The sequence below is a fragment of the Nicotiana tomentosiformis genome, chromosome 4 (genome assembly GCF_000390325.3).
Source record: "Nicotiana tomentosiformis chromosome 4, ASM39032v3, whole genome shotgun sequence".
NCBI lineage: Eukaryota > Viridiplantae > Streptophyta > Magnoliopsida > Solanales > Solanaceae > Nicotiana > Nicotiana tomentosiformis.
In genome coordinates, this window is record NC_090815.1 from 89187014 (window position 1) to 89254941 (window position 67928).

The 67928-nt window shown below is 39.8% G+C and overlaps 6 protein-coding genes and 1 pseudogene across 6 annotated transcripts; 4 read left to right on the forward strand and 3 right to left on the reverse strand.

Moving 5' to 3' along the window:
- Positions 1-13874: 13874 nt before the first annotated feature.
- Positions 13875-14621, reverse strand: LOC138910106 (uncharacterized). The gene is made up of 2 exons (XM_070201330.1): positions 14407-14621; positions 13875-14328 (listed from the first exon to the last, which is right to left on the reverse strand). The coding sequence occupies exons 1-2, from the start codon at positions 14619-14621 to the stop codon at positions 13875-13877; spliced, it is 669 nt and encodes a 222-aa protein (XP_070057431.1).
- A 740-nt stretch (positions 14622-15361) lies between these two features.
- Positions 15362-41939, reverse strand: LOC104095590 (pentatricopeptide repeat-containing protein At3g09040, mitochondrial). The gene is made up of 5 exons (XM_070199980.1): positions 38107-41939; positions 37032-37221; positions 16656-16723; positions 15825-16272; positions 15362-15608 (listed from the first exon to the last, which is right to left on the reverse strand). Exon 1 carries the CDS (start codon positions 41713-41715, stop codon positions 38602-38604), a length of 3114 nt encoding a protein of 1037 aa, XP_070056081.1. The 5' UTR covers positions 41716-41939; the 3' UTR covers positions 15362-15608; positions 15825-16272; positions 16656-16723; positions 37032-37221; positions 38107-38601.
- LOC104095608 (uncharacterized) lies at positions 30297-31485 on the forward strand. Its single transcript, XM_018770495.3, has 2 exons — positions 30297-30808; positions 30962-31485. Exons 1-2 carry the CDS (start codon positions 30371-30373, stop codon positions 31262-31264), a joined length of 741 nt encoding a protein of 246 aa, XP_018626011.1. The 5' UTR covers positions 30297-30370; the 3' UTR covers positions 31265-31485.
- Positions 31313-37313, forward strand: LOC104095622 (G-type lectin S-receptor-like serine/threonine-protein kinase B120; annotated as a pseudogene).
- Positions 41940-42651: 712 nt separating the features above from the next.
- Positions 42652-46483, reverse strand: LOC104095600 (serine carboxypeptidase-like 42). The gene is made up of 10 exons (XM_009601755.3): positions 45940-46483; positions 45179-45286; positions 44985-45077; positions 44797-44889; positions 44281-44366; positions 43900-44178; positions 43675-43808; positions 43382-43474; positions 43165-43282; positions 42652-43089 (listed from the first exon to the last, which is right to left on the reverse strand). The coding sequence occupies exons 1-10, from the start codon at positions 46184-46186 to the stop codon at positions 42922-42924; spliced, it is 1419 nt and encodes a 472-aa protein (XP_009600050.1). The 5' UTR covers positions 46187-46483; the 3' UTR covers positions 42652-42921.
- A 6830-nt stretch (positions 46484-53313) lies between these two features.
- LOC138910107 (uncharacterized) lies at positions 53314-53913 on the forward strand. Its single transcript, XM_070201331.1, has one exon. It carries the CDS (start codon positions 53314-53316, stop codon positions 53911-53913), a length of 600 nt encoding a protein of 199 aa, XP_070057432.1.
- A 57-nt stretch (positions 53914-53970) lies between these two features.
- On the forward strand, positions 53971-54876 carry LOC138910108 (uncharacterized). Its single transcript, XM_070201332.1, has 2 exons — positions 53971-54412; positions 54488-54876. The coding sequence occupies exons 1-2, from the start codon at positions 53971-53973 to the stop codon at positions 54874-54876; spliced, it is 831 nt and encodes a 276-aa protein (XP_070057433.1).
- Positions 54877-67928: the final 13052 nt, after the last annotated feature.

A 67928-nucleotide genomic window follows, 5' to 3' on the forward strand; every position in this document is an offset into this window, starting at 1 on the left:
AAATTGGCAAAAGTCTCAACCTCTCGATGTTTCACTTATAAGTCAAAGGATCGGCCAAATCCGCTTTTGACTATACATAATATGTTTAAAAAATTTTCATCTCTAAGCAACTGCTTTAAGACATTATATCTTAAGAAAATGTGTCTACTCTTCCCATTGAAAGATTTATTTTCTTACAATGGTTATTGCGCATTGGCAATCACAATTCATCGACATAATCATTGTCGGTTTAACTCACCGAGAGGTTGCTTAATCAACCTCATTGTTAGACAATTCCAATATCATAACACCCAACCAAAAGGTGATCACACAATCACTAGTGAATTTTTCACATTTGAATCAGAGATTTACTATCATTATTGTATCCTTCTAATACTATGTAAAATTCACATATAGAATTCTAACTCATAGTATTTCTCAAGTAAGGAACAAAATCATCTCAATTGAAATAAAACTTGACTTCTATACAAGTGCCCTTTGAATTATCTTTCAACACATATAAGAATTTATATTCTTTTGGTATCATCCATATTCAAATACCAAGGTAGAATTTTCTAAACATAAAAGCAATTTTAACTTCTACAGAAATATCTCAAATCAGTAGGAAACATGTCATAGTTCAATGATTTCTTCACCCAAATGACTAAGAGACTTGAAGCAGCATAACTTTTCAAAGCCAGAAAAATAAAATATTTTAATCTTCCAATACAAATTTTTGCCACAAAAAATCTCAATTTTATAAGGCTTTATTATAACATTAATAAACAATTTTTTTTTACCTTTTTTCTTCTTATGATCAGGCTATATAACTCTGAACATCACAGTCCCCTATATTTTCGAAAATTTCAGGTTAATGAGTTAACCTTTTCACAACTCATAAAGAGTTCTACTTTATAAATAATAAGCTAATAATATAGCTTCACCCCGAAGATTTTTCTTCTATTTAGTTACATTATTAGATTCAGAAGAATATGAAGGTCTTATCTCATGTATTATTTTTTACTATATCACATTATCGTAGTAGTTTATTCACATTAATTATTTTTCATACAAAAGGAATCAAGATCTCATAGCGCTTTGGAGTAGCTAATGTGTCACTTATAAATTATTTTAAATGACTTTATTTAGAGGACCAAATTGATATTCTCATGACTCAAATAAAACTAGTTATGCCATATTTGAATATAAATGTAAGGCAAAATATTAAGATCTCACAAGATTTTGAACATCAACCCATATTATATCATCATCAACAGATATTTTTAGAAAGTAACATTTTAATTAAAAGATGGGTAAATGTTCTTAAAAAGTAGAATACATCTAGTTGATATGACACTTATAAGATGAGAAACATAAGTAAGGCATATGATTTTTCTTCTTTACATCTGTCTATAATAAGACAACTTAATATCATTTCTACTAGATCAACTTAACATAAAAAAAATCATCATTTTAAAGACTAATGGAAAAAAAAGTACAACATGAGCTTTTACATTATCTCAAAAAATAAAATTCACAAAAACTTAAGAGAGTTTCTTCGATCTTATATGTATCAACTTAGCAGATAAAATGCAAACAAATTGCACCATATACTATACAACCAAGATTCTAGTTAATTTAAAATTATATATAATTTTTATATAGGTGAGTGGTGTCACGATTCGAAATTCCCATCTTCGGACCGTGATGGCGCCTAACATTTCACTTGCTAGGCAAGCCAACGTTAGAATAATATTATCCATTTTTTTAAAAAAATTTAAATTATTAATAATCAAAGAAACAAATGCGGAAGCAAAATCTAAAATATAGTGAATAATCCATAAAAAAAATAACGGTGTCTAAATACCATCTCAGAATTGGTGTCACAAGTGCACGAGTTTCTAGAATAAAAAGAATAAAATAAAACTGTCTGAAAACAAACACACAGTTAAAGTAAAGTAGACGGGGACTTCAGAACTGCGAACGCCGTGCAGTTATACCTCAAGTCTCCTCTGAGTAGCTGAAATCCGAGCAAGTCTATGGTACGCCGCTGGGACCAACTCCAAAATCTGCACAAGAAGTACAGAGTGTAGTATCAGTACAACCGACCCCATGTACTGGTAAGTGCTGAGCCTAACCTCGACGAAGTAGTGACGAGGCTAAGGCGGGTCACTTACATTACTTGTACGCAATATTAATAACAACAACAATAATAGAAATAAATCAGGTAACTCATTTATAATAATTGAAGCCAACTCAGCAGTCATAACCAATTATCATTTTCATGAATTCTGTTGTAGCGTGCAGTTGTAGCGTGCAACCCGCTCTCACAATATATTCACATTCAATTCTGTTGCACCGTGCAACCCGCCCTCACAATCTATTCACATTCAGTTCCATTGCGGCGTGCAACCCGCTACTCCAATATATTCATTTTAATCAAGTTTATTGTGGCGTGTAACCCGATCCCCCAATATATAAATATGTATGTTGACTTTTAAATAAGTCTGTTGCGGTGTGCAACTGGCGTGCAACCCAATCCTCCAATATATTCATTATAATCAATTCTGTTGCAGCGTGCAACCCGCTCCTCCAACATATTCATTTACCAATTCTTATAGAAGAAATTTTTCCAATAAATGCAACAATTAATATGAAATTATAAGACAACAAGCATACAATAATTATGATTTAATTATGAAACAAACAAAGGCAAATAACAAATTATTATGAAAATCAGAGAGAAAATATGCAGTTTAATATTTAATATGCTAAATGTCAAATAACAATTAAGGCACATAATTCAAATAGCATGTAACAATTAATGCAGGAATTCAAGAATTAATATTTGACAAAGAATAGGAGAGAAATAATTATTATAATAATTAATTAATGATTTAAAACAACTTATGATTTTTCAAGTAAGCAGGCAAATAATTAATTTGACGACGTATAGACATTCGTCACCTCGCCTATACGTCGTTCACATATAATTTACATAACAAATAATTTAAGGGTTCTATTCCCTCAAGTCAAGGTTAATCACGACACTTACCTCGCTTTGCAAATTCCAATCAATTACTCGACCACAACTTTTCCTTTTAAATTTGTTTCCAAAAGTTTCAAATCTATTCATAAACAATTCAATATACTCAATACGAATCATAGGAATTAATTCCATATGAATTTATTAATTTTCCGGATAAAAATCTAAAATTTATTAAAATATTCGACAGTGAGACCCACGTCTCAAATCCCGAAAAAACTCGTGAAATCCGAACACCCGTTCCGCTACGAGTTCAATACAAATATTATCCAATTCCGATGTCAAATGGACCTTCAAATCTAAATTTTTTTGTTTTTGAAAGATTTTTAGAAAAATCTAATTTTTCTTCCATAAATTCACGGATTCATGATATAAACGAGTATGGAATCATGAAATATAATCAATATAGGATAAGGAACACTTACCTTAATATTTTCCGTGAAAATCACCCAAAATTTTGCCTTAACCGAGCCCATAACGACCAAAATGTGGAAATAATATCGGACTCTTCGATTTATACACTGCCCAGATATTTTCGCACATGCGGTATCTGGACTCGCATTTGCGAGAAAATCTCGCATCTGCAAAAAGGGGTTGCCAGGCGAGGCCTCACATCTGCGGAGGAAAAATATGTACCTGCGCTAACCTCCGCTTCTGCGATTATCGTGTCCGCTTCTGCGGACGTGCGGTGCGTGCAGGTTTTCGCACCTGCGGACTTTTGCCCAGCCACGCCCGGACGCATCTGCGATGGAAGGCTCGCTTCTGCGAGCTCGCACCTGCGGTCCAAAATCCGCAGGTGCGATTACACTAGAAGGCCAAATATCAGATTTTTTCTTAAGTCCAATTCTTGTTCCGATTTCGATTCGAATCACACTCGGGGTACTCGGGACCCCATCCGAATATACCAAAAAGTTCCGTAATATAATACGGACTTACTCGGGATTTAATATCACGTCAAACAATGCTGAAATTATAATTCACACCCCGATTCGAACTTTTGAGTTTTAAACTTTTCAATTTGCAAATCTTGTGCCAAAACATATTAAATGAATCCGGAATGACTTCAAATTTGGCACACAAGTCATAAATGACATAACAGAGCTATTCAAATTTCTATAATCGGATTCCGGCTCCGATATCAAAAAGTCAACCCCGTGGTCAAACTTGGAAATCTTTAGCATTTGAATTACTAGTTTCCGTTAAATGGTCATAACTTGAGCTAGGGATCTCCAAATTAAATTTCGGGCATACGCCCAAGTCCCAAATCATGATACGGAGCTACCGGAACTGTCAAAATACTAATTCGGGTTCAGTTGCTCAAAATATTGACCAAAGTCAACTCAATTGAGTTTTAAGGCTCTATTTCACCTTTTAATCTATTTTTCACATAAAAACTTTTTGAAAAATTTTACGGACTGCGCACGCAAGTCGAGGAATGATAATTAGTGCTTTTTGAGGTCTTAGAATACAAAATTACTTATTAAATTTAAAGATGATATTTTGGGTCATCACAAGTGATAACCAATATAAAACTGAATCTCATATAATTAAAAGAGAACAAAAATAATGAATACCATTTTATCAAAAATTATAGATAACCGGAGAAAACATACCAAGTTATCAACATTGAACATTTGATGATTTATTCCATATCACTGATAAGATGAATATGCTAAGCCGAACAATTGCAAGCTTTACCTTCTCTGAAGAAAATATGGATGAACATCGATATACTACCGAGTGGAATTAGAACAATGACTATAATAGTTTGTGCGTCCAACATAGGAGTATCAGCAAAAATTGTACTTGGTATTCTCCCTAATAACCGCGTGTAAATATCCTTAAGATTGTTGGAAAAATATTTGATTGTGGAGAATATGTTTTATCAAAGTTTGAGGCATGTCAAGGATATTGTCCTTAAGAATATTTCGTCCACACAGTAAAGAATAAAATTAGGCGTATCTCCCAGGATTCAACAAGCTCTTCCAGTTATAAACTGGGAACAGAACTAGCAGAAAATTCATAAAAGAAGCCCAACATATAAGAGGAAGAAGAAGATTCAAAAAGTTGTATTAGAAAGTATGTCTTTAGCTCTCCAAAGACCATGTTTATATAGGTGTTGCTCCAACGGCTAGATAACAGCTAGTTTGAATCTATTAAATGTAAAATAATTTACTAAATAATAAATAGATGTAAATAATATTTCAAAAAAAAAAAGATTTTCCAAACCATGATGAACTTACCTTTTGAGATACCACTAATTTTTCAACATATTGTTTCATATTGATGTCTCTTGTGTTGTGCTTGATGAGTTGCTTATATTTAGAACCCATGAGTGCTTTAATATGTATTTGATCTGGTCACTTGTTGATTTTTGTGTTTGGTGTTTAGTTGGCCAAATACATAAGTTATATTTTTCTAACTATTAGTAAAGAGGTGTTCAATGGGCGCACTTTGAATATTATTGGAATGTCTAACAAGAACAAGCCTCAATTCTAAGTGTCAAAAAGAAAGTTGAAGAAAACATTAAGGGGCGCTTATGTATTTGGCCTTTTTAGTTTTTCCCATATTTTCCTTGCAAAACAGTAGAAAAATCCTATAGAAAAATCTGAATGAGTTCTGATGCATTTTCACTTTTTCTGGCCCCAATGTTTTTCACTGCAAAGAAGTTAACGATACCATTACACATTGATATAACTGTGATGTTTCTCATGGTGTTAAGATATTGTTCCTTCTTCTTAGTACTGTGCAGGCTTGCTACATTCTAGTTAACCTTTCCAAGTTGTTTTCTCAAAGCTCACAGAAAAACTGAAATACTATTGCAAGCTAAGTTGCTCGGACACGGGTGCGGGTGTTCGATACGGGTGCGAATCTAGAGGTCGGATTCTTCGAGATGTAAATTCTAAATTTCGGGGATATGATCCTAGTACAAATATGGGTGCAGGGATCCGGCTAAAAAAAATTCAAAAAAATAAAAAATATAAAAATCTTTAAATTATGAGAAATTTGGTGGAATACTTACGTATAGTTTGTAAAGTGTGAATCTTTTTTTATTCTCAAGTTGTAGATAAGTAAATGATTGATATTCTAGATAGTGTATGTTATTTTCTTCAAATTTACCCTAGTTTTGGTTCTGATTTCGGGAATCAAATTGTATCTCATCTCGAATTTTTCTACCTGTCATGGTCAAAGTACCTAAAATTATTTTATCACATCCGGTACGGATCCCATACCCACACCCATACTAGTGTCGTGTCGACACAGATGTGGCACCTAAACTGCCATGTCGGAGCAACTTAGATTGTAAGTAATGTGAATAAAAGTTAACACGTGCTACTCTGGTTGGGCTTCTAAAGCAAATATAATAAAAGGAAAAACGACACTGTATAGTCGCGGTAAAAATAATAGCCGAAAAAATATATAAAATTTGTATATTTTTTGTATATATATACATTCTATATGTTATATACAAAAATTATATAAATTTTATACACTTTTTCGGCTAACAGATGTAAATAATTTCTGGCGCGAGCTAAAAATGATAATAACCCAATATAAAACTCTCAATTAAGCTCACTTGCTGATAAGCTTTTGATGTTCAGTTAACTAAAATTTGGTCAAACTAAATTAACTTCTGAAACTAAATTAACTTCTGAAGTTAAACAATTTTGGTCTACGCCAGAGTGATGTTTGCTGTCCAATTTGGCCAGAAAAGTAATTGTAAGCAAATGAACTAATTAAGTAGAACTTGGTTTTACATACCACCAATTGTGCAGTGGGATGGTTGAAATTCCTCTATCTTTGACCAGAGGTTTCTGATTCGAATCCTGAAAAAGAAAATTTATATTGACAGAAAATGCAGTATGGATCCAGAATAGTCAGGTTAGTTAGCTTCGGATACTAGATGGATAAAGAAACGAAGCTTGGTTTCACAGAGTGAGGAACTGAAAATAAAATGTAATCGAAGGAAATTAACTTGGATGATTGCAAATATAAATATCTTGTCGAAGGGAAAATATCAATCAATCAAACTCAAGCAAAATAAATAGGTCATTTCGCTCTAATACTAAATAAGTTGTTTTTAAAGCAAATTTGTCAATGGAAAAAGCAATGCCACATATGTTTGTTCTGATATTGAATAGTTTGACTTTCTGGTGTTATGACTTATGATCATGTTTCAACTTTCAAGTATAAAATAGTCTCACATATAACATCATTAATGATTAACTATTTAGCATGTCTATTTCTGTCACGACCCCAAAACCAATCGTCGTGATGGCGCCTATCGTGAAACTAGGCAAGCCAACTACTCAACCAGATCACCAAGTAAAAACTTTGAAAAATAAAACGGAAGCCGTTAATATTTAAGAAACCATTTAAAAATCGAAATAAACCACAACGCAATACAAATCTCATCCAAAAATCGGGTTATCACCGAGTACATGAGCATCTATACAAGGATACAGTCTACTACAAAGTCTGAGGAATAAGAACTGAAATATAGATAAAGAAAATGAAGGAGAGCCAAGGCCTGCAAACGTCATGTAACTACCTCGATAATCTCTGAGATCTCGACTCCTCACTCAGCAACCGCCGTAACCAGAAGTACCTGGATCTGCAAACGAGGTGCAGGGAGTAGCGTGAATACAACCAAGTCAGTAAGTCACAAACACAAACTGTGGGCTGAAAGTAGTGACGAACTCAACCGACACAGTTCAATACATAAAATAATAGTGCAAAAGTGTAGACATGCTTTCAAATTCGATAGATATCTTAAAATAGCAAAATGGATTAAATCTGAATGATATGAAAAATATAACTCCTCTACTTATACCATGCCAATGCACATGCTGTATGTGATGTACCATGCTGACAGCCTCATGTGCTTACACTCTAAATGCTCAATCACCGGTACTGTATATGGCCCAAACGGCCTAGGGAAGATCCATCCCGGAATATATACATCACTGACCATCAGTCACCCAGTATCGAGTAGGGCTAATCCAGCCCATGGAGAAGATCCATCTCCAGGTATAAAATGCTTCGGACAAGATCCATGTCCAGGGAAGATCCATCCCTCAATAATATCAACCGCGCTCATTGGAGGTATATGTAAACTCTGGAGGGTCACCTTCAGCCCAAGCACTATCATAAATCAGTATAACCGCTGCAGCGTGAAACCCGATCCCATAACTGTCACTGATAATCAGGCTCTCGGCCTCACTCGGTCATTAACCTCTCCAGTCTCACTCACGGGCTCACAATGTCATGAAAACTAGCCCGAAACAATGATATGATGTATCAATAAATAATAACTGAGACTGAGATAAATGAATGAATATGTTTGAGTACGTAATATCAATAAAATCAGTAAGATGACAGCAAGGAACGACCACTATGGGTCCCAACAATACCGGCACAAAGCCTAAATATGATATCTAGCATGATTGACAACTCAATTACTTTATCACATGAAAACAATACGGATATCATCAATATAGAATCGTTATACGGTGCCATGGAATCATACATGTCACAATTCTCACGGTGCACGTCCGCACGCCCGTCACTTGGCATGTGCGTCACCTCCATACGAATCATATAACACATAATTCGGAGTTTCGAACCCTCAGAACCAAGTTTGAAAGTGTTACTTACCTTAATCCGGGCTAAACTCTACTCTAAAATTCCCTTGCCCCTCAAATCAGTCTTAAAATATTCTGAATCTAGCCACAAGCAGTACAATACAATCAATATAAGCTAAAGGAATCAATTCCACAAGAAAAATATGAAATTATAGCCAAAATCCGAAATCGGCCCAAACCCGGCCCACGTCTCGAAATCTGACAAAAGTCATAAAATCCGAAAGCCCATTCACTCACGAGTCTAACCATACTAAATTTACCAAAATTCGATACCAAATGATCATTCAAATCCCCAAAGTTCATTCTCTAAATCTCTAGCCTCAAACCCCCAAATTACACCTCAAAAACACGCCATCTAGGTGGAAAAACAGTGGGGAAACATAATTATTGAATAAAAATGGACACAAGGATCTTACCTCAAGAATTCCACTTGAAACTCCCTCTCAAAATCTCCAGAATCCGAGCTCAAAATGATGAAATGAAGCCAAAATTGCGAAGTCTCGCATTTATAGACTCTGCCTAGGCCTTCCGCACCTGCGGCAACTTGGCCGCTTTTGCGGTCTCGCAGGTGCGCTCCCATAGCCTCCTTCTGCGCCAAACTCCGCGCCTGCTCCCCATTTTTCTGCACCAGCGAACTCGCTTCTGCGAGACAAATCTCCGCTTATGCGGAGTCAAGCTTGAAGGCCAAATCCTCTTCTGCGGCCCCTATGCCGCATCTGCGGTCGCGCAGATGCAGGAATACCAACGCACCTGCAACCTTCTGCTGCTCTACTCCCTTGGCCACTTCTGCGGCTTACCTCCCGCTTCTGCGGGCACGCATCTGCGGTTCCCACTCCGCAGGTTACGAACTTAGTCGAATTCTCAAACAATATCAAAAACATGAATTACACACGGATTCAAGCCTAATGAACTTCGAATTTTCTAAATTCTAAAAACGACGCCGAAACCTATCAAATCACGTCCGATTGGCCTCAAATTTTGCACACAAGTCACACATGACCTCACGAACCTACTGCAACTTCCGGAATCAGAATCTGACCCGGATATCAAAAAGTCCACTACCGATCAAACTTTCCAAAATTTCAACTTTCGTCATTTCAAGCCTAATTCTACTCCCGACCTCCAAATCACAATCCGAATATGCTTCTAAGTCCAGAATCACCCATCGGAGCTAACAGAACCATCAAAATTCCAATCTGAGGTTGTTTACACATAAGTCGATATTCGGTCGACTTTTTCAACTTAAGCTTTCAATTAAGAGACTAAGTATCTCAATTCACTGTGAATTCTCTCCGAACCCGAACCAACTAACCCAACAAGTCATAAAGCAACAGTGAAGGACAAAAATGAACAACAAAGGGGGAACGGGGCTATGACTCTCGAAATGACCGGCCGGATCGTTACATCCTCCCCCTCTTAAACAAACGTTCGTTCACGAACGGGTCTAGAAACATACCTGGAGTCTCAAATAGGCGTGGATATCTGCTCCACATATCCCACTCTGTCTCCCAAGTAGCCTCCTCTTTGGGCTGACCCCTCCACTGCACCTTCACGGAAGCTATATCCTTTGACCTCACCTTTCAAACCCGCCGATCCAAAATGGCCACCTGCTCCACATCATAGGTCAAATCACCATCCAACTGAACCGTGATGAAATCCAAAACATGAGACGGATCACCGATATACTTCCGGAGCATAGACACATGAAATACTGGATGCACACTCAACAAGCTAGGTGGCAAGGCAAGCTTGTAAGCCACCTCCCCAATCCTCTGAAGTACCTCAATAGGCCCAATGAACCGAGGGCTCAACTTGCCCTTCTTTCCAAACCTCATAACACCCTTCATGGGTGAAACCTTAAGCAGAACCTTCTCCCCAACCATGTAAGACACATCACGGACCTTCATGTCGGAATAGCTCTTATATTTAGACTGCGCCGTGCAAAGCCGCTCCTGAATTGATTTAACCTTGTCCAAAGCATCCTAAACCAAGTCAGTACCCAGTAGTCTAGCCTCTCCCGGCTCAAACCAACCCACAAGAGATCTACACTGTCTCCCATACAAAGCCTTATACGGAGCCATCTGAATGCTCGATTGGTAGCTGTTGGAGTAGGCAAACTCAGCGAGTGGTAGAAACTGATCCCATGAACCCCCAAAATCAATGACACAAGCGCGTAGCATGTCCTCCAATATCTGAATAGTGCGCTCGGACTGTCCATTCGTCCGAGTGAAATGTTGTGCTCAACTCAACCTAGGTGCCCAACTCTCGCTGCACGGCTCTCCCAAACTGCGATGTAAACAGCGCGCCTCTATCTGAAATGATGGAAACTGGTACACCGTGAAGGCGAATAATCTCCCGGATGTAAATCTCAGCTAATCGCTCTAAAGAATAGGTAGCACCAACTGGAATGAAGTGCACAGACTTGGTCAGCCGATCCACAATCACCCAAATAGCATCAAACTTCCTCGAAGTCCGTGGGAGTCCAATTACAAAATCCATAGTGATCCGCTCCCACTTCCACTCTGGAATCTCTAACCTCTGAAGCAATCCACCCGGTCTCTAATGCTCATACTTCACCTGCTGACAATTAAGGCACCGAGCTACAAACCCCACTACATCCTTCTTCATTCTCCTCCACTAATAGTGCTGCCTCAAGTCCTGATACATCTTTGCGGCACCCGAATAAATGGAATACCGCGAACTGTGGGCCTCCTTAAGAATCAACTCACGTAACCCATCCACATTGGGCACACAAATCCGACCCTGCATCCTCAATACCCCATCATCCCCAACAGTCACATCTCTGGCATCACCGTGCTGAACTGTGTCCTTAAGGACAAGCAAATGGGGATCATCATACTGGTGCTCTCTGATGCGATCATATAAGGAGGACCGAGAAACCACACAAGCTAGAACCTGACTGGGCTCTGAAATATCCAATCTCACAAACCGGTTGGCCAAAGCCTTAACATCAATTGCTAGAGGTCTTTCCCCAACATGAATGAATGCAAGACTACCCATACTCACCGCCTTTCTACTCAAGGCATCGGCCATCACATTGGCCTTCCCGGGATAATACAGAATGGTGATATCATAGTCTTTTAGCAGCTCCAACATCTCCGCTGCCTCAAATATAGATCATTTTGTTTGAACAAGTGCTGGAAACTCCGATGATCCGTAAACACCTCACAAGACACACCGTAGAGATAATGCCTCCAAATCTTTAATGCATGAACGATGGCAGCTAACTCCAAATCATGAATATGGTAGTTCTTCTCATGAGGATTCAACTGGCGCGAAGCATAAGTAATCACTCTACCCTCTTGCATCAACACACACCCAATTTCGATCCGAGAAGCATCACAATACACTGTATAAGAGCCTAAAACTGATGGCAAAACTAGAACTGGAGTTGTGGTCAAGGCAGTCTTGAGCTACTGAAAACTCTCCTCACACTCATCCGACCACCTGAAAGGAGCACCCTATTGGGTCAATTTGGTCAAGGGCGACGCGAGAAGCCCTCCACGAAGCGACAATAATAACCTGCCAAGCCAAGAAAGCTCTGAATCTCTATAGCTGAGGACGACATGTGACAACTCTGAACCGCCTCTATCTTCTTCGGATCCACCTGAATATCCTCACTGGACACCACGTGCCCCAAGAATGCCAGTGAACTGAGCCAAAACTCACACATGGAGAACTTGGCATAATGCTTCTCCTCCCACAGCCACTGCAACACAATCCACATATGTTGGGCATGCTCCTCCAGGCTACGAGAGTACACCAGGATATCATCAATGAATACAATAACAAACGAGTCGAGATAAGACTGAAACACACTGTTCATCAGATGCATGAACGTTGCTGGGGCGTTGGTCAGCCCAAAAGACATCACAATTAACTCATAATTACCATAACGGGTCCTGAATGCTGTCTTTAGAATATCCGAGTCCCGAATCTTCAACTGGTGATACCCAGACCTCAAATCAATCTTGGAGAATACCCTCGCTCCCTGAAGCTGGTCAAACAGATCATCAATACACGACAAAGGATACTTGTTCTTGATTATAACTTTATTCAACTGCCTGTAATCAATACGCATTCTCATAGTACCATCCTTGTTCTTCACAAACAATACCGGTGCACCCCAAGGTGACACACTAGGCCTAATAAACCCCTTATCAAGGAGTTCCTGAAGCTTCTCCTTCAATTCCTTCAACTCAGCTGGTGCCATGCGATATGGTGGAATAGAAATGGGCTGAGTGCCCGGCACCAAGTCAATACCGAAGTCAATATCCCTATCGGGCAGCATGCCCGACAAGTCTGCAAGAAACATATCCAAAAATTCCCGCACCACTGGAACATAATCAATAGTAGGAGCACCAGCACTAACATCCCTTACAAAGTCCAAATAATATAAACAACCCTTCCCAACCATCCATTGGGCCTTCAAATACGAAATCACTCTACTGGGAACATAGTCTAGAGAACCCCTCCACTCAATCCTCGGCAATCCATGCATCGCCAACGTCACAGTCTTAGCGTGACAATATAGAACATCATGACATGGAGAAAACCAATACATACCCAAGATCACATCAAAATCAACCATGCTAAGCAATAAGAGATCAACTCTAGTATCCAAACTCCCAGTGGTCACTACACACGACCGATATACACAGTCCACAATGATAGTATCACCCACCGGTGTAGAGACATGAATAGATGAGACTAAGGACTCACGGGACATATCCAAATGATGAGCAAAATACGATGATACATATGAATAAGTGGAACCAGGGTCAAATAGTACAGAAGCCTCCGTATGGGAAACCGAGACAATACCTGTGATCACTGCGTCTGAAGTAACAACATCTGGTTTGCCAGGAAAAACATAGAATCGGGCCTGACCGCCACATGATCGGCCTCTCCCTCTCAGGCGACCCCAAACTGACTGAGCTCCACCCCGAACTGGATGAGCGGGTGGTGAAGTAACGTGTGCTGAAGTCGTAGGTTGCTCCTCTGCTGAGCTGGACCTCTTGTAAGGAGGGGACAATACCTCTTGATATGACCCATATCTCCACACTCGAAACAACCCCTCCTTGCGAATGGCGGTGGGGACTGGAGAGAGCCCCGAGCACCAGAATACCTGCTAGAAGAACCCGATGCCGATGAGCCCTGACTGAAGGTGCATGGGATGAACTCTAAGCCGATAGGGCACTGAGAGATGACTGGTCCTGATGATAACTATATAAACCATGGCTGAATGACGCACCATGGTGAACTGGACGACCCGTCTGAGCGTGCCTGTAAGGACGACCCCTGCCGCGGTAAAACTGACCCCCTGAAGGAACATCACTGAAATCACCTGGTCCATGAGGCCTTTTGGCCTCCCTCTCACCCCGCTCCTGACTGCGGACCATCTCTATATGCCGAGCAATGTCGACAACCTCATCAAAAGTAGCACCAGATACCCTCTCCCTAGTCATAAGCAGCCGTAACTGATATGTGAGGCCCTCGATGAACCTCCGAATCCTCTCCTTATCAGTGGGAACCAGCCAAACTGCGTGACGAGCCAACTCAGAAAACCTCATTTCGTACTGCGTGAGAGACATGCCATCCTGACGAAGCTGCTCAAACTGTCTGCGCAACTCCTCTCTGCAAGACTACGACACGAACTTCTCCAAGAAGAGAGCGGAGAACTCCTATCATGTAAGTGGTGCTGCACCGACCGACCTGCGCCTCTCATAAGCCTCCCACCATCTGAAAGCAGTCCCAGAAAACTGAAAAGTAGTGAACGAGACCCCACTGGTCTCCAGAATACCCGTTGTCCGAAGCATCCGCTCGCACCTATCCAAAAAGCCTTGAGCATCCTCTAACTCAGCACCACTAAATGATAGAGGTCGAAGCCTCCCAAATCTCGCAAGTCTCCTCTGCTCATCGTCTGCCATAACGGGGACTACCGGGGCCTGAGCAGCTGCAGCCGATTGGGCTGATAATGCTCCCGGTATCTAAAGTCCCTGAACTACCTGATCCGAAGTACGTGCAACATGGGTATGAGTACCTCCCCCGGCCTGAAAAGTGGCAGGTGCGGCCTGAGCCGAAACCACCTGAGCAAGGCCGGTGCAAACTATCAGAATCTGAGTTAAGGCCTGAAATCACAATGGGCACAGGTGGTGCCTGAGCTTGCCCCACAGGCTCATCCACAACTGGAACCTGCTCCTGAACTGGGGCAACTGATGTATCCGTAGGTGCTGCCCTAACTGATGTGCGAGCTATACCTCTGCCCCTACCGCGACCTCGGCCTCTCGCGACCCTATCTAGTAGTATTGGTGGTTGTCCATCCTGCCCAGTATTACATGTCCTCACCATCTGTGAGAGCATAGAATAACAGAAATTTAGCTACTAGAACCAACGATCCGCACGACAAAAATACAAGAATGTGAAATTTCCTAACGGTTCGGCAACCTCTCAAAGACAAGTACAAACGTCTTCGTACCGATCCGCAAGACTCTACTAAACCTGCTCATGAATCGTGAGATATATGTAACCTAGGATCTGATACCAACTTGTCACGACCCCAAAACCAACCGTTGTGATGGGGCCTATCGTGGAACTAGGCAAGCCAACTACTCAACGAGATCACCAAGTAAAAACTTTGAAAAATAAAACGGAAGCCGTTAATATTTAAGAAACCATTTAAAAACCGAAATAAACCACAACGCAATACAAATCTCTCCCAAAAATCGGGGTATCACCGAGTAAATGAGCATCTATACAAGGATATAGTCTACTACAATGTCTGAGGAATAAGAACTGAAATACAGATAAAGAAAATGAATGAGAGTCAAGGTCTGCGAACGCCATGCAGCTACCTCGATAATCTCCGAGATCTCGACTCCTCACTCAGCAGCCGCCGTAACCAGAAGTACCTGGATCTGCACACGAGGTGCAGGGTGTAGCGTGAGTACAACCAACTCAATAAGTAATATACCCAAATTGTGGGCTGAAAGTAGTGACGTACTCAACCGGCACAGTTCAATACAAAAAATAACAGTGCAGAAATGTAGACATACTTTCAAATTCGATAGATATCTTAAAACAGCAAAATGGATTAAATCTGAATGATATGAAAAATATAACTCTACTTATACCATGCCAATGCACATGCTGTATGTGATGCACCATGCTGACAACCTCATGTGCTCACAGTGTCAATGCTCAAATCACTCGGTACTGTATATGGCCCAAACGACTCAGGGAAGATACATCCCGGAATATATACATCACTGACCATCAGTCACCTAGCACCGAGTAGGGAAAATCCAGCCCGTGGAGAAGATCCATCTCCATGTATAAAATGCTTCGGACAAGATCCATGTCCAGGGAAGATCCATCCCTCAATAATATCAACCGCGCTCACTGGAGGTATGTGCAGACTCCGGATGGGCTCCTTCAGCCCAAGCGCTATCATAAATCAGTATAACCATTGCAGCGTGCAGCCCGATCCCATAACTATCACTCATAATCAGGCTCTTGGCCTCACTCAGTCATCAACCTCTCCAGTCTCACTCACGGACTCACAATATCATGAAAACTAGCCTGAAACAATGATATGATGTATCAATAAATAACTGAGACTGAGATATGATATGAAATGAATGAATATAACTCAGTACGTAATATTAATGAAATCACTAAAGTGACAGCAAGAAACGACCACTATGGGTCCCAACAGTACCTGCACAAAGTCTAAACATGATATCTAACATGATTAACAGCTTAATTACTTTATCACATGATGAAAACATGGATATCATCAATATAGAATCGTTATACGGTGCTATAAAATCATCCAGGTCACAATTCTCACGGTGCACGCCCGCACGTCTGTCACTAGGCATGTGCGTCACCTCCATACCAATCATATAACACATAATTCGGGGTTTCGAACTCTCAGAACCAAGTTTGAAAGTGTTACTTACCTCAATTCGGGCTAAACTCTACTCCAAAATGTCCTTGCCCCTCAAATCGATCTCCAAACGTACCGAATCTAGCCACAAGCAGTACAATACAATCAATATAGTCTAAAGGAATCAATTCCACAAGAAAAATACGAAATTATAGGCAAAATTCGAAATCGGCCCAAACCCGATCCCCAGGCCAACGTCTCGAAATCCGACAAAAGTCATAAAATCAGAAAGCACATTCACTCACGAGTCTAACCATACCAAATTTATCAAAATCCGACACCAAATGGTCATTCAAATCCCCAAAGTTCATTCTCTAAATCCCTAGCCTTAAACCCCCAAATTACACCTCAAAAACACGCCATCTAGGTGAAATATCAGTGGGAAAACCTAATTCTTGAAGAAAAATGGACATAAGGATCTTACCTAAAGAATTCCACTTGAAAATCCCTCTCAAATCTCCAGAATCCGAGCACAAAATGATGAAATGAAGCCAAAATCGCGAAGTCTCGCATTTACAACTTAGACGCTTCTGCGGTCTCGCAGGTGCGCCCCCATAGACCACTTCTGCGCCAAACTCCACACTTGCGCCCCATTTTTCCGCACCAGCGCACTCGTTTCTGCGAGACAAATCTCCGCTTCTGCGGAGTCAAGCTTCAAGGCCCAATCCGCTTTTGTGGCCCTTCTGCCGCATCTGCGGTTGCGCAATATGCGTATCGAATCCGTGTTTTAAAAGTTGATTTTAGATGACTTCGGTCAATATTTTTGGTAAACGGGCCCGGATCCGTATTTTGACGATCTCGGTGGGTCCGTATCGAATTATGGGACCTGGGCGTATGCCCAGAATCGAATTCGGAGGTCCCTAGCTAAAGTTATGAATTTTTGATGAAACTTAAAAGTCTGAAAATTAATTGTTTTTAAGAATTGATTGATGTTTGACATTGTTAGTGCCGGGTCCATATTCTAGTTCCGCAGCCCGGTACAGGTTCATTATGGTATTTAAGACTTGTCTGTGAAATTTGGTGAGAAACGGAGTTGATTTGACGTGATTCGGACGTCCAGTTGAGAAAATAGAAATTTTAAAGTGTTTTTGAGAATTTCATTTGATTTGGTGCTAAATTCGTAGTTATAGGTGTTATTTTGGCGATCTGATCACGCGAGCCAGTTCGTATGATGTTTTTTGACTTGTATGCATGTTTGGTTTGGAGCCCCGAGGGCTCGGGTGAGTTTCGGATAGGCCACGGGATGTTTTGGACTTTGGAAATCTGGTATTTTGCTGCAGCAGGTGTTCTGGCATGTCCTTCTTCGCGTCCGCGAAGGTACTCTCGCGAACGCGAAGAGTAAAATGGGCAGCGGAAGATTTCTTCTTCGCGAACGCGAAGGCTTTGTCGCGAACTCGAAGCGATGGGGGAGTTACCCTTCGCGAACGCGACAAACCCATCGCGAACGCATAGTGTTAGGCATTGGGGAGGGGGAGTCAGTCGTTCCTTCATCGCGAACACGAGCAATGCCTCGCGAACGCGAAGGCTAGGAGGGAGTAACCATCGCGAACGCGAGCTGGGTCTCGCCAACGCGTAGGCTTGGCAGCCAGTACCCATCGCGAACACGAGAGTGCTCTCGCGAATGCGATGAACACTGTCGCCCAGCACTTAACAAAATCCAAAAACGGAATTTTAGCCAAAAATTCATTTTCTCAAAAACCAAACGGTGAGAGGCGGTTTTTCAAGAGTCATTTCTTCCCCAAATTGTTGGTAAGTGATTCCAAACTATTTTCTTTCAATTACCCATTACATTTCTTGAATTTTCAACCAAAAATCTAGAGTTTTTATGGTAGAATTAGGGGTTAGGGTAGAAACTAGGGATTTCGGAAATTTGAGGATTTAGACCCCAATTTGAGGTCGGATTCCAAAACTAATTACATATTAGGGCTCGGGGGTGAATAGGTAAAAGGATTTTGGCCCGAACCTCGGGTTTTGACCAAGCGCGCCCGAGGTTGATTTTTCGACTTTTCGGAGGAAAATTTGGAAAATTTAAATTTATGAAATATAATTGATTCCTTTAGCAATATTTGATATTATTGTGTCATTTTTGAATAGATACGAGTGGTTTGAAGATGAATTCCAAAGAAGAAACTATGATTGAGAATTAAGTGGCCTTCGGAGCAAAGTAAGTGTCGTGTCTAACTTTGACTTGAGGGAATAGGTATTGTGTGAGTATTTGCTACGTGTTTTGTTGTTGAATACAATGTATAGTTGAGGTGACGAGCATCTATGCGTTGTAGTCGAGTCATAGCATGCGAGTGAAATTTTATTCTTGCAAATTTGTAGTCTTAAATCTTGTTATCCATGCTTATTGTTGTTGTTGAAATGTTGGGAGACTTGTATTCCGTTCCACCAAGGTTGATAAAATTGTGAATATTGATTCGAGGTTGAGATGTTAAATTGTGAAAGAAATCATTGATGAAATATTGATTTCTTTGTGAAACTTCTCTCTATCCGTTATTGATTCTGTGAATTGTGAGGAAGAGTGTAAAGCACGAAGGGTGATGCCGTGCATAATTTATTTATATTGTGAGGAAGAGTGTAAAGCACGAAGGATGATGCCGTGCATGATTTATTTATATTGTGAGGAAGAGTGTAAAGCACGAAGGGTGATGTCGTACATGAATTATTTATATTGTGAGGAAGAGAGTAAAAGCACGAAGGGTGATGCCGTGCAGTCTTATTTATTATTTGGTGAGGTTGAGAGTAAAAGCACGAAGGGTGATGCCGTACAGTTTTCCTTGCTGTTTTAATTGCTCAATTCGTTTAAGGATTTTCGGTTTAATTCTGTCTTTTCATTATTCTCACTCTTTATGTTGTATTCCCCCACTGTATGTTCCCTTCCCATTATTTCCATGTCATTTCTTTATTTACTGTTGGTGCCACTAGCAGGATTATATTGTTCAAGTTATATGTGGGTGTCTTGTCCTAGGCTTGACACTTACCAGTACATGTGGTCGGTTCTAATGATGCCGCACTCTGCACTTTCTGTGCAGATTTTGATACCGGCTCAGGTTGATCGAGATTCGCTACTGGTCCGCTGTTTTGAGACTCAAGGTAGATATGTCGGCGTTCACAGACCTTGAAGTCCCCGTCTATCTTTTATGTCCGACTATTTTCTTTCATTCAGACAGTTGTATTTCTTTCAGACTATTACTTGTAGTAAATTCTAGAATGCTCGTGAATTGTGACTCCAGATCCGGGCGGTAGTAATTTATACAGTTTTATGATATTCCGCACTTATTATATTTCATCTTAGTTAATTATTGTTATTTACTGAATGGAAATAAGGAATTGATTTAACGATTTTTCTAACGTTGGCTTGCCTAGCAAGTGAAATGTTAGGCGCCATCACGGTCCCGTCGGTGAAAAATTTTGGGTCATGACAGTTGGTATCAAAGCACTAGGTTGCCTAGGTCTCACGATTCACGAGCAAGCTTAGTAGAGTCTGGAGGATCGGTAGGGAGACGTCTGTGCTTATCTTCAAGAGGCTATGAAGTTTAGGAACAAGTTTCACTTTTATTCTTCTCTGTCGTGCGATTTTGCTTTCTCAATACTGATTGAACTCTTCTACTCTTATTTTCTCGCAGATGGCGAGAACACGTACCGCTTCCTCAGCTGAGCAGCAGCCAGAGCCTCCAGTGGCAGCTCCTATGCGGGGCAGAGGTCGAGGCCGAGGCCGTGCCAGAGGCAGGGGCAGGACTCAGCCTAGAGCCTGAGCAGCAGCCCTAGCAGTGGAGCCTCAGATAGAGCTTGACGAGGAGGTTCCAGCCCAGACTGTTCCTGCCGGACCAGCTCAGGTTCCGGAGGGGTTCATTGCTACCCTAGTACATCAGGACGCTTTGGTCCGTTTGGTGGGCCTTATAGAGAGCGTTGCCCAGACTGGCGCATTTCCCATGGCACCAGCAGTCTCTCAGGCTGGAGGAGGAGCCTAGACTCCCACCACTCCCGCTCCGGAGCAAATAGCTCCCCAGTATCAGGCTCCAGCAGCTCAGCCAGTCGGATTAGTTCAGCCGATTATTGCAGCACAGGTCGGAGGTGGGCCAGCTATGTCTTCCGAGGCTTTATGAAGATTGGACAGGTTTATCAAGCTCTTTCCTGTTCACTTCAGTGATGCTCCTTCAGAGGACCCCCAGGAGTATCTTGACAGCTGTCACGAGGTTTTACGGAATATGGGTATAGTGGAGACAAATGGGGTCGATTTTGGTGCATTTCACATGACTGGTTCCGCCAAGAAATGGTGGAGAGATTACTTGTTGACCAGACCAGCTGGGTCGCCTGCTCTTACTTGGGACCAATTCTCTCAGCTCTTCATAGAAAAGTTTGTGCCTATCACATTGAGAGAGGAGCGTCGCCGTCAGTTTGAGCGTCTCCAGCAGGGCAGTATGACTGTTACTCAGTATGAGACCCTTTTTGTGGATTTGGCCCTTCATGCTATTCTTCTGCTTCCCATCGAGAGAGAGGGTGAGGAGGTTTATTGATGGACTTTCCCAGCCTATCAGATTGCAAATGGCTAAGGAAACGGGGAGTGAGATTTCTTTTCAGGCGGCTGCTAATGTCGCCAGACGAGTCGAACTGGATCTTACTCAGGGAGGTCAAGGGTCTAACAAGAGACCTCGTCATTCCGGTGAGTTCAGTGGTGCCTCACCTAGAGGCAGGAGTACTTTTGGTAGAGGCCATCCTTCTAGGCCGTTTCATTCAGCGCTCCAGGCATCCCATGGTGCCTCAGGTGGTCGTGGCTCTCAGATGCATTATTCCGACTAGCTAGCCTACAGTGCACCACCAGCTCCTATTAGTGCACCTCCACTCCAGAGTTATCAGGGTGGTTATTCAGGTCGACAGGGCCAGCTTCAGGGTCAGCAGTCACAGCAGCTGAAATTATGTTATACTTGTGGTGATCCGAAGCACATTGCTAGATTTTTCCCTCGAGCAACGGGCAGCTCACAGCATCAGAGTTCGCGTGCCATGGTCCCAACACCAGTTGTTGCACCACCTGCTCAGCCAGCCAGAGGCAAGGGTCAAGCAGCCAGAGGTAGAGGCCAGACTGTTAGAGGTGGAGGTCAGGCCGTTAGAGGTGGAGACCAGCCAGTTAGAGGTCGTCCCAAGGACGTAGTTCAAGGTGGTGGGGCCCAGCTCCGATGTTATGCTTTCCTAGCCAGGCCTGAGACTGAGTCATCTAACGTTGTTATCACAGGTATTGTTTCAGTTTGCAGTAAAGATGCTTCAGTTCTATTTGATCCGGGATCTACTTACTCCTATGTGTCATCCTATTTTGCTTCCTATTTGGTTGTGCCCCGTGATTCTTTGAGTGCTCTTGTGTATGTGTCCACACCAGTGGGAGATACTATTGTTGTAGATCGTGTTTATCGTTCGTGTGTGGTCACCCTTGGGAGTCTTGAGACTCGTGTAGATCTTCTACTTCTCGACATTGTTGATTTTGATGTCATACTGGGTATGGATTGGCTGTCACCTTATCATGTTATACTAGATTGTCATGCCAAGACGGTGACCTTAGCCTTGCGGGGGTTGCCTCGATTAGAGTGGAGATGGAATCTTGGCCATTCTGCTAGCAGGGTTATCTCTTATGTGAAGGCTCGGCATATGGTCGAGAAGGAGTGTCTAGCTTATTTGGCTTATGTCCGCGATTCTAGTGCGGAGGTTCCTTCCATAGATTCGGTGCCGGTTGTTTGTGAGTTTCCAGAGGTGTTTCCTGCAGACCTGCCAGGGATGCCACCCGACAGGGATATTGATTTCTGCATTGATTTGGCTCTGGGCACTCAGCCTATTTCCATTCTGCCATATCGCATGGCCCCACCAGAGTTGAAAGAATTGAAGGAGCAGTTGCAAGATTTGCTTGATAAGGGCTTCATTAGACCTAGTGTCTCGCCCTGGGGTGCACCTGTGTTGTTTGTGAAGAAGAAAGATGGATCGATGAGGATGTGTATAGATTATCGACAGTTGAACAAAGTCACCATCAAGAACAAGTATCCATTGCCGAGGATTGATGATTTATTTGATCATCTTCAGGGTGCCATGGTGTTTTCAAAGATTGATTTGAGATCTGGCTACCATCAGTTGAGGATTAGGGCATCCGATGTTCCTAAGACATCTTTTCGGACTTGGTATGGGTATTATGAATTTCTAGTGATGTCATTTGAGCTGACAAATGCCCCAGCAACATTCATGGATTTGATGAACCGGGTGTTCAAACCCTACTTGGATTCCTTTGTGGTTGTGTTTATTGATGATATCTTGATCTACTCCCACAGTCGAGAGGAGCATGAGCAGCACTTTCGGATCGTTCTTCAGACTCTGAAAGACAGCCAGTTATATGCTAAGTTCTCAAAATGCGAGTTTTAGTTGAGTTCAGTTGCTTTCTTGGGTCACGTTGTATCAGCAGAAGGTATTCAGGTGGATCCTAAGAAGATTGAGGCAATCCAGAACTGGCCTAGACCCACATCAGCTACAGAGATCCGTAGTTTCCTGGGTTTGGCGGGCTATTACCGTCGATTTGTGGAGGGGTTTTCATCCATAGCAGCCCTGTTGACTAGATTGACCCAGAAGGGTGCCCCGTTCAGGTGTTCAGACGAGTGTGAAGCGAGCTTACAGAAGCTCAAGACAGCTTTGACTACGACACCGGTATTGGTGTTACCCACAGGTTCAGGATCTTATACAGTATATTGTGACGCATCTCGTATTGGCCTGGGTGCGGTATTGATGCATGGTGGCAAGGTTATTTCATATGCTTCACGGCAGCTGAAGGTTCACGAGAAGAATTACCATGTTCATGATCTAGAGCTGGCAGCCATTGTTCACGCGCTGAAGATTTGGAGGCACTGCCTTTACGGCGTGCCATGTGAGGTATTCACTGATCATCGGAGCTTGCAGTATTTGTTCAAGCAGAAGGAACTCAATTTGAGGCAGAGGAGGTGGCTGGAACTATTGAAAGATTGTGATATCACCAAATTGTATCATCCCGGGAAGGCCAACGTGGTGGCCGACTCTTTGAGTAGAAAGTCAGTCAGCATGGGTAGCCTTGCATATATTCCAGTTGGTGAGAGACCGCTTGCATTGGATGTTCAGGCCTTGGCCAACCAGTTCGTAAGGTTAGATGTTTCTGAGCTCAGCCGTGTTCTAGCTTGTACAGTCACTCGGTCTTCTTTGTTTGAGCGCATCAGAGGTTGGCAGGATGACGATCCGCATTTACTTGTCCTTAGAGACACAGTGCGGCACGGTGGTGCCAAGCAGGTTACTGTTGGAGATGACGGAGTTTTGAGGATGCAGGGTCGTATTTGTGTGCCTAATGTGGATGGACTTCGTGAGTTGATCCTTGAGGAGTCCCACAGTTCCCGATATTCTATTCATCCGGGCGCCGCCAAGATGTATCAGGACTTGAGACAGCATTATTGGTGGAGGCAGATGAAGAAGGATATAGTTGCCTATGTAGCTCGGTGCCTAAATTGCCAGCAGGTAAAGTGTGAGCATCAGAGGCCTGGTGGTGTACTTCAGAGGTTAGATATTCCTGAGTGGAAGTGGGAGCGTATCACTATGGATTTTGTTGTTGGACTCTCACGGACTCAGAGGAAGTTCGATGCAGTTTGGGTTATTGTGGACAGGCTGACTAAGTTAGCGCATTTCATTCCTGTGACAGTTACCTATTCCTCGGAGCGGTTGGCAGAGATTTACATTCGTGAGATTGTCCGTCTTCACGGTGTGCCCGTGTCTATCATTTCTGATTGAGGTACGCAGTTTACCTCGCACTTTTGGAGGGCAGTACAGCGTGAGTTGGGTACGCAGGTTGAGTTGAGCACAGCATTCCATCCTCAGACGGACGGGCAGTCCGAGTGTACTATTCAGATCTTGGAGGATATGCTCCGCGCTTGTGTTATAGACTTCGGAGGATCGTGGGATCAGTTCTTGCCCCTTGCAGAGTTCGCCTACAACAACAGCTACCAGTCGAGCATTCAGATGGCTCCCTATGAGGCGTTATATGGTAGGCGGTGTCGGTCGCCAGTTGGGTGGTTCGGGTCGGGAGAGGCTCGGTTGTTAGGCACAGACTTAGTACAGGATGCCTTGGATAAGGTCAAGATTATTCAGGATCGACTTCGCACAGCTCAGTCCAGGGAGAAGAGTTATGCCGACCGTAGAGTTCGTAATGTTGCATTCATGGTCGGAGAGAGAGTGTTACTTCGGGTATCACCTATTAAGGGTGTAATGAGGTTCGGAAAGAAGGGCAAGTGGAGCCCTAGGTATATCGGACCTTTTGAGATTCTGGAAAGAGTGGGAGAGGTGGCTTACATGCTTGCATTGCCACCTAGTTTAGCAGTTGTTCATCCGGTATTCCATGTGTCCCATATGTTAGATTTCAGCTCTGTCCAGTTGGACAAGGATTTGACTTACGAGGAGGAGCCGGTGTCAATTCTAGCCCGGCAAGTTCGCCAGTTGAGATCAAAGAGTTACCCTTCAGTTCGAGTGCAGCGGAGAGGTCAGCCTATTGAGGCAGCTACTTGGGAGTCCTAGTCTGAATGCGGAGTAGATATCCCCACCTTTCCACCAGCCCAGGTACTTTTCTATGTCCGTTCGAGGACGAACGGTTGTTTTAGAGGTGGAGAATGTGATGACCCAAAAGGTCATCTTATGCTTTAGAACTCGAATCTGCGCTCTTAAGCCTTAAAAATCTCATTTTTACCCTCCTCGATTTGCGTGCGCAGGGACAGGTTTCCGAAAAGCTTTTACATTGAAAATTGATGAAAATAAGAATTTATGCCTTAAAAGTTAATTTTAGTTGACTTCGGTCAATATTTTTTTGTAAACGGGCCCGGATCCGTATTTTGACGATCCTGGTGGGTCCGTATCGAATTATGGGCCTGGGCGTATTCCAGGAATCGAATTCGGAGGTCCCTAGCTCAAGTTATGAATTTTTGATGAAAATTAAAAGTCTAAAAATAATTATTTTTAAGAATTGATTGATGTTTGGCATTGATAGTACCGGATCCGTATTCTGGTTCCGGAGCCCGGTACATGTTCATTATGATATTTAAGACTTGTCAGTGAAATTTGGTGAGAAACGGAGTTGATTTGACGTGATCCGGACGTCCAGTTGAGAAAATAGAAATTTTAAAGTGTTCTTGAGAATTTCATTTGATTTGGTGCTAAATTCGTAGTTCTAGGTGTTATTTTGGCGATTTAATCGCGCGAGCCAGTTCGTATGATGTTTTTAGACTTGTGTGCATGTTTGGTTTGGAGCCCCGAGGGCTCGGGTGAGTTTCAGATAGGGCACGAGATGTTTTGGACTTTGAAAATCTGATATTTTGCTGCAGCAGGTGTTCTGGCATGTCCTTCTTCGCGTTCGCGAAGGTACTCTCGCGAACGCGAAAAGTAAACTGGGCAGCGGAAGATTTCTTCTTCGCGAACGCGAAGGTTTGGTCGTGAACGCAAAGCGATGAGGGCGTTACCCTTCGCGAACGCGACAAGCCCATCGCGAACGCGTAGTGTTAGACATTGGGGAGGGGGAGTCAGTCGTTCCTTCATCGCGAACGCGAGCAATGCCTCGCGATCGCGAAGGCCAGGGGGGAGTAACCATCGCGAACGCGTAGGCTTGGCAGCCAGTACCCATCGCGAACGCGACAGTGCTCTCGCGAACGCGATGAACACTGTCGCCCAGCACTTAACAGAATCCAAAAACGGGATTTTAGCCAAAAATTCATTTTCTCAAAAACCAAACGGTGATAGGCGATTTTTCAAGATCCATTTCTTCCCCAAATTGTTGGTAAGTGATTCTAAACCATTTTCTTTCAATTACCCATTACATTTCTTGAATTTTCAACCAAAACTCTAGAGTTTTCACGGTATAATTAGGGGTTAGCGTAGAAACTAGGGATTTCGGGAATTTGAGGATTTAGACCCCAATTCGAGGTCGGATTCCAAAACTAATTACATATTCGGGCTCGGGGGTGAATGAGTAAAAGGATTTTGGTCCGAACCTCGAGTTTTGACCAAGTGAGCCCAGGTCGATTTTTCGACTTTTTGGAGGAAAATTTGGGAAATTTAAATTTATGAAATATAATTGATTCCTTTAGCAATATTTGATATTATTGAGTCATTTTTGAATAGATACGAGTGGCTTGGAGGTGAATTCCAAAGGAAAAGCTATGATTGAGAATTAAGTGGCCTTCGGAGCAAGGTAAGGGTCGTGTCTAACTTTGGTTTGAGGGAATAGGTATTGTGTGAGTATTTGCTACGTGTTTTGTTGTTGAATACAATGTATAGTTGAGGTGACGAGCATCTATGCGTTGTAGTCGAGTCATAACATGCGAGTGAAATTTTATTCTTGCAAATTTGTAGTCTTAAATCTTGTTATCCATGCTTATTGTTGTTGTTGAAATGTTGAGAGACTTGTATCCGGTTCCACCAAGGTTGATAAAATTGTGAATATTGATTCAAGGTTGAGATGTTAAATTGTGAAAGTAATCATTGATAAATTATTGATTTCTTTGTGAAACTTCTCTTTATCCGTTGTTAATGATTCTGTGAATTGTGAGGAAGACTGTAAAGCACGAAGGGTGATGCCGTGCATGATTTATTTATATTGTGAGGAAGAGTGTAAAGCACGAAGGGTGATGTCGTGCATGATTTATTTATATTGTGAGAAAGAGTGTAAAGCACGAAAGGTGATGCCATGCATGAATTATTTATATTGTGAGGAAGAGAGTAAAAGTACGAAGGGTGATGTCGTGCACTCTTATTTATTATTTGGTGAGGTTGAGAGTAAAAGCACGAAGGGTGATGCCGTGCAGTTTTTCTTGCTGTTTTAATTGCTCAATTCGTTTAAGGATTTTCGGTTTAATTCTGTCTTTTCATTATTCTCACTCTTTATGTTGTATTCCCCCACTGTATGTTCCCTTCCCATTATTTTCATGTCATTTCTTTATTTAGTGTTGGTTCCACTAGCAGGATTATATTGTTCAGGTTATATGTGGTGTGGGTGTCTTGTCCTAGCCTCGTCACTACTTCGCCGAGGTTAGGCTCGACACTTACCAGTACATGGGGTCGGTTGTAATGATGCTACACTCTGCACTTTCTGTGCAGATTTTGATACCGGCTCAGGTTGATCGAGATTCGCTACTGGTCCGCTGTCCGGAGACTCAAGGTAGATCGGTCGGCGTTCACAGACCTTGAAATCCCCGTCTATCTTTTATGTCCTACTGTTTTCTTTCATTCAGACAGTTATATTTCTTTCAGACTATTACTTGTAGTAAATTCTAGAATTCTCGTGAATTGTGACTCCAGATCCAGGCGGTAGTAATTAATACAGTTTTATGATATTCCGCACTTATTATATTTCATCTTAGTTAATTATAGTTATTTACTGAATGAAAATAAGGAATTGGTTTAACGATTTTTCTAACGTTGGCTTGCCTAGCAAGTGAAATGTTAGGCGCCATCACGGTCCCGTCGGTGAAAATTTTTGGATCGTGACATTCCCACTACGCAGGTGCGATTACACCAGCAGTGGAAAACCTTCAGCAAGCCTACAACTTCAAAACTTGATCCATTAGCCACCCGAAATCAACCTGAAGCCTCCCAGGACCTCAACCAAACATACAGATAAGTCTTATATCCTAATACGAACTTAGTCGAACTCTCAAATCACCTCAAACAACATCAAAAACACGAATTACACAAGGATTCAAGCTTAATGAATTTCGAAATTTTCAAATTCTACAAATGACGCTGAAACCTATTAAACGGAATCGGAATCCACTGCAACTTCTGGAACTCCAAATCACAATCCGGACACGTTCCTAAGTCCAGAATCACCCAACGGAGCTAACGGAAACATCAAAATTCCAATCCGAGGCCGTTTACATATAAGTCCACATCCGGTCAACTTTTCCAACTTAAGCTTTCAATTAAGAGACTAAGTGTCTCAATTCACTCTGAATTCTCTCCGAACCCGAACCAACTAACCCGACAAGTCATAAAGCAACAGTGAAGTACAAAAATGAACAGAAAAAGGGGAACGTGGCTACGACTCTCGAAACGGCCGGTCGGGTCGTTACATTTCCACCTGCAATGTTTTACGTCCTCCAGGAGAAAACCCACAAAAAGGTTATTCAGTTTGGTCTAATAACTATCATCCTTGGACCTAGTAAATAGTAATATATCACAAAACTTCACAAGGAATATTTCATAAATCATAATCGAAGTAAGAAACTACTTTCTTGAGAATGACATTAATTCATATTGTATCCACATATGTTTTTTTGTATTCAAGTTCTGTTGATTTTTCGTGAGATGCTTCCAAGCAGTACAAATTCGTCATTGTTTTTTGAGAATTAGCATCTGGAATCACATGGCTAGCACTGTTAGAAAGTTAATCATAGTCCTTCTAATTCCTTATCTATGTCCTATAATCCTACATCAAATTTGTTTAGCAACATACACCATATTAATGAATGAACAAGTTGTAGATGGTCACACTGTAGTTTCAGCAGGAGGTATCTTTGAGCTTGGATTCTTCAGTCCTAATGGATCCCAAGGGCGATATGTAGGGATATAGTACAAAGGATTACCAACTGAAAAAGTTGCATGGGTTGCAAACCGTGCGAGAAACCATTAATTGGATCAAATAGAGTTCTTATGATTGCAAGCGGATGGCAATTTGGTCCTTGTGGATCATGATAAAAAACAAATATGACAGTGTTCTGGTCTACACAAGTTAGTTTAACATCCAACAACACCATTATTAAGGCAATCTTGTTCTTCAGGAGAACAAGTTGAATGAACCAGTAGTGTTATGGGAGCGCTTCAATCATCCATCCGACACGCTCTTTCTTCGTATGAAGATGGGGCTGAATACTAGAACAGAGAAACAAATAATTGTTACATCTTGTAAAGATGATAACAATCCATCATTGGGAAGTTCTACCATCGCATTGCAGCTGGATCCTCAGAAACTTGTACAAGTTATCGTTTTAAATGGCTCGTCGAAGCATTTTCGATTAGGACAGTGAAATCGGGGAAGTTTCATAGGAGTGCCTAGCATGACTAAAGACTACAACAATGGCTTTCAACAACTTACGAATAATAAAGGGGAGACGCTTCATTTTTCTTATGGTATACTCAATTACTCTTCTCCAACATTGATATACTTAGATTCCTGGGGAGCAAGGATTGGGATGCAGAAAATAACAAATGGTTAAAGATGCAGGTAGTACCTAAAGGTAAATGTGACTTGTATAACACATGTGGGCCTTCTGGAAGTTGCAAGAATAATGATTCACCAATAGCAGATGTTTCAAGGGTTATGAACCAAAGTCTATGAGTGAATGGAAAAGGGGAATTGGTGTTAGAAATATGCTTTAGAAGTTGCTCTCAGTAAAATTATTTTACTGCTTCAGCTTAAGAGTTATTTACTGCAGTAACTTTATTTGAATTTTAAATAATTTTGAATTAGTCTTTAGGAGTGAACTAGTCTCTAAGAGTTTGTTATTTTCAGCAGGTTTTGTGCTAAATTTTAAATCTTTTAAGTTAGTATTTCTCTTATAAATTGTAGTCCAAATGCAGTGAAATAAAATAAAATCTTCCCCTGTTATTTCCCTTAGTTTTTTTTTTAATCAAGAACCAACAATTGGTATCAAGAGACATTTTTTTAAGGGACCTAAGTAAAATCTTTTCTTGAGTGAGATGGAGACTGAAACGAGTTTTTCTCAATTGGCTCCTCCAGTCTTTGATGGTGAAAATTACCAATTGTGGGCAGTGAGAAATGAGACTTACTTGGAGGCTTTAGATCTTTGGGATGCCGTGGAAGAGGATTATGATGTTCTTCCGCTGCCTAACAATCTCACTGTGGCCCAGATCAAGAGTCACAAGGAAAAGAAAATCAGGAAATCAAAGGCGAAAGCAACTTTATTTGCTGGTGTGTCTGCAACAATTTTCACGAGAGTTATGGCTCTCAAATCAGCAAAAGAAATTTGGGATTATCTAAAGGAAGAATATACAGGAGATGAAAGAATACGAGGCATGAAGGTATTGAATTTAATAAGGGAATTCGAGTTGCAGAAAATGAAAGCATCTGAGACCGTCAAAGAATACTCAGATCGGTTGCTTGGCATTGTTAACAAGGTAAGGTTGCTTGGTACTAAATTTAAAGATTCAAGAATTGTTGAAAACATTCTTGTTACGGTGCTTGAAAAATACGAAGTATCCATAACTACCTTGGAAAATATAAAGGATCTATCAAAGATTACCTTGGCAGAATTGTTAAATACATTACAGGCACAAGAGCAAGGGAAGCTTATGAGGCAAGATGGTATGGTTGAAGGAGCCTTGGAAGCCAACCACAAAACTCAAAGCAAGGGTAATAATGCAAAGAAAAATTACCCACCTTGCCAGCAATGTGGCAACAAAGGTCATCCACCGTTCAAATGTTGGAAGAGGCCAGATGCAAAGTACAAAATTTGCAACCAAATTGGTCATGAAGCTGTAATTTGCAAAGCCAAATATCAAAAGCATGAAGTAGATGCCCAAGTCGTCAATGAAGAAGAAGAAGATCACTTGTTTGTGGCAACTTTTCTTTAAACCAAAAAATCTGAACTTTGGTTGATTGATAGTGGTTGTACAAACCACATGACATATGACATAAATCTTTTCAAAGAGTTCACGTCTATGGGAAATAAGAAAGTCCGAATTGGGAATGGTGATTATATTCTTGCTAAAGGAAAAGGAACTATTGCAATCGCAACAAATTCAGGTACTAAGCAAATTTCAAATGTTCTTTATGTTCCTGATATTGAGCAAAATTTATTGAGTGTTGAACAACTAATGAAAAAAGGATTTAAAGTATCCTTTGAAGATAAACATTGTTTCATTTATGATGCAACAGGACTTGAGATTTTAAGGATTAAAATGAGAGGTAAAAACTTCTCATTTGATCCAACAGAAGATGAAAAATGGAGCCAAAAGAATCTACAAAGTGCAGATAATCCTCCAACTGAGGACATATGTGAAAATGAGGCAAAGAAGAAGTCAACATTTCAGAGAAACAAAATATGGAAGAAAGTTGACAAGCCTCAAGGCAAAATACAAATCTGGAAAAAAGTTGACAAACCTCAAGGTAAGATGCAAATGAAGCCGAAAAAAGAGCCAACTTATTTCATTGACAAACATGAGATGCCACAAAATAGAAAACTCAATTTACTACAAGTCCAAAGATCAGTTGGCAGATTTACGTACAAAGTCGATTCCAATTAAAGGTTTACAAGGCATAAATTTAGAATTTGCAGCTTCAAAAGCAAGGAATGTTAGAAATATGCTTTAGAAGTTGCTCTCAGTAAAATTATTTTATTGCTTCAGCTTAAGAGTTATTTACAGCAGTAATTTAGTTTGAATTTTAAATAATTTTGAACTAGTCTTTAGGAGTGAACTAGTCTCTAGGAGTTTGTTATTTTCAGCAGATTTTGTGCTGATTTTTAGGTCTTTTAAGTTAGTATTTCTCTTATAAATTGTAGTCCAGATGCAGTGAAATATAATAGAATTTTCAGTTATGTTACCTTCTAAAAAAAATAGAAGTTTCAGTTAGAGTTCCTTTTACATCTATTACAATATACTGCTTTTATTTTTCTGTCATCTTCCCCTGTTATTTCCCTTAGTTTCTTTTATCAAAAACCAACAATTGGACTAGTGGTTATGTTTGGAGAGCAAAATTCCAGTGGGAGGAGACAAGTCCAAATTCTGATGATGATGAGAGGAAGAGGGATGTATTTTTACCAGTTTTAGGGATGAAACTACCAGATTTCTCACATTACCTACTTACTTGGGATAAAATGGAATGCCAAGATTCTTGCTTGAAGAATTGTTCTTGTTTGGCACATGCTTATGTGGATGGAATAAGCTGCATGATTTGGGGAAAAGATCTGATTGATCTCCAAGAGTTCTCCCATGGTGGAGAGCGACTATACATTCGGCTGACACATTCCCAACTTGGTAAATACACTAATCTTCTCTATAACATCTCATTCTATTAATACTTGAACGAAACTTTCAATTCATTTTGGATTTGGTTTGTCATCTTTCCTTTTTCCTCTATATATTTTCTATGAACACGGAGTACGGTGGTCAAGACCCAAATTAATTATCTACTTCTTAGGAGGTGTGATAGAGGTTTATGCACGAATTGCAAGGTCATCCCGAGTGAGAATCTACTCAACATAGGCTAATGGTTATGGACTTGGTGATCATGCGGACAAGGAAAAAGAGGGTTGTGTTTGGTCTATTTAGGATAGGTGGGATGCCTTGACTAAGGACAAAGCTCAGGAGTTGGGGGAGAAGTTACTGGCTATGGGGGCCTAGAGGAGCAGTGGAGACGCGAGATGTATGTGGACCACGACATCAAACTGTATTAGAGAAGCTGCGAGAGAGGTGTCAGGGGTCTCGAAGGATTTCTCTGGTGGCCGCAAAGGGAATTGGTGGTGGAATGAAGAGGTCCAAGGCAAAGTAAAAGCCAAGAAAGCGGTGCATTTGAAGCTAGTAGAGAGCATGGACGAGCTGGAGAAGAGGATCCAACAAAGAGTGGTATAAGAAGTCTAAGAATGAGGCAAAGTTAACGGTTACTACGGCTAAGACTGTGGCGTTTGGACATTTATATGAAGAGCTTGGGAGAAAGGCGGGGATAAGAAGTTGTATTGGCTGGCCAAAGTGAGAGAAATGAAGGCCCATGATCTGGATTAAGTGAATTGCTAAAGACGAGGAGCGTAGATTTCTGATGGATAAGGCACATATCAGGCGGAGGTGGCAATCATACTTCCATAAACTCTTGGATAAAAGGGGGATAGGAACATTTTGCTGGGTGATTTGGAGCACTCCAGGAGTCATCGAGACTTTGGATACAGTAGGCACATAAGAGTGGGGGAGGTCGAGGGGGTGATGCATAGCATGAGCAGGGGTAGAGCAACCTGGCCAAACAAAATCCCGGTAGTATTATGGAAAAGTGCGGGTAAGGTAGACTTGAAATGACTCTCTAGGTTGTTTAATGTCATTTTTAGGACGAAGAAGATGCCTAAGAGTGGAAGTGGAGTACGATGATTCCGTTGTACAAGAAGAAGGGTGATATCCACAATTACAACAACTATAGGGGTATCAAGCTGCTAAGTCATACAACGAAAGTTTGGGAGAGGGTGATGGAAGGGAGGGTGAGGAGGACTGTGTCTATTTCCGAGAACTAGTTCGGTTCATGTCGGGTCGTTCGATTACGGAAGCCATTCATCTGGTGAGGAGAATGGTGGAGTAGTACAGGATAATGAAGAAGGCCTTGCATATGGTGTTCATTGACCTAGAGAAAGTATAGGATAAAGTACCGAGAGAAGTTCTATGGAGGTGCTTAGAGGCTAAAAGTGTTCCTATAGCCTACATTAGAGTGATTAAGGACATGTATGATGGAGCTAAGACACAAGCGAGGACAGCGGGAGGAGACTCAGAACACTTCCCGATTGTGATGAGGTTGCATTAGGGATAAGCCTACACGATACACTCGAGGGGAGGTACTATGGTGTATGTTATTTGCGGATGATGAGTTCGGATTGACAAGATGCAGGTGGCTGAACTAAAGGCTGGGGGTTTAGAGACAGACTCTTGAGTCTAAAGGCTTCAAGCTGAGCAGGACCAAGACGGAGTACTTGGAGTGCAAGTTTAGCGAAGTTACTTAGGAAACGGACATAGATGTGAGGCTTGATACACAAGTCATCCCCAGGAGAGAAAGTTTCAAGTACCTTGGGTCTATAATACAAGGTGATGGGGAGATTGATGAGGATGTCACGCATCGTATCGGTGCAGGATGGATGAAATGGAGGCTCGCTTTCGAAGTCTTGTGTGATAAGAATGTGCCACTAAAACTTAAAGGTAAGTTCTACAAGGTAGTGATTAGACCGACTATGTTATATGGGGCAAAGTGTTGGCTGGTCAAGAACTCTCATGTCCAGAAGATGAAAGTAACTGAAATGAGGATATTGAGGTGGATGTGTGGGCATATTAGGTTAGATAAGGTTAAGAATAATATTCGAGATAAGGTGGGAGTGGCCCCACGGAGGATAAGATGCGAGAAGCAAGGTTGAGATGGTTCGGGCATATTAAGAGGAGAAGCATAGAAGCTCCAGTTAGGATGTGTGAGAGGTTAACCTTGGTGGATATCAAGAAGGGTAGAGATAGGCCTAAGAAGTCTCGGGAAGAGGTGATTAAGCGGGACATGGCACAACTCGAGCTTACTAAGGACATGACCCTTGATAGGAGGGTGTGAAGGTTGAGGATTAGGGTAGAAGATTAGTAGGTAGTCGAGCATTCCTCAGTTCGATAGCATTAGTGTTAGTATGATATCTTTTTATTCATAGATTGCTATTACTACCTAGCTTTTAACTGTTATCTTGGCTTCGGTTTTCTTTCTATCTTATTGTTGTTCCTACTTGTTGTCATTCTTTTTAATCTCTCTTTAGCCAAGGGTCTATCGGAAATAGCCTCTCTGCCCTTGCAGGGTAGGAGTAAGGTTGCGTATATCTTACTCTCCCCAAACTCCACTTATGGGAACTCACTATTTTTTTATTTTGTTGTTGTTGTTGTTGTTGTTGTTGTTTTCTACACGAAGGTTAGTAGTCTGCCTATGTTATCCATCTCTAATCATTTGATGGATTCACATTCTAGATTTTTTTAAATGATAATGGTGTATGAGCCAACTAGCGCACACTTAAACTATTTCACCAGGTACTTGTTAACTCTCACCAGCACAAATATCAGGAAAATTCTGCTCACCAAAGCTTAGATAAATGAGAAAATTCACCTAGTAGTTTTTTTTCCTCTACTGGAATTTGAACCTGAGACATCATTTTTTGTTTTATCACATTTAGGCTTCATGTTTTATTTTTATTTTTTTATATCAAGTTGCCTTTTGTCATGCAGATAAGAGGAGGCAAATGGGAGCCCGTATTGCAATTATCGTTTCAGCAACAGTAGGCCTAGTAAAAAAGAGGTAAAAAGCATTCAAGTTTTACAGATCTTAAGCGGTTCAGAGGCACAACCTTTTGCTACCTTTTGGAGACAATTTTTAATTTTTACTAGCTTTTATCAGGCATTGGGAGTCTAATCCCTTCTTGCAGAGGAAGGATAGCTTCAAAACACACTTCAGCAGCAAATTTGCTTCATAAAAGTTTTACTCAAGGTAGCAGTTCAGAGTTACCAGTTTTCAGCTTCAAGTGCATAGAAACTGCTACTAAAAACTTTTGCCCTTGAAATAAACTTGGAGAGGGGGGATTTGGACCTGTTTACAAGGTATCACGTGCGTGTTTTAATCATCCTTCAGCAGAAAAAACATATTTGCTTATAACTTGAAGTCATGTGTGATTCATATATAGGGGGTATTACCAAATGGACAAGAGGTTGCTATAAAAAGACTTTCGAGGAGCTCAGGACAAGGCGTAGAGGAGTTAAAAAATGAGGTTAAACTAATTTCCAGACTTCAACACAGAAACTTAGTCAAATTGATGGGCTTTTGCATTCATGGGGAGGAAAAGTTGCTCATCTATGAATACATGTCCAACAGAAGCTTAGATGTTTTCATCTTCGGTGAGCTAATTAAGAAGAGTAATAGTTTTCTTGATGAATGATGGTTAATTAAGGTGAGTTGAGAATCCAAAGCAACAAATTTCTGTCATTAATTTGTGTGCTTGGCAGGATCAAGATCTGATGATAAGGCGGCGTTGAGCTGGAATCAACGATATAGCATCATTGAAGGGATTGCTAGAGGGCTTCTTTATCTGCATTGTGATTCACGACTAAAAGTCATTCACAGAGATCTCAAGGCAAGCAATATTCTCTTAGATGAAGATATGAATCCCAAAATCTCAGATTTTGGAATGGCTAGGATTTTTGGAGGGAATCAAACTATAGCAAACACCAACAGGATTGCTGGTACCTAGTAAGTATTGTTCCTAGCAGTGAAATTCATCTGAACTAAATTGTACTTCCCCCACAACCTGGTCGTGTCTTAATCATATATATTTATGTACCAAGTGTCATGACCTGAAAGTATTAAGTTTCTGTGCTCCAATGCAGTGGTTACATGTCACCTGAATATGCAATACAAGGTATTTTTTCTGAGAAGTCGGATGTCTTCAGTTTTGGTGTCATATTGTTAGAGATTATCAGCAATAAAAGAAACAGTAGCTTTTCTCACTCCGACCTCCTGGACCATGTAAAACTGGAAGGATTTTTCATTTTCTCATACTTGAATATACTCTATCCCATACCATATTTCAAGTGATAGAACTAATTAAAAGTGAAACATCAATGGATTTAGGCATGGCACCTGTGGAATGAAGGGAAGATACTGGAGTTTTCAGATCCAAAGGAGGCTGGTTCACTTGAAACAGAACAAGTTGTTAGATGCATCCTTGTGGGCTTGCTTTGTGTGCAAGAACATGCAAATGATAGGCCAAATACAGCTACAATTGTTTCCATGCTCTGCAGTGACACAATTCTTCCTTCGCGTAAGCGACCTGCATATAACAAAGACAGAAGCCCTGATGATCCAAATTTTTCACCTTGCTCCAGAAATTCTTTTTCTATTTCAAATGTTGAAGGACGTTAACTTTACTATATCTGCTGAACTTTTTTATCTGTTTGGGACCCTCAATGTGATTACAGTCCTTGTCCTTGTCCAAGTTTGAATCCTGATTTCTTTAGACTGTAGGCTGTGACCAATCTCTCAGAATGTGGTCGTTTGGGTTTGTGGGAAAATGCATTTGATGTCAGTTTCTTCACAGTGATTTTTACATCCAAGGATCACATGCGTATTCCTTGGTGATGGTTTTGTCCAATTGTGTAGAACAATCAAGGTGTATGTTGTTTGCAGCTTCCATTTGATATTTATTGGAGTGGACTGTTTGGCTATTTATATTGCCATGATGTTGGTTAATTACATATCTTGAATGTCGACTATGCAAATTCATATAAAGAAATCTAGGGCAATGAGAGATCAAAAAGAAAGATAACTTAAAGATAGGCTGACAAGGATGCACTGGCTGTGCTGGGAGAGATGTACAAATTGATGGGCCACAGAAAGGATCAAAGTAATCAACTATTAGATTTTAGGTCTTTTGATTATTTTCCTCCTATTGAGAACTTAAGGGGAGGGATTATGTCAAGATGGTGTCAAAAGGATGTAGAACCAGGGTGTATGAACTCCAGGTGTTTTTCAAAAGATTAATCTTCTCTTTACACCAAACGTATAGATGTAACAAAAAAGATATTTTTTAGAGATAAGTTCCAGCAATGAAGATAGCACTATATCCTCTGACTAATGTGATAAATTTATTCTGGGGAATGTATCATTAGGACAAGAAAATAAGATCACTTGTTAGCAGGTAATTAATGTAACTTACAGAAAGTTAAGCAAGGATTTTGGTGGTGCTGTTAAGCAAGGATTTTGGTAGTGCAGACGTTCGAAATTCTTCAAGATAATCAGTTAGAGTGGTTCACTTCGAGCAAGGTTTTGAAGCAATATCTGTGTCCACAACTTGTCTGTTAAATATTAAAATAAGATTCGGAACCTTGCGAGCCTTATTGTTTCTTTGTCATGCATCAAGAAATTGTGTTGAACAAAAATAACATTTGAACCCTCTTAAAGCCGACATTCAAGGAATTATCCTTTCAGGACAGGTCTTCGGCCAACCAATGGGAGAACTTCATCATAGATTCTCAGTATCGGAGCTTGTCTAGTGTACATTTCATGGGTTCAAGCACGGGCTGGTGCCATTTCAAATGAAGCATAAGAAAACATCCAGTTCGCCAAGAGGGAGAAAACGCCCAGTTCCGCTAAGAGGATCACTAGGATAGCTCTGCTTGAGTCTATCTAACATAGATTCTTGGGTCTTCGATTACTCTTGAGATAAAGACAAAATGGACTCAAGCTCATCACTATCCATTACAGATCCTATATCAAAAAAACAGCCTTCATCTTTCATTAAAGCAGTCAAAACTTTCAAAAGTACATGAATTTCACCAGCACATGGATGAAATTTATCCCCTGCAACAAACATATTTGTTTTCTGCTCCACTATAATCCAACTGCAGCCAGGGGGCTTTCTCACTCCTTTCTCTTTCATTTCCTTCCTTAAGAAGTTAACCCCACGCCAATTGCCTGATGAAGCATATATATTAGATAGCAGTACGTATGAAGAAGAATTTTGGGGTTCCAACTCAATAAGCTTCTCAGCAGCCTTCTGCCCCCTTATATCATCCCCATGGATTTTGCAAGCACCAAGGTAAGCAGACCAAATCATAGCATCTGGTTCAAAATCTAATCTCTCAATAAACTCCTCTGCCTCTTTGAGATTACCCCAACGACCAAGCAGATCAACCATACAGGCACAGTGATCTACTCGTGGCCGAACATCATAGTGGCTAGTCATATCCTTGAAGATTTGACGACCTTCAGATACCATTCCTGCATGGCTACAAGCAGTGAGAACCCCAAGGAATGTGATATCATCAGCCTTCACAGATGCTCTCTTCATTTCTTCAAAGATTTTCAGTGCATCTTCCGCAAAACCATTTTTTGCAAAGCCAACTATCATAGAATTCCATGAGATAACGTCTTTCTTGCTCGCCATTTCACTAAATACTTGCACTGAACTTTTAACATCCCCACATTTAGCATACATATCTATTAGGGAGCTAGCAGTCAATTCATCTGTGTCAAAACCAGTATGGAAAATGAGAGAGTGGAGTTTCCTGCCATCCTGCATAGAAGCCAAGGTCGAACATGCTTTTAGGGCACTAGCAAAAGTTGCCTGATCTGGCATGACATTAAACTTGCGCATTTCCTGATAACCAAGCAAAGCTTCCTCACAGAAGTCATTCTGAATATTGCCAGATATCATAGCAGTCCATAGAACTGGGCTCTTTAATTTTGTAAACTCTGAGAAAAGCAATCTTGCATCTTCTAATCTTCCGGAGTTATAATACATGCCTATCAAAGAGATTGCCAAGAATTCATCGTCATATGAAAACCCAAGCTTTAAAATGAAAGAGTGCAGTTGCCTCCCAAGCATGTAAACCTGGCCACTACATGCGTCAAGAATACTAGCAAATGTCACCTCTGAAGGTCTTAGTCCTTCAACAAGCATATTCTGGAATAAATGCACCGCGTAATTAATATTTGTCTGAGAATAACCAGATATTAAAGCATTAGTAGACACCACACTTCGATCAGGAAGGCAAAAGAAAACCTCACTGGCAGAAGTTACGTTACCACACTTGCAATACATGTCAACAAGGGAACTTCCAGCAAAAAGGCCACTTTCTAGACCATATTTCACCAGCAGGGAATGAACTTGTTTCCCTTTATTGAGATCTTGTATATTGGCACAGGCACTGAGTACGCTGGCCAAACATGCCTCATCAGGAACAACTCTCTCCAATACCATTTTTTGGAACATGATAAAAGCCTCTTCTTCTTCTTCTTGCTGAACATATCCAACTATTATCGCATTCCAAGAAATATTATCTCGAGTTAGCATTTGCTCAAACTGCCGCCTGGCATCACCTAGAGCACCACATTTGGCATACATGTCTATTAAAGCATTTCCGACAAATAAATTAGATCCAAACTTATTCTTAATGATAATAGAATGAAGCTGCTGCCCCATTTCCATATCTTCCAAACAAGCACATGCACTCAGTATACTAGTGTAAGTATATTCATCGGTTTCAAAACTAGAAAGTCTCATATTCCTGAATAACTTGACAACTTCACAAGCACTGCCGTTCTGTGCATAACCTGCAAGCAATGCGTTCCACAACACTTCATTTTTCTCTCCCAAGCTGTTAAATACTTCACTTGCAGCTTCCATCTTTTGACATTTGGCATACATATTAATCAAAGAACTACCTACGTAGACGTTGGATTCTAATCCCTGCTTAACTGCTAAAGCATGGACCTGTAAGCCAATGGACAGATTTGCAACGCTTGCAATTGCACTCAAAACACTTCCCAAGGTAGAACGTGTGGGTCGAATGCTAGCTTTAATCATGTCCTGGAAAAACTGTATAGCTTCCACCTCTTTCCCTCCCTTGGCATGCCCTGAAATCATCACATTCCATGCCACAACATTCGGACTAGCCATCTGCGAAAACAACTGACGAGCATCATCAAGCCTTCCTAACCCCACACATGCATTTATGATGGTCACGGATGCCACTTGATCCGGCACACACCCTCGTTCCTGCATCTCCTCAAAAACTTCCATCGCTTTTTCAGGTAAACCTACTTTAACATAAGCAGAAATCATTGCAGTCCAAGAAACATTGTCCGGCTCCACCACCCCATCAAAGATCCTCCGAGCATCAATCAAATAGCCACATTTTGCATACATATCAATAAGAGAACCTTCAGTGAAGGAATCAAACTCAAACCCTGTTTTCATCACACTACAATGCACTTGTTTCCCAAGCTCAGCATCCGCTAGCCTAGCACATGCGGATAAAACAATAGCATAACTAAACTGATTCGGCCACACCCCAATATTCCACATTGACCCAAACGCTTCTACGACATTCTCTAACAACCCATGTCTCGAATACATCAACAAAATCGAATTCCAAGCCATGCTATCCTTGTTTTCGAGCACAAAAAATGCTTTCTCAGCCGAAACCATGTCTCCACATTTGGCGTATAAATCCACAATGGCATTCCCCAGATGTCCTTTTGATGCAATCCCATGTTTCAGGCTTTGCACATGGATGCTTTTGCAAGCTTTCGATGCACGTGCTGCTTTCTGGGGCAATTCGTCGAACAAATGGCGGGACTGAAGTTTTTTGCATTCCTGCTGGCATATTTTCAGGAGATTGTTGTAAAGGAGAGTACTTGGAGATGATAGGGGTTTTGGGTTTTCAATTCGGGGCTGTGTCGCCGAGAATTTGCAACGGTTATGGAGAAGTAGAGAATGTTTTCTGAGAGGGAAAAGCTTAAGAGAGGTTTTGTGACGCATCGACTCGGTTCCGAGTCGGACAGAAATTCGTTTGGGCCGTTTTGGCGGGTTAATATGTATAGAGAAAGTTTTACGAGTACAATAATTACCAGGTCACCTCCCAATTTACTATTACTACAGATAATTTATCTGTAATCAGCTTTACATAATTTGATAGTAGTGAGAATATCAAATAAGTTAAAACTCTTCTTTAACTTTTTGTCTCGCACAGAATGAAATTCTCCTATAATAAGTTCTAAGCTTTTACATAATTTGATAAGAGTAACATATTGCTATATTCATTTGTTCGAAATCCCTAATATTAATTTCAGTAATATAATGTTATTCCTGAATAATTAAGTTTCCCGAGGTGCACTTATTCTTGCTGGAATAATATTTATAAAAGGTTGATTTCAGCGATCACTAAAGGATGCAGGGTTCGGGGAAGAGCTGCACTTCAAGGGTGTGATATAGACAGCCTCACCTAAATACAAAACATTAGTGGCCACTTCCACAGTTCGAACCCGTGACATATAGATCAGACGGAAACAACTTTACCGTTACTCTAAGGCTACCCTTCATTTCAGTGAACACACTTAAACAAGTTTTGTAACATTACTCCATAGGAGATAAAACGATAAACGATAAGTTCAAGTCTTAATTAAACTTCAACGACCATATTTGGGGAGCATTTGAAGCATCCGTCTTTATTATGAGCCGCGGTCAAAAAAATTGGATCTCTATTGTTACATATTTTCCTTAAGGGTCATGGTAATTGGTATTTCCACCAAGTCAACAGTAACACCATTATTGTTCCACCAACCGTTTGATTTAATTCATTATAAATAGCATATTGTATTTGAATTTGGAAAGAAAGAAGAAAATTGATTCTTTATTCTTTTATAGAATGTTTTCTTAAAAGTTACTTGTCTGAAAATGAAAAATTGGTACAGTATATAAGAAATCCGCTGTGGCTTCCAATTCTTCTTTCATTTTGCCTTTGCTTCTTTTTTCTTTCTTTTTTTTATTTCAAACAAAGATAATGAAGATATTCCCCCTATCACACTGCTAATCTAGGAAATGCTTACCTACTTCAAAACCAATTACCAATTACCAATTACCAATGCAATGATTTTGCTTTTTCTTGTTTATAAGTATTTCCTACATGAAGTCCTCAATATTCATCCTCACTATAACCAACTTTAAGTGCTCAATGGTGGATTTCTCTCAGTCGTCGATGGAGGGACGTGTGTTGTTTGGGAGCTTCCGGCCACGTATAAATGAACTAAACAGATGCAGAGCTCTTGAAGGTTGTGCATATGGCACCATATGTGCAGCACCTCTTACAGTGGCAAAGGTCAATAAGTTGCCATACTCTGTTTGCCAACCTCCCACCTGTTTAACAACACAAACGGTTGATTATACTCATCATTTGCGTTGTTGGAAAGAAAGAATTCGATATTACATTACCTGTCCTTTGTGAAACCAAGCTCCATATGGGACTGTAATCTTGAACCCCATGTCATGAGCTAGCTCGCGTACAAGGGTCCTGGAACCAAGCAATGGCACTACAGAATCTTGGTCTCCGCTGCAAAGCAAGTAAATTCAGAATCAAGCAATATTGATTTTTAGGACTAGAAAATAGACCAAAACTATTGACAGTGTGTGTCTACATTGGAATCTTTACCTGAAAATCCAAACAGGAATATGGTTTTGGATTATTCTTTTGAGCAATGGAAGAATATTGATGTTTCCGTCTACGTCACTGTAATTCAGAATACTGCAATAGAAGTAAGAATCCATTAGTTATAATCTGCAAGTTCAACACAACGGTTCGTTGAAATTTATGGCCTTTGACATAGTAGGTAAAGCATAGAAGTCAAAGGTTCTAATTTGCTAGTGAAATAGTAACATCATAGATGTAATCAGTTATTGTGTGTATGTTTATCGTTCAATATGAACTTGATATTTTACACTTACCCACTGCACATCGACCAGCTATACGCCAAGTTGGTCCTATTTGCATGAAGTGCTTTCTGAACCTCCGGAAGGTTAAAATAGAAGCGCCTTTCATAGCTCATGCACACATCAACACCTACACTCATCTTAGTAGCCTGCAAAGGGGGAAAGAAAGCACTATTAAGTTCCAGCAGAAAAACAGATCTAAAGAAGTTGAGCGAATGAAGAGAACCAAAATCACAGTACCATTTTCCTTAATCGCAACTCTTGTTCCACTATGGACGGATAGCACACATCAAGAATCACGTCATAATTATTTATATATTCACTAATAATGTGGTTTGCTTCAGATATGGCATTATTGCATTCATGTGAAACATTGTGTGGACTGCCAAAGGTATAATCCTCAAAGTCACACTGATTCATAATTGCTAGGCCTACTTCATCAGAAATCATCCCATGAGACCAAAAGTATTCATAGGTTGCTGGAACATCACGATCAAGTTTCAGAAGTGGATTCCCAATCTGACAAAGAAAATGAAACATTTAACGAGCATATACCCACAGAAAACTTCTCCAGATAAATATGAAGAGATAAAGAAATTAATAGGGGTATAGTTTGCTTACTGCAACTCCTTTAATGTTGAACTTGTATTCTTTTGAATGTTCGTTGTGGTCAAGAAGAGCAACAGCTAATTGTGGAATGTAGTGCCCTGAACAAGAAAAGATAAAACTATGTCAGCCTGGGGGAATATTACCAGCAGAAGAGAAAGAACAGAACAGAATCACGAATCTCATTTCTTAACGACTGATCCTGCTAAGCACAGGCTTAGGACTAAATCCCCTTTTCCTGACATGTCTAAACGTCACAGGACTCCTAAGGGACCAGTTGAAGAAGGACAAGCTAAATGAAAATAATTAGAAGACGATTGCCTAAATCCAGCAACAAATTTTCAAAGTATCCCTCTGAATAAGGGGCTGACATTTTTTAAAACGAATTCCTATAATTCTCTTTAAGCATCAACAGCAATTATAAAAATATATTCTTCATCATCCACAGCAATTACAAACATATATAGTTTTCATAAGTTTGATAGTTCAAAATGAGAACAGGAGATAATTTGATTGTTCAATGTCTTTGACCTGCATAACTTTCTCCTGTGAGATATAGTTCCCTTGATCTGAATTCCGGGAATTTCTTCAACCATTCCATCATGAATATATGCATATCCATTGCTGCCAGAGAAAGAAGAAGGCTAAATTTCAGCCATTTGGTAGGATTAAATACAACTAATGCATGATCATAACATCGTTGTTGCTTTTTCTTTTACCAGTTTTTGCATCACCAGTTATGTAGTCTGAACTTGTATTTGAGTATGACCAGCCTACTCCAGCTGGAGATTCAACAAATAGGAGATTTGATGCTACAGTGTACAAAAGAGAAGAAGTGGTAAGTTCATTATCTTTACTCATTGTTCTAAACAAACATGTAGTAATCAGCTCTTCCCAACCCTACTGAGCATACCTTTATTCCATGATTTTGAGTTTCTTCGAAGACCTCGACCGTCACCTGTGGGAAAGAATGGTCCCAACTCTGTAAAGGCACCCCCGCCAATTGATGAGCAACCTGGGCCTGAAACACAAAGATAAGACCTTTTATTGTTCTTGACTCTGCCTTGACATAATTCACAACATTTTAATTTAAGAAATATCCAGGAAAAAGAAATATAACTCTGCAAGATTCTACCTTTTTTTCACTAGTTTAATCAGGCTTACTCATAAAAGATGTAAAACTTTCACTCAATTTGAGTGAACTCCCAAGTAATTCAAAAAGATTGAGAATTCCATGTCATCATAAGTTTACTCTTATTTTTTAAGTTCTAAATTAGTTCAGTCCAACTACTGTAGTAAGTTCCATCTCACTATCAAACTTAACATCTTGTTAGCTTGTGACATAAGTAGCTGCAGAGTAATTAACATGTGCTTTCAGCACTCAGATTGAATACACGCATAGATACATAAATATATAGAGTTTGCGTTTGTGTAAAAGGGGGGGGGGGGGGGGGGGCAGTTTTTGTAAGTACAAAAATGAACAAGAAAGTTGTTTCCTTTTTCTCGAACTTTGAAGTGAATACACAAAGCCTTAAAAAACATGACACACAACAAACGAAAAACAAAAGCTCGAACTCCAAGCAAGTAGTACCAACCACAAACAATATGAAAGTACACATAAATTCCAATGCACATTTTGCTTAAAAATGGAAAAGAAGAAGTAAAAAAACAGACCTCCATTGAGCCAAAGAGTCAGAGGTTTATGATCAGGATTCACCTCAGCTTCAACAAAGTAATAAAACAAACTCCTCCCAGCTTTCACATCAACATCCACATACCCTGCATATTGCCTAAAACTAACCTTAGGTTGTCCAGGCAATGCCTTCACTAAATCCTCCTCTGGATACCCTTTTCCTCCTATTACTAAACTCACAATCACCAACCCACAAAACCACCACATACCCATCTCACTAAAACTCATCAAGATTCAAACTTTATCCTCTAAAACAGGACTCACTCAATTTTCTCTCTTATAAAAGGAAGAAGAAAAAACAAAACTTTATAACAGAAAAAGAAAATGGAGAGGATAATAGCACGTGAATTGCGGGATACTTTCAAACAGAAAGCAATTAATTTTGCTATATATAGATAAAAGAAAATTTAACCAAGAAAAAAGAAAGAGAGGAAGGAATGAGTAACGTGAGTAAGTGTGCAGGTTTTGTGATGGGGTTGGTGAGTAAGTGCGGTGGTGTTATGATAGGCTTAATAAAGACTTTGCAGCTTTACAGTAAACTTTAGACAGAGTTTGTTATAGAGAGAAGAAAGAAATAGACGTTAGGAAGTTGCAGATTTGCAGTGTCCAGTGGGTGCGTAGTACACCACCCACCCCAGGTGAGTAAGGGTACCAGGGGTATGACCCTATGAGAATTAAGAGCTATATTGGCTTTTTTCAAGAACAAGAATCAAAGAAAGCTTATTCTAGTCAAAGAAGGCAGGTAATACATGTATTTTGTTTTGTTTGCTATTCTGATATCAGAATTGGATTAGCAGAAAAGCCATATATTTATCCACTTGCATTGAATCACAAAACAGTGCTAAAATGGTGTGGCAGGTTCTGAAAAGTTTCAATTTTTGCCCCTTACATTGATAGATTTTTAGCTAGCATATTGGCATAAATTTGATTGAAATTTAAAAAAAAAATTATTGAAGTTGTATTGAAAAATAATTTTTGAAAGTTGAAATTGTGTTTAGACACGTATTTTATTTGAAGAAAAGTTTGAAATTTTGTGAGCGAAAGAAAAAATTTCACCAAAAATTAAACTTCAAAATTTTTGAAGATTTTTTTCCCCAAAACATGATCATATTTCATAAACAAACAATGTTTTCAAAAAAAATTTGAAAAAATAAAGCCAAAATGTATTGTCAAACGCAGCTTAGTTCATCTATATTTTCAATGTTAGCAAATCGTCTCGTATTAGCTTTTACCGTTAAAAAGAAGCTCCAACTTGAAATGATTTTAGTCTATATGTCCGAAATTTTGGAGAAAGAATATTCATATTTATTCCTCGACTTTTTGACTAAGGTTTAAATTATTATTTTTTTATAGGAGCTCTGTTTAGGATCGAGAATAAAAAAGAAATTTTTTTTTCTTATGACAAGAGTAAGTTTAGACCAAAGTTTAACGAAGGAATAGTGCAAGTGAAAACTTGATCCTTTTCCCTTTTAATAATATCACTGAAGTGGTAATTACAAATAATCTTTTATAATAAGTGTAAATAGTAACTAGGAAATAAACTAAACAACTTATTATAAAATATTAAACTATATTAATAGAGTAAAAATACTTTACGCCGTTAATATTAAATGTCCTGATTAAATTCTATTTTTATCATTATTAAGTGGGGTTGATAGTGGCGTAGCCGCACTATGTCAGGGGTGGTCAAGTGAACATCCTTCGTTGGAAAATTATACTGCATATGTAAGTCAAATATTACTTTAAATGGTATCTATTATATTTTGAACACCCTTAATATAATTGAAGTAATGTGTTATTCATGGATTCAAAGTTATTTGCCCATTTTGTTTGTCAGAACTAAATGAAACCACTGTCTGTGGTATATTTGACTCTTTTTCAATCTAAACTTTTTCCTAATAAATAACTTTTAAAACTTAAAATTTGTGTAAAAATAAATAACTAATATTAAATGTAGTTTTTAATTAAAAGTTATTTCTTAACCAAATTTTATAATTTAAAAGTCAAGCTCTACAAAAATTCTTTAACAAAAGCTCTTTTCAGACTACAAACTCTCTCGACTCTCTTTTTCTTAGTTTTATGCTTACGTTACCGGTAAAACTTCTATTGTTGTCTTTCTAATGTTAATTTGGTTTATAATTATATCTCTAGCAAGTATTTTTATTGTTTAACTAAATACTGCGTAGTTTGATTTAAAAAATTTGGCGCATCATTCATCGACCAAAAAAATAAAATTATTGTCGTGTTAAAAATTTAAACAATCTTGATTAAAATTCTAACTACGCCACTAGGTGTTGGTATAGGGCTGGAGTAGGAAAAGGGAAAGAGAAGATCTAGATGGAAGGGGAATTAATATGGGAAATTAGATGTGTGATCGTTAAATTTAATTAAAAAACTTTAACATATCAAAGTTAAGTATGAATCGACATAAGCTCCAATAAATAGGACTACTAAGTAATAGCAATAATACTTCTATTTGATTAATCGTAGGGGTCACGGGACAAATCTTAGCCACAAAATTATACGAGTAACATGTTATTATTTGACATAATTTCATCCGTTTCATTTAATTAATGACGATATACAGTGAAAATAGGGACAACATTTGCTTTTTGCTTTTTGGTTTAATAAATTGATTTTATTCTCTTTGTATTTGAAAAAAGAAAAGAAGAAGTGGGGGTGAAGAAAAGGTGCTTTTGGACTAATTCTAAGTTAAATAAAAAAAGTGAAGCCAATAATTTCCCCACAATTCAAGTTTGAATTAAAGGGAACTAAAAAGAGTTATTTTAGGGTCCTTTATTATGAAATAAACTCCTCTACACTCACAATGTAAAAAAAAGATAAAATTAGAATCTTGACACCTTTACTTAGTTATAAACGACGCATACAAGAGTGGAACAAACAAAATAACCTTGTGACAATCGAACTTTTGAACATATAAAATATTAAAATATAATTTGACAGCTCTATCGAAAATTGTCGTTCAATTCCAAATTAATAGATTATTGTACCCTGCAATGTAAAGTTATTGCAAGCTGGATCATATAATTACATATAAACATGGTACAAACTAGTTTAGTACTCCAGTTCTAAGAATATTAAGGAAGAATTATTAAATTCATTATCCAAATATTTTATTCTGAGTATCAGAGAATTGCCTCAATATTGATGCACAGGAGTAGTAGTATTAATAAATTGCCAGAAAAAAATTGAAAGCAAAGATTTGGAATGGCTGGGGACAAAGCACAAGGTTTCTTCCTCTTTGTACTTCTTCCCAAAAGCCCCATACTAAATAAATACGTATATAAATTAAAACTAAATAAATAATTTAGTACAATCATCCTATCCACATCTACATACGTGTAAGACCACACGTATGCATTTCAATTTACTGGTAGAAATTATTTAATTTTTTGTTTGGAAAATATTATATACTTTCTAATCATCATTAATCATGTAGTGTTTTAATTTCAAACTACTCCTTGAAGTCACATAGTAAAAAAAATTTATACTTTAGTATTTTCACTTAGTTAACATTTTCCTCGTATTTACGTTTTCATTATCTTTTATGTTATTATTGTTGACCATTTGCTTCATAACTTATAATCTTGAAGGTCAGCTTAATACTAAAATAAAATATTTTCTTGGTAGTTAGATTATTAATCATTGCTTGAAAAATATTCTTTTTTATCAAGATGGAATATGGGAAAATGTAAACTAGTACATTTTTTTTTGTCATCACCATAAGTTTTCAATCATAATAAAATTTCAACATTCTTTACATATTAATTTAGAGCTCTTCTTCACTGAAAAGGAGAACGTATACAATCAACTAACTTCGTGAATTTTGACATGAAAAATGAACTCTATCAATAAATTGCAACTCAATCTCATAAAAAATAAATATTAACAGTTATCCAATGCCATTAATTTTAATCCTTGCACTATCCATCCTTCTAAAATGTCATATCTCGCGATTATAAACCGCATTTCACACAACGAATATTCACATGGTAGTTGTTAGCCCCTCGGCTTGATTGATCGAACATGGCATGGGCGTGACGAGGGATTTACATGATGGACCTCGGCACAGTCCTATGATGGTTGTGGCATCATGTTGACAAGAATGTCTGACATGGGCAGGTATTGATGGGCATGGACTGTAGCACGATGGCATGTGGCTTAGGTGCCAAGACATGACAAAACTATGGTATTGGCGTGACCATGGCAAGGCAAAGGCAACGGGAAGCATAGCAAGGGCTGAAAAAGCTAAGGCAAGCTAAAGCAGGGTGTGGCAAGACAGATGGGCACGGGCAAGGTAGTGTCATGGGCGGGTTGCGCATGCAGAATGGCAGACATTCGCGCAAGACATGTTGCACATTGGCATGACGCGAAGGCATGACAAGACTTCGCCTGTTGGCGCCAAAGTTCGAAGGTTGCGCCCATGTGCCACGCGCATGCAAGGCAATTGAGTGGTTACCTGATTTCCAGCAATGTAGGTTGTGTGAGTTTAGGGCAATTGTCTTTTGAAATTCGAATATTTGAAATCCTTCGCAGTTAGGGATGTCAACTGCTAGTTTAGGATAAGGCAGATATGCCAAAAACGTGTGCCTATATATATAGGTTTGGCAGACTTGTCAAAGGAAGAGTTAGATGTCTTTTGGTTATCTTTTGGTAAGGTTGTTTCATGTGTTCTTTGTAGCACGAGTTATTATACAAAGTTGGGAAGTGATTCCTATAAACTGTGTGCCTTGTCTGATTTCTGTATGTTGTTATATTCTAAGTGTCAAACCAAAACATGAGGAAAAATGAAAGAGGGCTGAGTCATTGTGTGTGATTGTCGTGCAGTGTCAAAATGAAAAATATTGACCCTGTAACAACTGGTATCAGAGCGACGTCGGGAAGATCTTAGAATTATCATGGCAGGAAATGCAGAACTTCGTGAAAGATTTCAGAAGTTAGAGGCGCTGGTGGGAATAACTGATGACGATGTGAATCTGGTGTATATTTTAACGCAGATCCATGGTGTTAACACATAACTTCAACACTTCGTGAGAGTATTGATACCCAACTCGTAGAATTCTAGGCTTTCCACGAAACTGCTGAAGAGCGGTTGAAAATTTTACAGAAGAAAACAAGGATCTTAAGACAGAAATTTATATCCTTCGACGGGCTGTTGCAAATGTGCCCCAAGGAGGTGAAGAATACACCAAAATTAAGATTCCAGAGCTAAAGGTATTTGATGATGTGAGAGGCGCCAAAGACCTAGAAAACTTCTTTTGGAATTATTCAATTTACTGATAGAAATTATTTAATTTTTTGTTTGGAAAATGCTATACACTTTCTAATCATCATTAATCATGTAGTGTTTTAATTTCAAACTACTCCTTCAAGTCACATAGTAAAAAGATTTTATACTTTTATTTTCACTTAGTTAACATTTTCCTCGTATTTACGTTTTCATTATCTTTTATGTTATTATTGTTGACCATTTGCTTCTTAACTTATAATTTTGAAGGTCAGCTTAATACTAAAATAAAATATTTTCTTGGTAGTTAGATTATTAATCATTGCTTGAAAAATATTCTTTTTTATCAAGATGGAATATGGGAAAATGTAAACTAGTACGTTTTTTTTGTCATCACCATAAATTTTCATTCATAATAAAATTTCAACATTCTTTACATATTAATTTAGAGATCTTCTTCGCTGAAAAGGAAAACGTATACAATCAACTAACTTCGTAAATTTTGACATGAAAAATGAACTCTATTAATAAATTGCTACTCAATCTCATAAAAATTGAATATTAACAATTATCCAATGCCATTAATTTTAATCCTTGCACTAGCCATCCCTCTAAAATGTCACATCTCACGATTATAAACCGCATTTCTCACAACAAATATTTACATGGAAGTTGTTAGCCCCTCGGCTTGATTGATCGAACATGGCATGGGCGTGACGGGGGATTTACATGATGGACCTCGGTACAGTCCTATGATGGTTGTGGCATCATGTTGACAAGAATGTCCAACATGGGCAGGTGTTGGTGGGCATGGATTGTAGCACGATGGCATGTGTCTTAGGTGCCAAGACATGACAAGACCATGGTATTGGCGTGACCATGGCAAGGCAAAGGCAACGGGCAACAAAAGCATAGCAAGGGCTGAAAAAGCTAAGGCAAGCTAAGGCAGGGTGTGGCAAGACAGATGGGCGCGGGCAAGGTAGTGTCATGGGCGAGTTGCGCATGCAGAATGGCAGACATGCGCGAAAGACATGTTGCACATTGGCATGACGTTAAGGCATGACAAGACTTCGCCTGTTGGCGCCAAAGTTCGAAGGTTGCGCCCATGTGCCACGCACATGCAAGGTAGTTAGGCAGTTACCTGATTTCCAGCAAAGTAGGTTGTGTGAGTTTAGGGCAATTGTCTTTTGAAATTCAAATATTTAAAATCCTTTGCAGTTAGGGATGTCAACTACTAGTTTAGGATAAGGCAAATGTGCCAAAAATGCGTGCCTATATATATATATATATATATATATATATATATATATATATATATATATATATATATATATATATATATATATAGGTTTGGCAGACTTGTCAAAGGCAGAGTTGGATATCTTTTGGTTATCTTTTGGTAAAGCTGTTTCATGTGTTCTTTGTAGCACGAGTTATAATACAAAGTTGGGAAGTGATTCCTATAAACTGCGTGCCTTGTCTGATTTCTGTATGCTGTTATATTCTAAGTGTCAAACCAAAACGTGAGGGAAAATAAAAGAGGGCTGAGTCATTGTGTGTGACTGTCATGCAGTGTCAAAACGAAAAATATTGACCCTGTAACAACTGGTATCAGAGCAACGTTGGGAAGATCTTGGAATTATCATGGAAAGAAATGTAGAACTTCGTGAAAGACTTTAGAAGTTGGAGGCGCTGGTAGGAATAACTGATGACGATGTGGATCTGGTGGATATTTTGATACAGATCCATGGTGTTAACACAGAACTTCAACACTTCGTGAGAGTATTGATACCCAACTCGTAGAATTCTAGGCTTTCCACGAAACTGCTGAAGAGCGGTTGGAAAATTTACAGAAGGAAACAAGGATCTTAAGACAAAAATTCAGATCCTTCGACGAGCTGTTGCAAATGTGCCCCAAGGAGGTGAAAAACACACCAAAATTAAGATTCCATAGCCAAAAGTATTTGATGGCATGAGAGGCGCCAAAAACCCGGAAAACTTCTTGTGGGACTTGGAGCATTACTTCTCTACTGCTCACGTCCCGAAGAAGGACAAACTTACCATGGCAGTGCGATGTTGTAGAGGAGATGCAGTGCTCTGGTAGCGTATGAAAAATGCGGACGATGAAAGTGCTAGAAGACTCAAGGTTGATACTTGGGAAAAACTTCGTGACGCTTTGAGGGACAAGTTCCTGCCCAGTAACTCGTCTTGGGTTTCTAGGGATCGCTTGAAGCAGTTGAGACAGACTGGTTCTATTTGGGACTATGTGAAGGATTTTTCATCCTTGTTGCTGGACATCCAATATATGTCTGACGAGGATAAGCTGCATAATTTTATTTCCGGAATGCAAGGCTGGGTACAAAATAGAAGTCGTAGGCACAAAGTTAAAGATCTACCTAGTGCAATTGCGGCAGTGGATGCATTGGTGGATTTTCGCTCAACCGATCTAACTTTTGATCCTGCCTCTTCTTTTAAGCCTACGAAAAAAGAGAAGAGTAAGGACTGGAAGAAGGACAATTGGAAGCAAGATGGAAATGACAAAGGCAAACGAAAAATGGATGCTTCTTCTTCAAAAACAAACAGGCCAACGGGTGGTGAAAAGGTTTGTTGGACATGTAAAAAACCTGGACATCATGCACGAAACTGTCCAAATCAAGCAAAGATAAATGCTCTTCTTGCTGAGGAGAAGAAACAAGGAAAGGGATAGGAAGTTGCTGCTTATGTGAATTTGTTACGGTTGTTGAACACTTTGGCTTGTGTAACTATGGCGGATGATGAAGAAAATGCTGCCAAGGAAGAAGTTGCATACGTGAATGCTACGGGGGATGATTTGGTTGATGCTTATTCCACACTTATGTATGTGGATCTGAAAATTGGAAACAAGAGTGTCATGACCATGGTTGATACTAGAGTCATGAACACCTTTGTTGCCTCCAAAATTGTTCAAGAGTATGAACTGCAAGTGACAAAGTGTTCGACGAAGATGGAGGCTGTGAACTCAATGGCGCAACCTGGTTATGGGGTGGCGCTGGATGTCCCGATGATATTGGGCCATTGGTCTAGAAAGTTCAACATGACATTGGTGCCATTAGATGATTTCAATGTGCTGTTGGGAATTGATTTTTTGAAGAAGAACAAACTCGCTCTAATTCCCCATTTGGATGGACTTATGTTCATGGGGGAGACAAACCTCGACTTTGTGAAAAGTATTCAACCCTGTGGGGATAAAAGATAGAACGTTGGGATAACTGCTTTGATTTCTGACATTGCATTTGAGAAAGGCTTGAAGAGGAGTGAGGAAACTTACCTTGCTGCACTCGTTGAAGTCAAGCCAGATGTGCGGATTGAAGTCCTAGATTGTGTTGCAGATTTGCTGAAGGAGTTCAAAGATATGATGCCACCAGAATTGCCAAGGGAGTTTTCACCAATGAGGGAAATTGATCGCAGGATTGAGCTTATTTCTAGATCATTGCCGCCTGCACGGCCTCCTTACCGCATGTCGCCTATAGAATTGATCGAATTAAGGAAGCAATTGTCTGACTTGCTTGATGCTGGGTTGATTCAACCATCAAAGGCTCCATATGGTGATCCTATTTTGTTCTATAAAAAGCTGGATTCAAGATCCGGTCCCTTTGATTCAAGATCTGCTGGACATGATTTCGAAGGCTAGTTATTTTACTAAGTTAGACCTAAGGTCAGGCTATTGGTATATTAGGATAGCCAAAGGAGATGCCTATAAGACCACTTGTGTAACTAGATATGGTCTTTGAATTTCTTGTAATAATGTTTGGGCTAACTAATGCCCCGGTAACTTTCTGTAATTTAATGAACAATGTTCTTTACGAGTACCTTGATGACTTTGTAGTTGTTTATTTAGACGACATTGTCATATACAGGTGGACCCTTGATGATCATTTATCTCACTTACGGAAAGTGCTGGAAAGACTTAGAGCCTATCAACTCTATGCCAAGATGGAGAAATGTGAATTTGCAAGTCGCGAAATAAAGTTTCTAGGCCATTTGGTTAGTGAAAACCAAGTGCGGATGGACCCAAAGAAGGTGCAAGCAATACTTGATTGGCAAGAACCAAGCAGGATAAAGGAATTAAGGTCATTTTTAGGCTTGGCAATTTATTACCGAAAGTTCATTGCAGGCTATTCAAAAAGGGCTGCTCCTTTGACTGATTTGTTGAAAAAGAATGTTAAATGGGTTTGGTTGGATTCGTGTGACAAGGCTTTCAATGCTTTAAAGAAGGCCATTGCATCCGAACCAATCTTAAAGTTGCCAGATTTTGACTTGCCAATTGAAATACACACTGATGCTTCTGATTATACTGTTGGAGGCGTGCTAGTCCAGGAGGATCATCCGGTTGCATTTGAAGGCAGGAAGTTGAACGATGCAAAGCAACGTTATTCTGCACATGAGAAAGAGATAGTTGCAGTAATTCATTGCCTTCAATTTTGGAGAGTCTATTTGCGAGGAACAAAGTTCGTAGTGCGGACGGACAACGTGGTTAATACCTACTTCAAAACTCAACAGAAATTGAGTCTGAAGCAAGCCCGGTGGCAAGAGTTCTTGGCTGAATATAACTTCGTATGGGTGCACAAGCCTGGAAAACAAATCAGGTTGCCAATGCACTTAGTCGCAAAGAGGTATTTGCTGTAATTTATTCTCCCACTCGGATTGAATCTGATTTTCTTGATACAATCAAGTTATGTGCTGTGAATGATCCATTATATGTAAAATTAATGGATCAAGTAAAAGATGGGATAATTAGGCGGTATTGGATCATGGACGATATACTGCACTTCAGGGGGGGAGGGGAATTGTGGTTCCTCAAGATGCTGGATTGCGTCGTTTACTTCTAAAAGAGATGCATGATACTCCTTATGCTGGTCATCCGGGTGTTGAACGGATGTTGGCATTGCTGTCTCGAAATTACTTTTGGCCGAAAATGAAAAATGACGTTGAGGCCTATGTGAAAACTTGTCTGGTATGCCAACTTGACAAGATTGAGCGGAAGAGAGAAGATGGTTTTCTACAACCTCTACCAGTTCCGGAGTGTCCATGGGCTTCTATTTCTATGGACTTTATCAGTGGGCTTCCAAAGGTTGATGGAAAAGCATCAATTATGGTGGTGGTAGACAGATTCTCAAAGTATGGGATTTTCGTTGCTGTTCCAACCATTTGTTCTTTTGAGGTAGTTGCCGAGTTATTCTACAAGCATGTTGTGATATTGTGAGTGATAGGGATCCGAGAGTTATAGGCCAAATTTGGACTGCTTTGTTAAAAGTCTTGGGGACTAATTTGAAATTCTCGACTGCAAATCACCCACAAACCGATGGGCATACCGAACATATCAATCATCTACTTGAAGAGTACTTGAGGCATTATATTACGACCCAAAATCTAACTAGTCGTGATGGCACCTAACCTAACCTGCTAGGTAAGCCAATTAACAATAATCCAATTCAAATGAGATTTACAAAAAAAATGATGAAATAACTGAACTTGTATACAACTTCCCAAAGACTGGTAGTACAGATCATGAGCTTTTAAGATTTAGAGTTTACAAAGCTAGTATGAAATAAATACATCATCTATTCGAAATATAAATAAACAGATTTATAAGTATAAAGCTACCAAGAACAAGAGGCAGTTATAACCAGAATGCTGGTACATTTTCAATACCAACTCCCGCCATACACAGCAACATCAGCTCCAAAATCTGCATGCAAGGTGCAAAAGTGTAGTATGAGTACAACCGATCTCATGTACTTAATAAGTAACAAGCCTAACCTTAGGTTGAAAGTAGTGGCGAGCTTAAAAAAACGATCAGAGTCCAACACCAATAGTCAAGTAACAATATAATAAAAGTATTGTAAGTAATAAGTCAAAGATATTATGTTCAACTTGTTCACAGTTACGGAAAATAGACATGTTTTTCAGGTATAACAGTAAAACCTAAATCTTTCACCGAAATCAACAAAGTATGAGTATATCATAAAACTATGATTTTTCTCAAAATTTTCAAAAATAGATAAGATATTTCATTATCAGACACCATGAGAAAAGTGCATCTCTATGCCTATATGTCAACATGCATGTCAATTCATGAATGTCACAATCCCGTATATCATGAGGAAATGCATCTCTATGCCTACATGCCAAGTATGCATGTCAAATGAATGATCTCACAGTGATAATCCCACATACTTACACTCTCAGAGTACTCAGTCTGATTGACTCAAACTCCCACTCATCACACTCAATTACTCAGCATTGTTTGGTACCTGCACTCATTGCTGGTATGTCAGACTCCGGAGGGGCAGATCTTACCCAAGCACTAATATAAGCCAACATGGCCTGTTGCAGTGTGCACTCCGATCCCATAATAAGTTAATAAAGCATGATGCAGCGTGCAGCCCGATCCCATAAATGACCAATTAGGCTTGTTGCGGCATGCAACCCATCCCATAAATAACTGCTCACAACCCGGCTCTCAGGCCCCAACTCAGTCATCAATCTCTCGAGTCTCATGGGCTCACAAGTTCCGTACCACTCAGCCCAAACAATGATAACATGTGATGTAACAATGAATGATGAACAAAGACTGAGATATGATATGCAAATGAAGAATCATGACTGAGTATATAATTAAAGTTAGGGCGGATAACTCAATACAACAGAAATAGCCTCATTACGTCTCAATCGAATAAGCACATAGCCTAAACATAATTTTTAACATGATTCACAACTCATATAATCAAACAATTAGGGAGAACATGGATGTAACAAGATATAACAGTAAAAGAAGTCCGCTCACAGTCTAATAGTCTACTAGAATCATGATATCTCTGGTGCACGCCCACACGCTCGTCACCTAGCTTGTGCGTCACCTTAATACATCTTGTATAACATAATCCCAAGGTTAAATACCCTCAAATCCAAGTTTAGATATATTACTTACCTTGAACAAGCCAAATCCAATATCGAGGAATCCAAATAATACTCTAGAAAGGCCATCCCGTGCGTAACAACCTCCGAACGGCTCGAACTAACCAAAAGCAACTCAAATACATCAAGTAATGCCAAAGGAAAAAACCCCAATTAATAAAGGTCGAGTCTTAACACATTTACTCAAAGTCAACCAAAAATTCAAACCCGGGCTTGACGAGCACAAAACACACACTTAAATTGTGCTCGCTAGTCAAAGATAGTATAGTATAATATCGTGTCCACATGGATTGGATTTAAATAGTATTCTCGTAGTTTCTACCTTGATTGATATCCATGAGGATCAACATTTGAGATGTATATGATTAAGAATTGAAATTAACTACGGATCTAAAACTATTGACTAATGACTATCGAGACAAGGAATAAGTAACTAAGGTTATCATTGGGAGAAGATAGTGTCTTGACAGGATATGTACAAGATAATTGTTCGGGATCTAACTCTAGATAATTCACTTCCAATGTTCGAGCGAGTCTCTCGAATTCACTCTATTATTAGTTCAAACGTTCAGCAAAAACTCCTCTCTCTATTAAGTCTTAACCTCACGAGATGAATCAATTTAAGCACTGTGAAGATATGCAAGAATTCATAGTGGATAGTTCTTTAGGAAAACCTCTTTTGATTATTCTCCTAACTAGATTTAATCAATGTTTCAACTATCCTCTTTCGATTACTTAGAAGAATCTATAAACTCAACCAACAATATAATGCAAAGATATCACAAGTTATGCCTCTTTCGATTACAAGAACAAGTGAATATAGATGCAACAATTAAATCTTCCAAATGATTCAAATATATAAAAATAGAGTTATAATCTACAAACAATCATCAATACACCAAATCCATCAAAACCCAAAAGGAACTAATCCACAGACATAGAGAAGTTCTTCACAAATATAACTAAAGAATAGGAAAACATAAATTCAATCCAAACCCGGATCTTGAGTGAGGAAGGAATGATAAAATCCTTGTGCTTGTGTTCTTCCCAAGCCTCCTTAGCCTCCTTAGGTCGAAAATGTGTCAAAAGTAGTCCCAGAAACGGCGTTTTCCCGTGTATTTAAGCCATTCCCCAATAATCCCCAGACGAAATTACCCCTTTTTAGCTGAAATGGGAAATTACTCCAACATTTTTGTGTTACCGCACCGCGGCATGCGGCGCGCTTGTGGATAATTCCAGAACAATTTGCAAAATGAATTCTCGGCATCATTTGCACTGTTGCGGCACCCCATGCGGCGCGACTGTGCAGTTTTCTTAGAATAAGTTCATTTCTCCAATTTTTGACATCCAATCTTGGTCCTCGACCCTCGAACGCGATCCCGGTTTAATTCCTTGGGCTTCTACTCATACTTTAAAGCTCCGAATAGCTCGAATCTGCTCTGCAACATCCAAATAACTCGGAATCACTCCTACACAGCATAAAATACACAATAAGTGCAAAATACTACTAATTAAAGCTCAACATAAGTAAAGTACAGTGAATTAGAGTGCAATAAATGATTAAATATGGGATAATAGTCTACCATCAAGGTTCACACCTCAGAACCCGACAAAACTTACCAAATCCGACAACTCATTCAATTACAAGTCTGAACTAACTTCACTCAAATCCGAATCCGAATCGATGTTCAAAACTCAAAAATTCACTCTATGAAAGTTTAGACAAAAAAAACCAATTTCTCTTTTGAAATCATCAATTAAATGCCAAAAACGAAGATGGAATCACGGAATATAATCAATACCGAGTAAAAAATACTTACCCCACTCCATGTGGTAAAAATCGCCTCCCAAATCGCCCAAATCTGAGCTCTATAGCTCAGAATAATATAAAATGAACAAAAACCTCGATTTATAATTTCTGCCCAACTCTTTCGTATATGCGAACAAAAGGCCGCTTCTGTGGCGTCGCTTCTGCGACATGACATTCGCTTTTGCGAGAACAACTGAAAAATTGACCCTCGCACATGCGGAAAAACATCCACTTATGCGTCATTGCAGGTGCGACAAGGAATGCGCATCTGTGCAACACCCCGCTCCTGCGCTCAGAAGCCCGCATCTGCGCCATTGCAGATGTGTTGAGTCCTCCGCATCTACGGACTCCTGCTCTTGCTTCACTTTTTCCTTCTGCGATGCCTTTGCCGCTTTTGAGACTCCGCACATGCGCCCTTAGCTCCGCAGGTGCGGTCAACCAGAACCCCTGCCAAACCAGCATAGCCAAAATGATCCAAAACGATCTGAACCTCGTCCGAAACTCATCCGATCCACTCGGGACCCCGTACAAATATACTAACAAGTTCCATAACATAACACAAACTTACTCGAGGACTCAAATCATACATAACAACATCAAAATCACGAATCGCATCTCAAATCGAACTTAATAAACTTTTGAACTTTCAACTTCCAAAACTCGTGCCGAACTATATCAAATAAACTCTGAATGACCTCAAATTTTGCACACAAGTCCCAAATGACATACAAAGCTATTTCAATTCCAGGAACCACAATCAGAACCCGATATCATCAAAGTCAACTCTCGGTCAAACTTATGAACCTTCCAAACCTTCAAATTTTCAACTTTCGCCAATTAGTGCCGAAACCTTCTAGAAATATCCAAATGCAAATCCGAGCATACGCCCAAGTCCAAAATCACCTCCGGACCTAGCGGAACCATCAAAAATTTGAACCAGGGTCAAATACACAAAAGTCAATTTTGATCAACTCTTCCAACTTAAAACTTCCTAATTGAGAATCATTCTTCCAAATCAATCTCGAAACACCTGAAAACTAAAACCGACGATTCACACAAGTCATAATACATCATATGAAGCTACTCAAGATTTCAAACAGCTGAACGGAATGCAAATACTCAAAACGACCGGTTGGGTCGTTACATTCTCCCCCACTTAAACATATGTTCGTCCTCGAATGTGCCAAGAGTCGTTCCAGAGCTTCCAAATCATCGTGTAACCTTACCATGCATAGACTCGGGGGTGATCCCACGTCCCCCCAATCCGTTTAAGTCCGTCAACTCAACCTAATCGAAGACTCTTCCTTCAACCTTAGCCCATAAACCTTGGAACCCAATTTCCAACATCTGAAATTCCTTACAAGACCCGAATCTCGCATCTAAATACTGTATAAGTCTGAACAACCTGTATCAAGCCATAACCATAACCCAAGATGTAATCACATGATATACCACATAACTCGCATACTCGTAGCAATAACGTTTTATCACAGTAGTTGCTCCAAAAATAAAACCGGTACCGGTAACAAACCTCATATCAATTAAAACCCTGTTCTAAACCTTTATAAATTGTCAATGATGAATGAAACATGCAAAAACTCATAGCCACTCATCAATTCAACAAGTGTGGGAGCTCTCTCTCGTCCGACAAGAACCAAAGCCACATTCTAAGCCGACTTCCGATATTATTCTTCCAAACATACCGTAATCAAATCCGATAGTATCCATTCTAGGTCTAATGACCCCATCTCATCAAACACAACTATTCTATTAACATGCCATACAAGTACAACCTAAAGCCATAAACCGAGCCATCTGTGCACCAATAAGCAACAATTCAAGTGTACTCAAACACGGAAAATGACTCAAACGAGAGAATCGTCCCGCAAGCTCAACAAGTACCACCACAACTCAATGCTATGAACCCATCACACATAGTAGAACCAAAACACACGAATCTATCACAAAGGATCAATCCCAACATAACTCCAATGCAATGCGCGACTCTATTCAAATACCAGTCCATATGAAATACCTCAAGCCACAATGTTCAAAAATCAACAACCACACGCAATTCGACATCAAGTACACGAAGTGCATGACTATGACCATGGAGAAACGAATAGCACCATATACTACAAATAGGAAAGACTATAACCAAGGCGCAATCAACCATTCAACACCCCAACAACCATCTCCCTCGAGTTTCGCTACAAGGTCCAAACAGAATAGCATCATGTGTGCATATAACCAACAAATCACAACCCCTCGTAGTATAGAAGAGTAACACATAGAAAATCTTAGAACACGAACAAGCTCAACTCCAACCGAATGACACACCCATCAATACTAACAGTTCTGAGTCAACAAATCCCACCCGGTGTAGAATACACATCCTCATTGGGCATACTAATGGACCCCCAAATCAACTACAGTCATCCCCAAATAGATAAATAGCCCTCCAAAAGTCCACAAGGATCAAACCATAACACATACTATTAGCTATCTAACTTTGGCCATACCTTCATAGTCCTCAACCAAGGAGCAATTTGCCTCTGAGAACTCCCGGTCTCCAAATCTCTAGAATACCAGTATCACCATATTCGATCCCAACTTGACCACACGAGTGACTGACACATCCTTCATACATAATCATTCCACGAGAAATACTTTCATAATTCTTTCATACCACAAAGCAAAATCTGATACTAGCAGTCGATCAATCAAGCGAGTATCGCAATACCAAGGAAGCATGCGTAAGTCAAAACATAGTTCGCCTTCTGAAATGTACATTCTCCTCTGGTAATACCAAATAGTGCCAACATTTTTCTCACCATCTGAAATTGTCTGTACTGCATAGAACTCATGATCCTCCTTTCAAAACTGGACCATATACTTGCACATGCAAATCCTAATCTCACACCACACATCGCCTCTATCAGGCCATCATATGAAAATACGAGAACCGCATTATCAACTCTGAGTCACAAGCAGAATACATACTCAATTAGCTAGAAACCTTCCACTTGGTCCTATCTAGAAGAAAATTACAGCATGCAACATACTCCTCGTGCTGGTAGATAATATCCATTTCAAGTTATGGCAGAAATCATCGAGAACACTTCGAAACCCATTTGCACATAACTAAGCCATCAGAACTGAATCTCTCGAACTCAACCAAGTCACGCATGTCGCCAAACCCAAGAGTATTGCCACAAAACACATGTTGAGACGCACCATATCATAAGAACCAAAAGAACCGATTATACCCATTACCGTGCTGATTCAACCTACTACCAAGTTGTACTATTTCTCTAGTTTCCTCCCGAATTACCTTTAAGTTAACACTCCTCCTTGCCAGAACACCACGATCCTTACCTAAAGCTTGCCACAAGAGATCCTAGCATAAAACCACACCGCCCTAAGGCCCATAAGCCGTTGTATTCCCTCTTAAGCACCCCAAAAGTATCACAACCGAGACACCCACTCTGAAGAGACCTTCTGTGAATTTGAAATTATTTTCTTTACACTTCCGATACTGAAATGTAGAATCTTCACTGATATAGAAATATTGCGAGTCCCGAAACCATCCGATGCAAATCTCAGATCTAAGCCGTATACAAATCTAGAAAATTCTCAAATGCCACATATTAATCTTGAATCCATTAGAACCTTCTCGGGAGTCATCCACTCTATTCAAATCTCCAATACACCGCCAAAACGAACCGAACATCATGTGCTCCGTTAGCACACCAACGCCCCAATGAAGTAATCCACACCTCTAAGCAACCGGCTGAATCCCTTTTTCTTGGTACATTACATCCATCACGCATAACAACCCAAATCATTCCAAGACTTTCATATATCCATAAGGTGTAATACATCATGCATCCAAAAATTTCTTACTCAAGTCATCCTCAAAACTAACCTCTGCAAGTCATAACCGATTCACAAGTATGCCTCAAACCGAAACTAGTACAACACATAACCATGCAATCAAATCGTCGATAGCAGACTCCCCCACTTGGCTCCAAGCCATAGAACAAAACATTCGATAACTCACAACACCTATACTCTATTACTGCCCTAATCCCGCACTGAAATTCAACCAAATCCTTTATAAGCTCATGCAACACAAACCATAAAATACCTCAAATAATCTGCTAAGCTCGCATTCATCCTCGTGATAGTCAAGTCAACTTTCACAAATGATCCAAACTCAAATCGCAACACATATAACCTATTGGTAGAAAGAAACTCTCAACACAACATCATAAGGATCACACATCCGTGGATTACCTCGCATGTGATAACCCACCTACTTAACCTAAAATTGACATCTCTCTATACCCTTTTGCGGCCACAACTACTACACATTCACTTAGTCTTCCTGAGTCTGAACTCATCAACAAAACATGAGAATCTACTTCGTTCCACAAATAAACAACATGAAAGATCCCTAACACGATCATAACTTGAGACTGTATAACACATCAAGACAAAATTCAAGCATCCAATAGTCCTTTCTATATCCGAAACAAACTCTGCTTACCATATCCAAACCATCTGAACGCATACCGCAATCATGTCATACTTATAACATAGTCACCCAACCACTCACCGAACCATAAGTCCCGCTCCTAGGGACACTATCGAACATATAAGTCCAAAAGCAAATACTCACACAACTGAAACAATCGAGCCTAAGCTACGGTCTAAACCTGGCCTCAAGTCCTCCAGACTGGCCTATCACCAAAACGCAAAAAACACATCTCGTACCTCATCCATGGAATCATAAGACGTCGATGCCTAGTTGATACCGAGCGCTCTCATACGCATACGAGTGAGTGGAAGGAATTCAAAGAGGTACGCTTCAAGTTGAATCAATGGCGCACGATAGGGAACGAAAGATGAGAAGTTTATCCTAAATACCCAGTACCCTCTCGAAGATAGGTATGAACATCATTATACCAATCCGCAAGACTCTACTAGACATTTGCTCATTACTCGTAGAACCTATGAATCTAGAGCTCTGATACCAACTTGTCAACAACCAAAATACAACTAGTCTTGATAACACCTAACCCAACCTGCTAGGTAAGCCAATTAACAATAATCCAATTTAAATGAGATTTACTGAGAAATAATGATGAAATAACCGAACTTCTATATAACTTTCCAAGGACTGGTAGTACAAATCATGATCTTCTAAGATTTAGAATTTATAAAGCTAGTATTAAATAAATACATCATCTGTTCGAAATATATATAAATAGATTTATAAATCTAAAGCTACCAAGAACAAGATACAGCTATAACTGGAATGCAGGTATAACATTAAAACCCAAATCTTTCACCGAAATCAACAAAATATGAGTATATCAGAAAACTGTGATTTTTCCTAAAACTTTCAACAACAAATAAGATATTTCATTATCATATAGCATGAGAAAAGTACATCTCTATACCTATATGTTAATATGCATGTCAAGTCATGAATGTCACAATACCGTATAACATGAGGAAATGCATCTATATGCCTACATACCAAGTATGCATGTCAAATGAACGATCTCACAGTGATAATCCCAGATACTCACACTCTTAGAGTACTTAGTATGATTGCCTCAAACTCCCACTCATAACATCCAATCACTCAGCATTGTACGGTACATGCGCTCTTTGCTGGTATGTTAGATTCTGGAGGGACGGATCCTACCCAAGCACAAATATAAGCCAATATGGCCTGTTGCGACGTGCAGTTTGATCCCATAATGAGTCAATAAAGCATTCTGCAGCGTGCAACCCGATCCCATAAATGACCAATAAGGTTTGCTGCAGCGTGCAGCCCGATCCCATAAATGGCCAATTAGGTCTGCTGCGACGTGCACCCCGATCCCATAAATAACTGCTCACAATCCGGCTCTCATGCCCCAACTCAGTCATCAATCTCTCGAGTTTCACGGGCTCACAAATCTCGTACCACTCAGCCCAAACAATGATAACATGTGATGTAACAATGAATGATGAACAGAGACTAAGATATGATATGCAAATGAAGAATCATGACTGAGTATATAATTAAAGTTAGGGCGGATAACTCAATACAACAGAAATAGCCTCATTATGTCTCAACTGAATAAGCACATAGCCTAAACATAATTTCTAACATGATTCACAGCTCATATAATCAAACAATCAGGGAGAAAATGGATATAATAACAATATATAACAGTAAAACAAGTCCGGTCACAGTCTAATAGGCAACTAGAATCATGATTTCCACGGTGCACGCCCATACACTCGTCACCTAGTATGTGCATCACCTCAATACATCTTGTGTAAGATAATACCCAGGGTTAAATACCCTCAAATCCAAGTTTAGATATATTACTTACCTCGAACAAGACAAATCCAATAACGAGCAATCCAAACAATACCTATTAATACTTCTCATAAACAGGTAGGTTGTAGGGAAGTTCACTTCAAAATGGGATGGGCCATATGTCGTGCAAGAAGCTTATTCAAGTGGGGCTTACAAGTTGGTTGATCAAATGGCATGAGAATCGGCCCTATCAATAAAAAATTCTTAAATAAGTATTATCCTTGAAGTTGCAACACTCCTTAACGCAAGAGCATAAACCGCATGTCACTCCTGACCCGTATGAGTCTAAACTGTGTACGACCCACTAAAAACAAAGGTCTGCTAGGTTGAAAACCTCAAAAGAGGCGGCCTAGGCAAAAAGTTAGTATATTAAAAAAAGTCAGCTAGGCTGAAAACCTCGAAAGAGACAGCCTAGTCAAAAGTTAGGACATAAAAAAAAAGTCTGCTAGGTTGAAAACCTCGAAAGAGGCGACCTAGGCAAAAGTTAGGACATAAAAAAAGTCCACTAGATTGAAACCTTGAAAGAGGTTGCCTACGCAAAAGTTAGAACATAAATAAATAAACAAATAAAAACCCACCAATTCTGAACTACGGTATGACTTGATCCTTTCCACTGAGGTACGTAGGCAGCTTAGAGTTTCATTCTAAGTTCAATCGCATAAGTTCAAAAGATACATAGTGCCCCAATCGTTGTTCGAATGAAGTATGATGGAATGTAATCCATTCAATCAGCACTTGAAAATCGAGTTGAGATACCATTCTTCTATTGAGCTTTGGATCCCATTTGATTTAAAGGGGGCAAGCCTCTACGGTAAATTGGTATCTTCAATGGAATGAATATAGTCTTTTAAGAGGCTACTAAGTATTTGCATTGAAGCCCGGATATTCACTGTGTCTTCATGTTCGCCAAATCTTTAAGTCCGCCGGTCTTCGCTATTCTTCAAGTTGAAATATTTAAACCCTCCAAGTCTTCAAGTTGAAGTCCTCAAATTCACTGATCTTCAAGTTGAAATATTCAAGCCCTCCAAGTCTCAAAGTTGAAGTCTTTAAATCCGTCAGTCTTAAAGTTAAAGTCCTCAAATTCGCCGGTCTTCAAGTTGAATTATTTAAGCCCGCCAAATCTTCAAGTTGAAGTCTTCAAGTCTGCTAATTTTCAAGTTGAAATTTAAAAGTCCACCACTCTTCAAGTTGAAGTTTTCAAAGTCCGCCAAACCTTCAAAGTTTGCCAAATCTTTGATATGTCGTATGAACCCTTGCGCCCTGAGTTATGCCTCCCGTTTTCGGTTGGGGATGAGTATCCATCCCTTCACACCCTAAGAGTAATCTCTGCGATATTCGGGCGGGGATGCGTATCCATCCCTTCACACCCTAAGTAATCTCTCCGGTTTTCGGTCGGGGATGAGTATCCATCCTTTCACACCCTGAAAGTAATCTCTACGATATTCGGGTGGGGATGAGTATCCATACCTTCACACCCTAAGTAATCCCTCTGATTTTCATGCGGGAATGAGTATCCATCCCTTTAGACCCTAAGAGTAATCTCTCTGATATTCAGGCAGGGATGAGTATC

Coding starts and splice junctions, on each gene's coding strand:
- LOC138910106 (XM_070201330.1), bottom strand. CDS start 14,621: ATGGCAGACGATGAGCAGAGGAGACTTGCGAGATTTGGGAGGCTTCGA. Junction 14,329..14,406: donor GAGGCTTATGAGAGGCGCAG/GTCGGTCGGTGC, acceptor GTAGTCTTGCAG/AGAGGAGTTGCGCAGACAGT.
- LOC104095608 (XM_018770495.3), top strand. CDS start 30,371: ATGGAGACTGAAACGAGTTTTTCTCAATTGGCTCCTCCAGTCTTTGAT. Junction 30,809..30,961: donor TGCTTGGCATTGTTAACAAG/GTAAGGTTGCTT, acceptor AATACATTACAG/GCACAAGAGCAAGGGAAGCT.
- LOC104095590 (XM_070199980.1), bottom strand. CDS start 41,715: ATGCGTCACAAAACCTCTCTTAAGCTTTTCCCTCTCAGAAAACATTCT.
- LOC104095600 (XM_009601755.3), bottom strand. CDS start 46,186: ATGAGTTTTAGTGAGATGGGTATGTGGTGGTTTTGTGGGTTGGTGATT. Junction 44,179..44,280: donor TCAACATTAAAGGAGTTGCA/GTAAGCAAACTA, acceptor TTTCTTTGTCAG/ATTGGGAATCCACTTCTGAA. Junction 43,475..43,674: donor AGCTGGTCGATGTGCAGTGG/GTAAGTGTAAAA, acceptor CTTCTATTGCAG/TATTCTGAATTACAGTGACG.
- LOC138910107 (XM_070201331.1), top strand. CDS start 53,314: ATGAAAAATGCGGACGATGAAAGTGCTAGAAGACTCAAGGTTGATACT.
- LOC138910108 (XM_070201332.1), top strand. CDS start 53,971: ATGGCGGATGATGAAGAAAATGCTGCCAAGGAAGAAGTTGCATACGTG. Junction 54,413..54,487: donor AAACCTCGACTTTGTGAAAA/GTATTCAACCCT, acceptor CATTTGAGAAAG/GCTTGAAGAGGAGTGAGGAA.